The sequence below is a fragment of the Octopus bimaculoides genome, chromosome 29 (genome assembly GCF_046866305.1).
Source record: "Octopus bimaculoides isolate indiv1 chromosome 29, ASM4686630v1, whole genome shotgun sequence".
Taxonomy (NCBI): domain Eukaryota; kingdom Metazoa; phylum Mollusca; class Cephalopoda; order Octopoda; family Octopodidae; genus Octopus; species Octopus bimaculoides.
The window spans coordinates 18,035,752-18,107,840 of NC_142956.1; the positions used below are offsets into that span (position 1 = coordinate 18,035,752).

At 43.0% G+C, this 72,089-nt stretch overlaps 2 protein-coding genes and 1 long non-coding RNA gene across 4 annotated transcripts in view; 2 read left to right on the top strand and 1 right to left on the bottom strand.

Annotated features, from left to right (window-relative positions):
• Positions 1-3,867, top strand: part of LOC106873441 (uncharacterized) — a 6,445-nt gene extending 2,578 nt beyond the window's left edge. The window contains exon 3 of the long non-coding RNA XR_001409873.3: positions 1-3,867. This exon is cut by the window's left edge and continues 469 nt beyond it. This is a non-coding gene — a long non-coding RNA (uncharacterized LOC106873441).
• Positions 3,868-30,414: 26,547 nt separating this feature from the next.
• LOC128251530 (uncharacterized) lies at positions 30,415-38,091 on the bottom strand. 2 transcript variants are annotated; one of them, XM_089344965.1, is made up of 3 exons: positions 36,907-37,793; positions 36,336-36,618; positions 30,415-33,067 (listed from the first exon to the last, which is right to left on the bottom strand). In XM_089344965.1, exon 3 carries the CDS (start codon positions 32,258-32,260, stop codon positions 31,019-31,021), a length of 1,242 nt encoding a protein of 413 aa, XP_089201091.1. In that variant the 5' UTR covers positions 32,261-33,067; positions 36,336-36,618; positions 36,907-37,793; the 3' UTR covers positions 30,415-31,018. The 2 variants fall into 2 exon arrangements, with proteins under 2 accessions (XP_089201091.1, XP_052834306.2); XM_052978346.2 differs by having other exon boundaries at positions 36,336-38,091.
• A 33,949-nt stretch (positions 38,092-72,040) lies between these two features.
• The window catches only part of LOC128251242 (uncharacterized), a 2,550-nt gene continuing 2,501 nt past the window's right edge, over positions 72,041-72,089 (top strand). The window contains exon 1 of the mRNA XM_052977969.2: positions 72,041-72,089. This exon is cut by the window's right edge and continues 2,501 nt beyond it. Coding sequence (XP_052833929.1) covers positions 72,041-72,089 — 49 coding nt within the window.

Sequence of the window (72,089 nt, forward strand, 5' to 3'; positions counted from 1 at the left end):
CAACCCATACCAGCATGGAAAACAGGTGTGAACCCTTTAGTGTTCAGATTACTCTGTAAAATGTTCTGTTTATTTATTCATATCATTATCCCAAAGCTTTGAGGTCTGAATGATGTGATTGTTTATTTTCAGAATGTCAGTGTGGAGTAGGTTTGTGAGGAGCAAAACATGGCCAGTTTGAATGTAAAACAGGCAGAATATTTGAGCCACTCATATCTGGCCCAAATACTTTATCATTTCCATGTTCAAACTAGCCAGATTTCACTCTTTGTACATACCCTACAATGTCATTTTGAAAATATACAATCATGTCATTGAAATCTTAAAGCTACCAGATGATGCATGAATAATTAAAAGCAATGTGAATAAACAAGCATAACACTTTGACAATAATCTGAATGCTAAATGGTTAAAGAGTGTGATGAATAAGTTTATTTTCTGACAAAGTCACCTTCCGAAATTCAGTGTCTTGCCATGAATGAAAAGGCATAGGTTGTACAAAGCTAAAGATCTCTTGTATTTTTTTGTCTGTGGTTTCACAGTATCTCTGGCTTTCCACAAACTTGCTACATTTGCATAAGGATAATGGTTCTGTTAAATATCTTTGAATGTATGTTGTCCAATGGAAACTTTGCCTATTGCTAGCCTGCGCAATTAAATGTACTTTTTAAAATTTTTGTCTTCAAAGCACCAATAATAATTACCCTCCACATGTTGGTGAGTAATTAAGTTACCTTTTTGGGAGGATTATTTTACAACTGATATCACAGTGAAATGGATTCTTTCATTGTACGAATATATTTATGTGTTTTCAAGTGACCGGTTTCAGAAAATGATACGCCACAGATATCTCAGCAAAACGTATTTTTTCTTCTTCTCTATGCATACGTTTGTGAGATGTTATGGTACTGATCTGAACGATGTACCATAATTTTGACAGTAATATGGCTTCTCTTTGATTCGAGTGCATATATTTTTCAGTTAGGCATTCGTATTGAGAGTGATTTACCACAGATCAACAGACACCACAGTGATCTACTTTATCCCTTTATGAATACAATAGTGTCTAATGAGGTTATATTTTTGAGGAAATCTCTTCTTACTGAACCTTCTCTCAGTTCAATTTCCATAATTATTCTTCTCTCACCACAGTATACAGATGCTTATCGTTTCTTCATAGTTGATTCTTAAATATTTATACTTCCAATGTTACCGCTGTAAAGTGGTTGGCATCAGGCGGGGCATCCAGCTATAGAAACCAAACCAAATCAGACTGGAACCTAGTGCAGCTTGCTAACTCTGGTTGATCCATCCAACCCATGACAGCATGGAAAATGGACGTTAAAGGAGGATGATGATGTTAAGTTCTTGTCGGCTGTGGTCTTGTGATCTTTTTCAACATGTATAGCCATAGAAACTACTCTGTAATTTGTAATGCACATTTAATCTGCATACAAAGTCCATCTTGCTGACATTATATACATTAACAAATGTTGCTATTAGTCTCAGTCCAGAAAAGTTATCTTACAGTAATTCTACCACAGATTTATATCTCCGAGTTTGTGTCTGGTGTATATAAACGTTTTCCTTTCATTTTTGAAGCTTGATAAATATTGATGGTGTATTTGATGTGAATCTTATCAGATAATCTGAAATATTAAGCAGTGTTAGATACAGAGGTTTCATAAAATGTATACACATGCACTTGTATGCATTATACATACATAGAGTAAAGGGTGAAGACTCTTCAGTTATAAATGACCATGGGATTGCACCTCTGAGACAAAAGTCCATGCAAGGTTGCTTATGGGAGATCAGCAGTCGCCCATGCATACCAGCCTCGCTTCTCCATGCGACTGTTATTAATCCAAGAGAAAGGCAAAGGCTGATACAACTTGGCATCAGTGAAGTGGAAAAACACAAAATAAAGTGTCTTGCTCAAGAACACAACACACAGTATGGGCTGGGAATTGAACTCCCTATCTCATGCGCTAACCACTGAGCCATGCACCTTCACATGTACAAACAAAAAGTACATTAGGTGGTATCGAAAGGTTCCCAAACTAGTTATGTTTCATGGTACTTTGTTTATAGACCATCTATTTTTACCTAAATTGTAACATTATCTCCTTTGAAATAGTCACCTTGCACAGCAATACTCTGGTCCCAGAATTCTTACTACATTTGGAACTCAGCCTGGAAGTTATTTTCCTTAAGCGAGTTGAAGACCTAGATCTCAACAACTGTGTTAAAACGGCGACCTTTCTGCTGCATACTGATCTTGGGAAGGAGATGAAAGCTGGCAACTGCTAAATCTGGTGAATAGGGTGGGTGCGGAAACGATACCATGTTGGTTTTTGGCAAAAAAAAACTTACAAGTGAGGAGAGCTTGATGGCAGGATGTGTTGTCATGAAGAAACCAATTCTTCCTGTTCCATAGATCTGGTCACTTTTGCTGAATTTCGTCCCTCAAATGCTTCAAAACACCATAGTAGAACTCTTCGAGTGCTGGTCTAGCCTGGGGGACGCTCTTGATTGAGCTGTGGCTACTCAAAACATGGCGTACGACCCACATTGCCTTGATGCCGTAGGCTTGCCAAAGCATGCTCGATGTCTGCAGAGCAGGCTTCCCAATTATGGTAATATTTTTCCTTAGTCAGACCTCATTTTCAAGGTAGTGATGCTCACCTACATCCATCGCTTTATATCAGGAGAAGGAAACACAATCGCATATATTTATGTATAACTGACTTCTTTCAATTTTTGTCTACGAAATCCACTCACAATGCTTTGGTAGGACTTGGGCTATAGTAAAACATCGTTTGCCCATGGTGCCGGGCAGGAGAACTGAACACAAGCACCTCTGGTTTGGAAATAATAAACTATTTAACTATGAAGCTACACCTACCTGGAAATTACATTAACAGTACCTGTCTTTGGAATATACAGCCAATTCGGTTGACCGAATATTGAATCCTTGTTGTCAAAAGGTGGAAATCCGTCACCATTATAAACATAAGTTGATCAAGATCGAATTTTGATTGGCTGAAATATACTTGATTGTCTCCCTTCGCCTTCACTCTTAGGTTGCGTATTATTCCACAAACGTTTGCTGTCCTTACTTCCTTTCTTTCATTAACACGGTGGATTATTACCAACGGAATGGGAAAGATATAAACTATCATTCCCAATATCAGAGTGCGAGATCTCGGGGGGGGGGGGGATTGTTCTTTCACAAGAAAGCTACGATGAGCTTTATGTGTGAGGCTTTTTTTTTTTTAATGCTGATGTATAGTGTGAGGAACATAATTATTATTGGTTGTATTAGCAGACAGGGAAATAAAAAAAAACCAATTTAATTTCAGGGGCTGAGCAATAAGCAAACATATTAATGGACAATGTATTAAAAAAAATATAATTTTTGAGCACAACAATTGCAAATATAACGAGTGCTTTGAAAACTGTAGATATGATGAGGCAGGCATAAAAATCCAAGTAACCCTTTCTGCCGAATCATTTAGTTCTGTACAACTTATTATATATATATATATTCTCATCATCATCATCATTTAACATCTGCTTTCCATGCTGGCATGGGTTAGACGGTTTGATAGGAACTTGTAAGCCTGAGAGCTTGAACTAGATTCCAGCTTGATTTGTCATAGTTTCTAGGGCTGGATGCCCTTCCTGAAGCCGACCACCCCGAGAGTATAATGAGTGCTTTTTTACATGCCACCAGCATGGGTGCTGTTTATATGAAACCAATAACAGCCACAATTGCCCACCTCCCCGCCCATCATTAATTTTCTTTTAACCCTTTATTCTCTTTTTAATACTGTGAAATTTAATAAATCTAATTTACTCCTTGATGATTCTCCTGTTGTTTCTTGTATGTCACATTGTCTTACCAATTCCTGAAATTAAGAGTTGATTACTGTAGGATTAACACCTTTTAGGCGCAGGAGTGGCTATGTGGTAAGTAGCTTACCAACCACATGGTTCCGGTTTCAGTCCCACTGCGTGGCACCTTCGGCAAGTGTCTTATACTATAGCCTCGGGCCGACCAGAGCCTTGTGAGTGGATTTCGTAGTTGGAAACTGAACGAAGCCCGTCATGTATATGCATGTGTTTGTCCCCCTAGCATTGCTTGACAACCGATGCTAGTGTGTTTATGTCTCCATCACTTAACGGTTCAGCAAAAGAACCGATAGAATAAGTACTGGGCTTACAAAGAATAAGTCCCGGGTTTGATTTGCTCGACTAAAAGGCGGTGCTCCAGCATGGCCGCAGTCAAATGACGGAGAACAGTAAAAGAGCTGCACATTTCAAACTGACCTTCACTAACTGTTGAACCCTTTTGATATTATTCCCTCAACACATATATGGTTACGCGTGTTTATTGATTTAAAAATTGTTAGAATCAGAGGCAAGAACAAGAACAGGCACGGACACACAGACGCAGAAGCAACAGTAAGCGCGCGCATAGACGCAGATGCAACGACAAGCACGCACGCGCACACAGACACGGAGACAAGAACAAGAACGCACGCGCACACAGAGGCAAAAACAGGAACGGACACACAGACACAGAGGCAAGAACAACCACGCACGGACACACAGACCCTGATGCAACAACAAGCACGCACGCGCACACAGACACAGAGGCAAAAAGTGGAACGGACACACAGACACAGAGGCTAGATTAAGCACACACGCACACGCACACGCAGACACAGATGCAAGAACAAGCACGCACACAGACACATAAGCAAAGAACGGTACGGACACACAGACACAGAGGCAAAAAGCAGCACGGACGCAGAGGCTAGATTGAGCACACACGCACACGCAGACACAGAGGCAAGAACAAGCACGCACACAGACACAGAGGCAAAAAGCGGCACGGACACACAGACACAGAGACAACAACAAGCGAACACACACGCACAGACAAGAACGGCTGTGACGGAGCTCACGAAGACATCCGAAGTGAATTGTCGAGTTGTCACGGAAACAAGCGACTTTTTGTTTTGGCTTCGTCGAGCCGAAACGAATGAAGGCCGCGTTAATTATATCAGAATTAATTAAAATTTATTATAAAATTAGTTTAAATAGGTTTGTTTTCAAAACCGGAAGTAAACAAAGTGGATCCTTCTGAATTGATGGGCAACACTTTTCATTTATGTTTTATGTCGTGTTTTTGGTACCGAAACACTTTCAAACTTCGTATACTTGTATATTTTGTGTTATAGAACAGATAAAAATTTGGTGATCTTTCGATACTAAGCCTTTTTATATTTTGTCAGCGTTAAAAGAAAAAAAGCAAACATAAACACACACTCTCTCTCTATCTATCTATCTCTCTTTCCCACTCCATTTAAACCACCTGTCAGTTATCTCCCGGATTCTCTCTCTATATCTATTTATCTCTCTCTTTCTATCTCTTTCTATATATGCATATATCCATACATATATGTACATACCTACATCTATATGTATACATACATGCATATATGGGTACAGGGCATCACAAAAAAAACGTTAAACTATATATATATGTACATACCCACACGTATATATACACACCAAGCTTTATCTATATCATAACCCCCCCATCTCCCTGTCTCTATATATATATGTATACGTACATACATATAGAAGAGATAGATAGATAGAGAGAGAGAAAGAGAGAGTGTGTTTATGTTTGCTTTTTTCTTTTTCTTTATATTATATATATATATATTTATATTATATATATATATATATATATATGCTGGCATGGGTTAGACGGTTTGATAGGAACTTGTAAGCCTGAGAGCTTGAACTAGATTCCAGCTTGATTTGGCATAGTTTCTAGGGCTGGATGCCCTTCCTGAAGCCGACCACCCCGAGAGTATAATGAGTGCTTTTTTACATGCCACCAGCATGGGTGCTGTTTATATGAAACCATTAACAGCCACAATTGCCCACCTCCCCGCCCATCATTAATTTTCTTTTAACCCTTTATTCTCTTTTTAATACTGTGAAATTTAATGAATCTAATTTACTCCTTGATGATTCTCCTGTTGTTTCTTGTATGTCACATTGTCTTACCAATTCCTGAAATTAAGAGTTGATTACTGTAGGATTAACACCTTTTAGGCGCAGGAGTGGCTATGTGGTAAGTAGCTTACCAACCACATGGTTCCGGGTTCAGTCCCACTGCGTGGCACCTTGGGCAAGTGTCTTATACTATAGCCTCGGGCCGACCAGAGCCTTGTGAGTGGATTTGGTAGATGGAAACTGAACGAAGCCCGTCGTATATATGTATATGCATGTGTTTGTCCCCCTAGCATTGCTTGACAACCGATGCTAGTGTGTTTATGTCTCCATCACTTAACGGTTCAGCAAAAGAACCGATAGAATAAGTACTGGGCTTACAAAGAATAAGTCCCGGGTTTGATTTGCTCGACTAAAAGGCGGTGCTCCAGCATGGCCGCAGTCAAATGACGGAGAACAGTAAAAGAGCTGCACATTTCAAACTGACCTTCACTAACTGTTGAACCCTTTTGATATTATTCCCTCAACACATATATGGTTACGCGTGTTTATTGATTTAAAAATTGTTAGAATCAGAGGCAAGAACAAGAACAGGCACGGACACACAGACGCAGAAGCAACAGTAAGCGCGCGCATAGACGCAGATGCAACGACAAGCACGCACGCGCACACAGACACGGAGACAGGAACAAGAACGCACGCGCACACAGAGGCAAAAACGGGAACGGACACACAGACACAGAGGCAAGAACAACCACGCACGGACACACAGACACTGATGCAACAACAAGCACGCACGCGCACACAGACACAGAGGCAAAAAGTGGAACGGACACACAGACACAGAGGCTAGATTAAGCACACACGCACACGCAGACACAGATGCAAGAACAAGCACGCACACAGACACATAAGCAAAGAGCGGTACGGACACACAGACACAGAGGCAAAAAGCAGCACGGACGCAGAGGCTAGATTGAGCACACACGCACACGCAGACACAGAGGCGAGAACAAGCACGCACACAGACACAGAGGCAAAAAGCGGCACGGACACACAGACACAGAGACAACAACAAGCGAACACACACGCACAGACAAGAACGGCTGTGACGGAGCTCACGAAGACATCCGAAGTGAATTGTCGAGTTGTCACGGAAACAAGCGACTTTTTGTTTTGGCTTCGTCGAGCCGAAACGAATGAAGGCCGCGTTAATTATATCAGAATTAATTAAAATTTATTATAAAATTAGTTTAAATAGGTTTGTTTTCAAAACCGGAAGTAAACAAAGTGGATCCTTCTGAATTGATGGGCAACACTTTTCATTTATGTTTTATGTCGTGTTTTTGGTACCGAAACACTTTCAAACTTCGTATACTTGTATATTTTGTGTTATAGAACAGATAAAAATTTGGTGATCTTTCGATACTAAGCCTTTTTATATTTTGTCAGTGTTAAAAGAAAAAAAGCAAACATAAACACACACTCTCTCTCTATCTATCTATCTCTCTTTCCCACTCCATTTAAACCACCTGTCAGTTATCTCCCGGATTCTCTCTCTATATCTATTTATCTCTCTCTTTCTATCTCTTTCTATATATGCATATATCCATACATATATGTACATACCTACATCTATATGTATATATACATGCATGTATGGGTACAGGGCATCACAAAAAAAAAACGTTAAACTATATATATATGTACATACCCACACATATATATACACACCAAGCTTTATCTATATCATAACCCCCCCCCCCCCATCTCCCTGTCTCTATATATATATGTATACGTACATACATATAGAAGAGATAGATAGAGAGAGAGAGAAAGAGAGAGTGTGTTTATGTTTGCTTTTTTCTTTTTCTTTGTCTCCATCACTTAACGGTTCAGCAAAAGAACCGATAGAATAAGTACTGGGCTTACAAAGAATAAGTCCCGGGTTTGATTTGCTCGACTAAAAGGCGGTGCTTCAGCATGGCCGCAGTCAAATGACGGAGAACAGTAAAAGAGCTGCACATTTCAAACTGACCTTCACTAACTGTTGAACCCTTTTGATATTATTCCCTCAACACATATATGGTTACGCGTGTTTATTGATTTAAAAATTGTTAGAATCAGAGGCAAGAACAAGAACAGGCACGGACACACAGACACAGAGGCAAGAACAACCACGCACGGACACACAGAGACTGATGCAACAACAATCACGCACGCGCACACATATAGAAGAGATAGATAGATAGAGAGAGAAAGAGAGAGTGTGTTTATGTTTGCTTTTTTCTTTTTCTTTATATTATATATATATATATATATATATATATATATATATATTGTATATATATATATATATATATATATATATATATATATTGTCATCATCATCATCATTTAACATCTGCTTTCCATGCTGGCATGGGTTAGACGGTTTGATAGGAACTTGTAAGCCTGAGAGCTTGAACTAGATTCCAGCTTGATTTGGCATAGTTTCTAGGGCTGGATGCCCTTCCTGAAGCCGACCACCCCGAGAGTATAATGAGTGCTTTTTTACATGCCACCAGCATGGGTGCTGTTTATATGAAACCAATAACAGCCACAATTGCCCACCTCCCCGCCCATCATTAATTTTCTTTTAACCCTTTATTCTCTTTTTAATACTGTGAAATTTAATGAATCTAATTTACTCCTTGATGATTCTCCTGTTGTTTCTTGTATGTCACATTGTCTTACCAATTCCTGAAATTAAGAGTTGATTACTGTAGGATTAACACCTTATAGGCGCAGGAGTGGCTATGTGGTAAGTAGCTTACCAACCACATGGTTCCGGGTTCAGTCCCACTGCGTGGCACCTTGGGCTTATACTATAGCCTCGGGCCGACCAGAGCCTTGTGAGTGGATTTGGTAGATGGAAACTGAACGAAGCCCGTCGTATATATGTATATGCATGTGTTTGTCCCCCTAGCATTGCTTAACAACCGATGCTAGTGTGTTTATGTCTCCATCATTAGCGGTTCAGCAAAAGAAACCGACAGGCTCGACTAAAAGGCGATGCTCCAGCATGGCCGCAGTCAAATGACTGAAACCAGTAAAAGAGCTGCACATTTCAAACTGACCTTCACTAACTGTTGAACCCTTTTGATATTATTCCCTCAACACATATATGGTTACGCGTGTTTATTGATTTAAAAATTGTTAGAATCAGAGGCAAGAACAAGAACAGGCACGGACACACAGACGCAGAAGCAACGGTAAGCGCGCGCATAGACGCAGGTGCAACGACAAGCACGCACGCGCACACAGACACGGAGGCAAGTACAAGTACGCACGCGCACACAAACGCAAAAACAGGAACGGACACACAGACACAAAGGCAAGAACAACCACGCACGGACACACAGAAACTGATGCAACAACAAACACGCACGCGCACACAGACACAGAGGCTAGATTAAGCACACACGCACACGCAGACACAGATGCAAGAACAAGCACGCACACAGACACAGAGCCAAAGAGCGGTACGGACACACAGACACAGAGGCAAGAAGCCGCACGGACACAGAGGCTAGATTAAGCACACACGCACACGCAGACACAGAGGCAAGAACAAGCACGCACACAGACACAGAGGCAAAGAGCGGTACGGACACACAGACACAGAGGCAAGAAGCCGCACGGACACAGAGGCTAGATTAAGCACACACGCACACGCAGACACAGAGGCAAGAACAAGCACGCACACAGACACAGAGGCAAAAAGCGGCACGGACACACAGACACAGAGACAACAACAAGCGAACACACACGCACAGACAAGAACGGCTGTGACGGAGCTCACGAAGATATCCGAAGTGAATTGTCGAGTTGTCACGGAAACAAGCGACTTTTTGTTTTGGCTTCGTCGAGCCGAAACGAATGAAGGCCGCGTTAATTATATCAGAATTAATTAAAATTTATTATAAAATTAGTTTAAATAGGTTTGTTTTCAAAACCGGAAGTAAACAAAGTGGATCCTTCTGAATTGATGGGCAACACTTTTCATTTATGTTTTATGCCGTGTTTTTGGTACCGAAACACTTTCAAACTTCGTATACTTGTATATTTTGTGTTATAGAACAGATAAAAATTTGGTGATCTTTCGATACTAAGCCTTTTTATATTTTGTCAGCGTTAAAAGAAAAAAAGCAAACATAAACACACACTCTCTCTCTATCTATCTATCTCTCTTTCCCACTCCATTTAAAACACCTGTCAGTTATCTCTCGGCTTCTCTCTCTATATCTATTTATCTCTCTCTTTCTATCTCTTTCTATATATGCATATATCCATACATATATGTACATACCTACATCTATATGTATACATACATGCATATATGGGTACAGGGCATCACAAAAAAAAAACGTTAAACTATATATATATGTACATACCCACACATATATATACACACCAAGCTTTATCTATATCATAACCCCCCCCATCTCCCTGTCTCTATATATATATGTATACGTACATACATATAGAAGAGATAGATAGATAGAGAGAGAAAGAGAGAGTGTGTTTATGTTTGCTTTTTTCTTTTTCTTTGTCTCCATCACTTAACGGTTCAGCAAAAGAACCGATAGAATAAGTACTGGGCTTACAAAGAATAAGTCCCGGGTTTGATTTGCTCGACTAAAAGGCGGTGCTTCAGCATGGCCGCAGTCAAATGACGGAGAACAGTAAAAGAGCTGCACATTTCAAACTGACCTTCACTAACTGTTGAACCCTTTTGATATTATTCCCTCAACACATATATGGTTACGCGTGTTTATTGATTTAAAAATTGTTAGAATCAGAGGCAAGAACAAGAACAGGCACGGACACACAGACACAGAGGCAAGAACAACCACGCACGGACACACAGAGACTGATGCAACAACAATCACGCACGCGCACACATATAGAAGAGATAGATAGATAGAGAGAGAAAGAGAGAGTGTGTTTATGTTTGCTTTTTTCTTTTTCTTTATATTATATATATATATATATATATATATATATATATATATATATATATATTGTATATATATATATATATATATATATATATATATATATTGTCATCATCATCATCATTTAACATCTGCTTTCCATGCTGGCATGGGTTAGACGGTTTGATAGGAACTTGTAAGCCTGAGAGCTTGAACTAGATTCCAGCTTGATTTGGCATAGTTTCTAGGGCTGGATGCCCTTCCTGAAGCCGACCACCCCGAGAGTATAATGAGTGCTTTTTTACATGCCACCAGCATGGGTGCTGTTTATATGAAACCAATAACAGCCACAATTGCCCACCTCCCCGCCCATCATTAATTTTCTTTTAACCCTTTATTCTCTTTTTAATACTGTGAAATTTAATGAATCTAATTTACTCCTTGATGATTCTCCTGTTGTTTCTTGTATGTCACATTGTCTTACCAATTCCTGAAATTAAGAGTTGATTACTGTAGGATTAACACCTTATAGGCGCAGGAGTGGCTATGTGGTAAGTAGCTTACCAACCACATGGTTCCGGGTTCAGTCCCACTGCGTGGCACCTTGGGCTTATACTATAGCCTCGGGCCGACCAGAGCCTTGTGAGTGGATTTGGTAGATGGAAACTGAACGAAGCCCGTCGTATATATGTATATGCATGTGTTTGTCCCCCTAGCATTGCTTAACAACCGATGCTAGTGTGTTTATGTCTCCATCATTAGCGGTTCAGCAAAAGAAACCGACAGGCTCGACTAAAAGGCGATGCTCCAGCATGGCCGCAGTCAAATGACTGAAACCAGTAAAAGAGCTGCACATTTCAAACTGACCTTCACTAACTGTTGAACCCTTTTGATATTATTCCCTCAACACATATATGGTTACGCGTGTTTATTGATTTAAAAATTGTTAGAATCAGAGGCAAGAACAAGAACAGGCACGGACACACAGACGCAGAAGCAACGGTAAGCGCGCGCATAGACGCAGGTGCAACGACAAGCACGCACGCGCACACAGACACGGAGGCAAGTACAAGTACGCACGCGCACACAAACGCAAAAACAGGAACGGACACACAGACACAAAGGCAAGAACAACCACGCACGGACACACAGAAACTGATGCAACAACAAACACGCACGCGCACACAGACACAGAGGCTAGATTAAGCACACACGCACACGCAGACACAGATGCAAGAACAAGCACGCACACAGACACAGAGCCAAAGAGCGGTACGGACACACAGACACAGAGGCAAGAAGCCGCACGGACACAGAGGCTAGATTAAGCACACACGCACACGCAGACACAGAGGCAAGAACAAGCACGCACACAGACACAGAGGCAAAGAGCGGTACGGACACACAGACACAGAGGCAAGAAGCCGCACGGACACAGAGGCTAGATTAAGCACACACGCACACGCAGACACAGAGGCAAGAACAAGCACGCACACAGACACAGAGGCAAAAAGCGGCACGGACACACAGACACAGAGACAACAACAAGCGAACACACACGCACAGACAAGAACGGCTGTGACGGAGCTCACGAAGATATCCGAAGTGAATTGTCGAGTTGTCACGGAAACAAGCGACTTTTTGTTTTGGCTTCGTCGAGCCGAAACGAATGAAGGCCGCGTTAATTATATCAGAATTAATTAAAATTTATTATAAAATTAGTTTAAATAGGTTTGTTTTCAAAACCGGAAGTAAACAAAGTGGATCCTTCTGAATTGATGGGCAACACTTTTCATTTATGTTTTATGCCGTGTTTTTGGTACCGAAACACTTTCAAACTTCGTATACTTGTATATTTTGTGTTATAGAACAGATAAAAATTTGGTGATCTTTCGATACTAAGCCTTTTTATATTTTGTCAGCGTTAAAAGAAAAAAAGCAAACATAAACACACACTCTCTCTCTATCTATCTATCTCTCTTTCCCACTCCATTTAAAACACCTGTCAGTTATCTCTCGGCTTCTCTCTCTATATCTATTTATCTCTCTCTTTCTATCTCTTTCTATATATGCATATATCCATACATATATGTACATACCTACATCTATATGTATACATACATGCATATATGGGTACAGGGCATCACAAAAAAAAAACGTTAAACTATATATATATGTACATACCCACACATATATATACACACCAAGCTTTATCTATATCATAACCCCCCCCATCTCCCTGTCTCTATATATATATGTATACGTACATACATATAGAAGAGATAGATAGATAGAGAGAGAAAGAGAGAGTGTGTTTATGTTTGCTTTTTTCTTTTTCTTTGTCTCCATCACTTAACGGTTCAGCAAAAGAACCGATAGAATAAGTACTGGGCTTACAAAGAATAAGTCCCGGGTTTGATTTGCTCGACTAAAAGGCGGTGCTTCAGCATGGCCGCAGTCAAATGACGGAGAACAGTAAAAGAGCTGCACATTTCAAACTGACCTTCACTAACTGTTGAACCCTTTTGATATTATTCCCTCAACACATATATGGTTACGCGTGTTTATTGATTTAAAAATTGTTAGAATCAGAGGCAAGAACAAGAACAGGCACGGACACACAGACACAGAGGCAAGAACAACCACGCACGGACACACAGAGACTGATGCAACAACAATCACGCACGCGCACACATATAGAAGAGATAGATAGATAGAGAGAGAAAGAGAGAGTGTGTTTATGTTTGCTTTTTTCTTTTTCTTTATATTATATATATATATATATATATATATATATATATATATATATATATATTGTATATATATATATATATATATATATATATATATATATTGTCATCATCATCATCATTTAACATCTGCTTTCCATGCTGGCATGGGTTAGACGGTTTGATAGGAACTTGTAAGCCTGAGAGCTTGAACTAGATTCCAGCTTGATTTGGCATAGTTTCTAGGGCTGGATGCCCTTCCTGAAGCCGACCACCCCGAGAGTATAATGAGTGCTTTTTTACATGCCACCAGCATGGGTGCTGTTTATATGAAACCAATAACAGCCACAATTGCCCACCTCCCCGCCCATCATTAATTTTCTTTTAACCCTTTATTCTCTTTTTAATACTGTGAAATTTAATGAATCTAATTTACTCCTTGATGATTCTCCTGTTGTTTCTTGTATGTCACATTGTCTTACCAATTCCTGAAATTAAGAGTTGATTACTGTAGGATTAACACCTTATAGGCGCAGGAGTGGCTATGTGGTAAGTAGCTTACCAACCACATGGTTCCGGGTTCAGTCCCACTGCGTGGCACCTTGGGCTTATACTATAGCCTCGGGCCGACCAGAGCCTTGTGAGTGGATTTGGTAGATGGAAACTGAACGAAGCCCGTCGTATATATGTATATGCATGTGTTTGTCCCCCTAGCATTGCTTAACAACCGATGCTAGTGTGTTTATGTCTCCATCATTAGCGGTTCAGCAAAAGAAACCGACAGGCTCGACTAAAAGGCGATGCTCCAGCATGGCCGCAGTCAAATGACTGAAACCAGTAAAAGAGCTGCACATTTCAAACTGACCTTCACTAACTGTTGAACCCTTTTGATATTATTCCCTCAACACATATATGGTTACGCGTGTTTATTGATTTAAAAATTGTTAGAATCAGAGGCAAGAACAAGAACAGGCACGGACACACAGACGCAGAAGCAACGGTAAGCGCGCGCATAGACGCAGGTGCAACGACAAGCACGCACGCGCACACAGACACGGAGGCAAGTACAAGTACGCACGCGCACACAAACGCAAAAACAGGAACGGACACACAGACACAAAGGCAAGAACAACCACGCACGGACACACAGAAACTGATGCAACAACAAACACGCACGCGCACACAGACACAGAGGCTAGATTAAGCACACACGCACACGCAGACACAGATGCAAGAACAAGCACGCACACAGACACAGAGCCAAAGAGCGGTACGGACACACAGACACAGAGGCAAGAAGCCGCACGGACACAGAGGCTAGATTAAGCACACACGCACACGCAGACACAGAGGCAAGAACAAGCACGCACACAGACACAGAGGCAAAGAGCGGTACGGACACAGACACAGAGGCAAGAAGCCGCACGGACACAGAGGCTAGATTAAGCACACACGCACACGCAGACACAGAGGCAAGAACAAGCACGCACACAGACACAGAGGCAAAAAGCGGCACGGACACACAGACACAGAGACAACAACAAGCGAACACACACGCACAGACAAGAACGGCTGTGACGGAGCTCACGAAGATATCCGAAGTGAATTGTCGAGTTGTCACGGAAACAAGCGACTTTTTGTTTTGGCTTCGTCGAGCCGAAACGAATGAAGGCCGCGTTAATTATATCAGAATTAATTAAAATTTATTATAAAATTAGTTTAAATAGGTTTGTTTTCAAAACCGGAAGTAAACAAAGTGGATCCTTCTGAATTGATGGGCAACACTTTTCATTTATGTTTTATGCCGTGTTTTTGGTACCGAAACACTTTCAAACTTCGTATACTTGTATATTTTGTGTTATAGAACAGATAAAAATTTGGTGATCTTTCGATACTAAGCCTTTTTATATTTTGTCAGCGTTAAAAGAAAAAAAGCAAACATAAACACACACTCTCTCTCTATCTATCTATCTCTCTTTCCCACTCCATTTAAAACACCTGTCAGTTATCTCTCGGCTTCTCTCTCTATATCTATTTATCTCTCTCTTTCTATCTCTTTCTATATATGCATATATCCATACATATATGTACATACCTACATCTATATGTATACATACATGCATATATGGGTACAGGGCATCACAAAAAAAAAACGTTAAACTATATATATATGTACATACCCACACATATATATACACACCAAGCTTTATCTATATCATAACCCCCCCCCCCCCATCTCCCTGTCTCTATATATATATGTATACGTACATACATATAGAAGAGATAGATAGATAGAGAGAGAAAGAGAGAGTGTGTTTATGTTTGCTTTTTTCTTTTTCTTTGTCTCCATCACTTAACGGTTCAGCAAAAGAACCGATAGAATAAGTACTGGGCTTACAAAGAATAAGTCCCGGGTTTGATTTGCTCGACTAAAAGGCGGTGCTTTAGCATGGCCGCAGTCAAATGACGGAGAACAGTAAAAGAGCTGCACATTTCAAACTGACCTTCACTAACTGTTGAACCCTTTTGATATTATTCCCTCAACACATATATGGTTACGCGTGTTTATTGATTTAAAAATTGTTAGAATCAGAGGCAAGAACAAGAACAGGCACGGACACACAGACGCAGAAGCAACGGTAAGCGCGCATAGACGCAGGTGCAACGACAAGCACGCACGCGCACACAGACACGGAGGCAAGAACAAGTACGCACGCGCACACAAACGCAAAAACAGGAACGGACACACAGACACAAAGGCAAGAACAACCACGCACGGACACACAGAGACTGATGCAACAACAAACACGCACGCGCACACAGACACAGAGGCTAGATTAAGCACACACGCAGACACAGATGCAAGAACAAGCACGCACACAGACACAGAGGCAAAGAGCGGTACGGACACACAGACACAGAGGCAAGAAGCCGCACGGACACAGAGGCAAAGAGCGGTACGGACACACAGACACAGAGGCAAGAAGCCGCACGGACACCGAGGCTAGATTAAGCACACACGCACACGCAGACACAGAGGCCAGAACAAGCACGCACACAGACACAGAGGCAAAGAGCAGTACGGACACACAGACACAGAGGCTAGATTGAGCACACACGCACACGCAGACACAGAGGCAAGAACAAGCACGCACACAGACACAGAGGCAAAAAGCGGTACGGACACACAGACACAGAGGCTAGATTGAGCACACACGCACACGCAGACACAGAGGCAAGAACAAGCACGCACACAGACACAGAGGCAAAAAGCGGCACGGACACACAGACACAGAGACAACAACAAGCGAACACACACGCACAGACAAGAACGGCTGTGACGGAGCTCACGAAGATATCCGAAGTGAATTGTCGAGTTGTCACGGAAACAAGCGACTTTTTGTTTTGGCTTCGTCGAGCCGAAACGAATGAAGGCCGCGTTAATTATATCAGAATTAATTAAAATTTATTATAAAATTAGTTTAAATAGGTTTGTTTTCAAAACCGGAAGTAAACAAAGTGGATCCTTCTGAATTGATGGGCAACACTTTTCATTTATGTTTTATGCCGTGTTTTTGGTACCGAAACACTTTCAAACTTCGTATACTTGTATATTTTGTGTTATAGAACAGATAAAAATTTGGTGATCTTTCGATACTAAGCCTTTTTATATTTTGTCAGCGTTAAAAGAAAAAAAGCAAACATAAACACACACTCTCTCTCTATCTATCTATCTCTCTTTCCCACTCCATTTAAAACACCTGTCAGTTATCTCTCGGCTTCTCTCTCTATATCTATTTATCTCTCTCTTTCTATCTCTTTCTATATATGCATATATCCATACATATATGTACATACCTACATCTATATGTATACATACATGCATATATGGGTACAGGGCATCACAAAAAAAAAACGTTAAACTATATATATATGTACATACCCACACATATATATACACACCAAGCTTTATCTATATCATAACCCCCCCCCCCCATCTCCCTGTCTCTATATATATATGTATACGTACATACATATAGAAGAGATAGATAGATAGAGAGAGAAAGAGAGAGTGTGTTTATGTTTGCTTTTTTCTTTTTCTTTGTCTCCATCACTTAACGGTTCAGCAAAAGAACCGATAGAATAAGTACTGGGCTTACAAAGAATAAGTCCCGGGTTTGATTTGCTCGACTAAAAGGCGGTGCTTTAGCATGGCCGCAGTCAAATGACGGAGAACAGTAAAAGAGCTGCACATTTCAAACTGACCTTCACTAACTGTTGAACCCTTTTGATATTATTCCCTCAACACATATATGGTTACGCGTGTTTATTGATTTAAAAATTGTTAGAATCAGAGGCAAGAACAAGAACAGGCACGGACACACAGACACAGAGGCAAGAACAACCACGCACGGACACACAGAGACTGATGCAACAACAATCACGCACGCGCACACATATAGAAGAGATAGATAGATAGAGAGAGAAAGAGAGAGTGTGTTTATGTTTGCTTTTTTCTTTTTCTTTATATTATATATATATATATATATATATATATATATATATATATATATATATATATATATTGTATATATATATATATATATATATATATATATTGTCATCATCATCATCATTTAACATCTGCTTTCCAAGCTGGCATGGGTTAGACGGTTTGATAGGAACTTGTAAGCCTGAGAGCTTGAACTAGATTCCAGCTTGATTTGGCATAGTTTCTAGGGCTGGATGCCCTTCCTGAAGCCGACCACCCCGAGAGTATAATGAGTGCTTTTTTACATGCCACCAGCATGGGTGCTGTTTATATGAAACCAATAACAGCCACAATTGCCCACCTCCCCGCCCATCATTAATTTTCTTTTAACCCTTTATTCTCTTTTTAATACTGTGAAATTTAATGAATCTAATTTACTCCTTGATGATTCTCCTGTTGTTTCTTGTATGTCACATTGTCTTACCAATTCCTGAAATTAAGAGTTGATTACTGTAGGATTAACACCTTATAGGCGCAGGAGTGGCTATGTGGTAAGTAGCTTACCAACCACATGGTTCCGGGTTCAGTCCCACTGCGTGGCACCTTGGGCTTATACTATAGCCTCGGGCCGACCAGAGCCTTGTGAGTGGATTTGGTAGATGGAAACTGAACGAAGCCCGTCGTATATATGTATATGCATGTGTTTGTCCCCCTAGCATTGCTTAACAACCGATGCTAGTGTGTTTATGTCTCCATCACTTAGCGGTTCAGCAAAAGAAACCGACAGGCTCGACTAAAAGGCGATGCTCCAGCATGGCCGCAGTCAAATGACTGAAACCAGTAAAAGAGCTGCACATTTCAAACTGACCTTCACTAACTGTTGAACCCTTTTGATATTATTCCCTCAACACATATATGGTTACGCGTGTTTATTGATTTAAAAATTGTTAGAATCAGAGGCAAGAACAAGAACAGGCACGGACACACAGACGCAGAAGCAACGGTAAGCGCGCATAGACGCAGGTGCAACGACAAGCACGCACGCGCACACAGACACGGAGGCAAGAACAAGTACGCACGCGCACACAAACGCAAAAACAGGAACGGACACACAGACACAAAGGCAAGAACAACCACGCACGGACACACAGAGACTGATGCAACAACAAACACGCACGCGCACACAGACACAGAGGCTAGATTAAGCACACACGCACACGCAGACACAGATGCAAGAACAAGCACGCACACAGACACAGAGGCAAAGAGCGGTACGGACACACAGACACAGAGGCAAGAAGCCGCACGGACACAGAGGCAAAGAGCGGTACGGACACACAGACACAGAGGCAAGAAGCCGCACGGACACCGAGGCTAGATTAAGCACACACGCACACGCAGACACAGAGGCCAGAACAAGCACGCACACAGACACAGAGGCAAAGAGCAGTACGGACACACAGACACAGAGGCTAGATTGAGCACACACGCACACGCAGACACAGAGGCAAGAACAAGCACGCACACAGACACAGAGGCAAAAAGCGGTACGGACACACAGACACAGAGGCTAGATTGAGCACACACGCACACGCAGACACAGAGGCAAGAACAAGCACGCACACAGACACAGAGGCAAAAAGGGGCACGGACACACAGACACAGAGCCAAGCACAAGCGAACACACACGCACAGACAAGAACGGCTGTGACGGAGCTCACGAAGATATCCGAAGTGAATTGTCGAGTTGTCACGGAAACAAGCGACTTTTTGTTTTGGCTTCGTCGAGCCGAAACGAATGAAGGCCGCGTTAATTATATCAGAATTAATTAAAATTTATTATAAAATTAGTTTAAATAGGTTTGTTTTCAAAACCGGAAGTAAACAAAGTGGATCCTTCTGAATTGATGGGCAACACTTTTCATTTATGTTTTATACCGTGTTTTTGGTACCGAAACACTTTCAAACTTCGTATACTTGTATATTTTGTGTTATAGAACAGATAAAAATTTGGTGATCTTTCGATACTAAGCCTTTTTATATTTTGTCAGCGTTAAAAGAAAAAAAGCAAACATAAACACACACTCTCTCTCTATCTATCTATCTCTCTTTCCCACTCCATTTAAACCACCTGTCAGTTATCTCCAGGATTCTCTCTCTATATCTATTTATCTCTCTCTTTCTATCTCTTTCTATATATGCATATATCCATACATATATGTACATACCTACATCTATATGTATACATTCATGCATATATGGGTACAGGGCATCACAAAAAAAAACGTTAAACTATATATATATGTACATACCCACACATATATATACACGCCAAGCTTTATCTACATCATAACCCCCCCCATCTCCCTGTCTCTATATATATATGTATACGTACATACATATAGAAGAGATAGATAGATAGAGAGAGAAAGAGAGAGTGTGTTTATGTTTGCTTTTTTCTTTTTCTTTATATTATATATATATATATATATATATATATATATATATATATTGTCATCATCATCATCATTTAACATCTGCTTTCCATGCTGGCATGGGTTAGACGGTTTGATAGGAACTTGTAAGCCTGAGAGCTTGAACTAGATTCCAGCTTGATTTGGCATAGTTTCTAGGGCTGGATGCCCTTCCTGAAGCCGACCACCCCGAGAGTATAATGAGTGCTTTTTTTACATGCCACCAGCATGGGTGCTGTTTATATGAAACCAATAACAGCCACAATTGCCCACCTCCCCGCCCATCATTAATTTTCTTTTAACCCTTTATTCTCTTTTTAATACTGTGAAATTTAATGAATCTAATTTACTCCTTGATGATTCTCCTGTTGTTTCTTGTATGTCACATTGTCTTACCAATTCCTGAAATTAAGAGTTGATTACTGTAGGATTAACACCTTATAGGCGCAGGAGTGGCTATGTGGTAAGTAGCTTACCAACCACATGGTTCCGGGTTCAGTCCCACTGCGTGGCACCTTGGGCTTATACTATAGCCTCGGGCCGACCAGAGCCTTGTGAGTGGATTTGGTAGATGGAAACTGAACGAAGCCCGTCGTATATATGTATATGCATGTGTTTGTCCCCCTAGCATTGCTTAACAACCGATGACTTAGCGGTTCAGCAAAAGAAACCGACAGGCTCGACTAAAAGGCGATGCTCCAGCATGGCCGCAGTCAAATGACTGAAACCAGTAAAAGAGCTGCACATTTCAAACTGACCTTCACTAACTGTTGAACCCTTTTGATATTATTCCCTCAACACATATATGGTTACGCGTGTTTATTGATTTAAAAATTGTTAGAATCAGAGGCAAGAACAAGAACAGGCACGGACACACAGACGCAGAAGCAACAGTAAGCGCGCGCATAGACGCAGATGCAACGACAAGCACGCACGCGCACACAGACACGGAGGCAAGAACAAGTACGCACGCGCACACAAACGCAAAAACAGGAACAGACACACAGACACAAAGGCAAGAACAAGCACGGACGCTGAGGCTAGATTCAGCACACACGCACACGCAGACACAGAGGCAAGAACAAGCACGCACATAGACACAGGGGCAAAAAGCGGTACGGACACACAGACACAGAAGCTAGATTAAGCACACACGCACACGAAGCCGCACGGACACAGAGGCTAGATTAAGCACACACGCACACGCAGACACAGAGGCAAGAACAAGCACGCACACAGACACAGAGGCAAAAAGCGGTACGGACACACAGACACAGAGGCTAGATTATGCACACACGCACACGCAGACACAGAGGCAAGAACAAGCACGCACACAGACACAGAGGCAAAAAGCGGTACGGACACACAGACACAGAGACAACAACAAGCGAACACACACGCACAGACAAGAACGGCTGTGACGGAGCTCACGAAGATATCCGAAGTGAATTGTCGAGTTGTCACGGAAACAAGCGACCTTTTGTTTTGGCTTCGTCGAGCCGAAACGAATGAAGGCCGCGTTAATTATATCAGAATTAATTAAAATTTATTATAAAATTAGTTTAAATAGGTTTGTTTTCAAAACCGGAAGTAAACAAAGTGGATCCTTCTGAATTGATGGGCAACACTTTTCATTTATGTTTTATGCCGTGTTTTTGGTACCGAAACACTTTCAAACTTCGTATACTTGTATATTTTGTGTTATAGAACAGATAAAAATTTGGTGATCTTTCGATACTAAGCCTTTTTATATTTTGTCAGCGTTAAAAGAAAAAAAGCAAACATAAACACACACTCTCTCTCTATCTATCTATCTCTCTTTCCCACTCCATTTAAAACACCTGTCAGTTATCTCCCGGATTCTCTCTCTATATCTATTTATCTCTCTCTTTCTATCTCTTTCTATATATGCATATATCCATACATATATGTACATACCTACATCTATATGTATACATTCATGCATATATGGGTACAGGGCATCACAAAAAAAAACGTTAAACTATATATATATGTACATACCCACACATATATATACACGCCAAGCTTTATCTACATCATAACCCCCCCCCCATCTCCCTGTCTCTATATATATATGTATACGTACATACATATAGAAGAGATAGATAGATAGAGAGAGAAAGAGAGAGTGTGTTTATGTTTGCTTTTTTCTTTTTCTTTATATTATATATATATATATATATATATATATATATATATATATATATATATATATATTGTCATCATCATCATCATTTAACATCTGCTTTCCATGCTGGCATGGGTTAGACGGTTTGATAGGAACTTGTAAGCCTGAGAGCTTGAACTAGATTCCAGCTTGATTTGGCATAGTTTCTAGGGCTGGATGCCCTTCCTGAAGCCGACCACCCCGAGAGTATAATGAGTGCTTTTTTTACATGCCACCAGCATGGGTGCTGTTTATATGAAACCAATAACAGCCACAATTGCCCACCTCCCCGCCCATCATTAATTTTCTTTTAACCCTTTATTCTCTTTTTAATACTGTGAAATTTAATGAATCTAATTTACTCCTTGATGATTCTCCTGTTGTTTCTTGTATGTCACATTGTCTTACCAATTCCTGAAATTAAGAGTTGATTACTGTAGGATTAACACCTTATAGGCGCAGGAGTGGCTATGTGGTAAGTAGCTTACCAACCACATGGTTCCGGGTTCAGTCCCACTGCGTGGCACCTTGGGCTTATACTATAGCCTCGGGCCGACCAGAGCCTTGTGAGTGGATTTGGTAGATGGAAACTGAACGAAGCCCGTCGTATATATGTATATGCATGTGTTTGTCCCCCTAGCATTGCTTAACAACCGATGACTTAGCGGTTCAGCAAAAGAAACCGACAGGCTCGACTAAAAGGCGATGCTCCAGCATGGCCGCAGTCAAATGACTGAAACCAGTAAAAGAGCTGCACATTTCAAACTGACCTTCACTAACTGTTGAACCCTTTTGATATTATTCCCTCAACACATATATGGTTACGCGTGTTTATTGATTTAAAAATTGTTAGAATCAGAGGCAAGAACAAGAACAGGCACGGACACACAGACGCAGAAGCAACAGTAAGCGCGCGCATAGACGCAGATGCAACGACAAGCACGCACGCGCACACAGACACGGAGGCAAGAACAAGTACGCACGCGCACACAAACGCAAAAACAGGAACAGACACACAGACACAAAGGCAAGAACAAGCACGGACGCTGAGGCTAGATTCAGCACACACGCACACGCAGACACAGAGGCAAGAACAAGCACGCACATAGACACAGGGGCAAAAAGCGGTACGGACACACAGACACAGAAGCTAGATTAAGCACACACGCACACGAAGCCGCACGGACACAGAGGCTAGATTAAGCACACACGCACACGCAGACACAGAGGCAAGAACAAGCACGCACACAGACACAGAGGCAAAAAGCGGTACGGACACACAGACACAGAGGCTAGATTATGCACACACGCACACGCAGACACAGAGGCAAGAACAAGCACGCACACAGACACAGAGGCAAAAAGCGGTACGGACACACAGACACAGAGACAACAACAAGCGAACACACACGCACAGACAAGAACGGCTGTGACGGAGCTCACGAAGATATCCGAAGTGAATTGTCGAGTTGTCACGGAAACAAGCGACCTTTTGTTTTGGCTTCGTCGAGCCGAAACGAATGAAGGCCGCGTTAATTATATCAGAATTAATTAAAATTTATTATAAAATTAGTTTAAATAGGTTTGTTTTCAAAACCGGAAGTAAACAAAGTGGATCCTTCTGAATTGATGGGCAACACTTTTCATTTATGTTTTATGCCGTGTTTTTGGTACCGAAACACTTTCAAACTTCGTATACTTGTATATTTTGTGTTATAGAACAGATAAAAATTTGGTGATCTTTCGATACTAAGCCTTTTTATATTTTGTCAGCGTTAAAAGAAAAAAAGCAAACATAAACACACACTCTCTCTCTATCTATCTATCTCTCTTTCCCACTCCATTTAAAACACCTGTCAGTTATCTCTCGGCTTCTCTCTCTATATCTATTTATCTCTCTCTTTCTATCTCTTTCTATATATGCATATATCCATACATATATGTACATACCTACATCTATATGTATACATACATGCATATATGGGTACAGGGCATCACAAAAAAAAACGTTAAACTATATATATATGTACATACCCACACATATATATACACGCCAAGCTTTATCTATATCATAACCCCCCCCCATCTCCCTGTCTCTATATATATATGTATACGTACATACATATAGAAGAGATAGATAGATAGAGAGAGAAAGAGAGAGTGTGTTTATGTTTGCTTTTTTCTTTTTCTTTATATATATATATATTATATATATATATATATATATATATATATATATATTGTCATCATCATCATCATTTAACATCTGCTTTCCATGCTGGCATGGGTTAGACGGTTTGATAGGAACTTGTAAGCCTGAGAGCTTGAACTAGATTCCAGCTTGATTTGGCATAGTTTCTAGGGCTGGATGCCCTTCCTGAAGCCGACCACCCCGAGAGTATAATGAGTGCTTTTTTACATGCCACCAGCATGGGTGCTGTTTATATGAAACCAATAACAGCCACAATTGCCCACCTCCCCGCCCATCATTAATTTTCTTTTAACCCTTTATTCTCTTTTTAATACTGTGAAATTTAATGAATCTAATTTACTCCTTGATGATTCTCCTGTTGTTTCTTGTATGTCACATTGTCTTACCAATTCCTGAAATTAAGAGTTGATTACTGTAGGATTAACACCTTATAGGCGCAGGAGTGGCTATGTGGTAAGTAGCTTACCAACCACATGGTTCCGGGTTCAGTCCCACTGCGTGGCACCTTGGGCTTATACTATAGCCTCGGGCCGACCAGAGCCTTGTGAGTGGATTTGGTAGATGGAAACTGAACGAAGCCCGTCGTATATATGTATATGCATGTGTTTGTCCCCCTAGCATTGCTTAACAACCGATGCTAGTGTGTTTATGTCTCCATCACTTAGCGGTTCAGCAAAAGAAACCGACAGGCTCGACTAAAAGGCGATGCTCCAGCATGGCCGCAGTCAAATGACTGAAACCAGTAAAAGAGCTGCACATTTCAAACTGACCTTCACTAACTGTTGAACCCTTTTGATATTATTCCCTCAACACATATATGGTTACGCGTGTTTATTGATTTAAAAATTGTTAGAATCAGAGGCAAGAACAAGAACAGGCACGGACACACAGACGCAGAAGCAAGAGTAAGCGCGCGCATAGACGCAGGTGCAACGAGAAGCACGCACGCGCACACAGACACGGAGGCAAGAACAAGTACGCACGCGCACACAAACGCAAAAACAGGAACAGACACACAGACACAAAGGCAAGAACAAGCACGGACGCTGAGGCTAGATTCAGCACACACGCACACGCATACACAGAGGCAAGAACAAGCACGCACATAGACACAGGGGCAAAAAGCGGTACGGACACACAGACACAGAAGCTAGATTAAGCACACACGCACACGAAGCCGCACGGACACAGAGGCTAGATTAAGCACACACGCACACGCAGACACAGAGGCAAGAACAAGCACGCACACAGACACAGAGGCAAAAAGCAGTACGGACACACAGACACAGAGGCTAGATTATGCACACACGCACACGCAAACACAGAGGCAAGAACAAGCACGCACACAGACACAGAGGCAAAAAGCGGTACGGACACACAGACACAGAGACAACAACAAGCGAACACACACGCACAGACAAGAACGGCTGTGACGGAGCTCACGAAGATATCCGAAGTGAATTGTCGAGTTGTCACGGAAACAAGCGACTTTTTGTTTTGGCTTCGTCGAGCCGAAACGAATGAAGGCCGCGTTAATTATATCAGAATTAATTAAAATTTATTATAAAATTAGTTTAAATAGGTTTGTTTTCAAAACCGGAAGTAAACAAAGTGGATCCTTCTGAATTGATGGGCAACACTTTTCATTTATGTTTTATGTCGTGTTTTTGGTACCGAAACACTTTCAAACTTCGTATACTTGTATATTTTGTGTTATAGAACAGATAAAAATTTGGTGATCTTTCGATACTAAGCCTTTTTATATTTTGTCAGCGTTAAAAGAAAAAAAGCAAACATAAACACACACTCTCTCTCTATCTATCTATCTCTCTTTCCCACTCCATTTAAAACACCTGTCAGTTATCTCCCGGCTTCTCTCTCTATATCTATTTATCTCTCTCTTTCTATCTCTTTCTATATATGCATATATCCATACATATATGTACATACCTACATCTATATGTATACATACATGCATATATGGGTACAGGGCATCACAAAAAAAAAACGTTAAACTATATATATATGTACATACCCACACATATATATACACACCAAGCTTTATCTATATCATAACCCCCCCTCCCCCATCTCCCTGTCTCTATATATATATGTATACGTACATACATATAGAAGAGATAGATAGATAGAGAGAGAAAGAGAGAGTGTGTTTATGTTTGCTTTTTTCTTTTTCTTTATATTATATATATTGTCATCATCATCATCATTTAACATCTGCTTTCCATGCTGGCATGGGTTAGACGGTTTGATATGAACTTGTAAGCCTGAGAGCTTGAACTAGATTCCAGCTTGATTTGGCATAGTTTCTAGGGCTGGATGCCCTTCCTGTAGCCGACCACCCCGAGAGTATAATGAGTGCTTTTTTACATCCCACCAGCATGGGTGCTGTTTATATGAAACCAATAACAGCCACAATTGCCCACCTCCCCGCCCATCATTAATTTTCTTTTAACCCTTTATTCTCTTTTTAATACTGTGAAATTTAATGAATCTAATTTACTCCTTGATGATTCTCCTGTTGTTTCTTGTATGTCACATTGTCTTACCAATTCCTGAAATTAAGAGTTGATTACTGTAGGATTAACACCTTATAGGCGCAGGAGTGGCTATGTGGTAAGTAGCTTACCAACCACATGGTTCCGGGTTCAGTCCCACTGCGTGGCACCTTGGGCTTATACTATAGCCTCGGGCCGACCAGAGCCTTGTGAGTGGATTTGGTAGATGGAAACTGAACGAAGCCCGTCGTATATATGTATATGCATGTGTTTGTCCCCCTAGCATTGCTTAACAACCGATGCTAGTGTGTTTATGTCTCCATCAGCTAGCGGTTCAGCAAAAGAAACCGACAGGCTCGACTAAAAGGCGATGCTCCAGCATGGCCGCAGTCAAATGACTGAAACCAGTAAAAGAGCTGCACATTTCAAACTGACCTTCACTAACTGTTGAACCCTTTTGATATTATTCCCTCAACACATATATGGTTACGCGTGTTTATTGATTTAAAAATTGTTAGAATCAGAGGCAAGAACAAGAACAGGCACGGACACACAGACGCAGAAGCAAGAGTAAGCGCGCGCATAGACGCAGGTGCAACGAGAAGCACGCACGCGCACACAGACACGGAGGCAAGAACAAGTACGCACGCGCACACAAACGCAAAAACAGGAACGGACACACAGACACAAAGGCAAGAACAACCACGCACGGACACACAGAGACTGATGCAACAACAAACACGCACGCGCACACAGACACAGAGGCTAGATTAAGCACACACGCACACGCAGACACAGATGCAAGAACAAGCACGCACACAGACACAGAGGCAAAGAGCGGTACGGACACACAGACACAGAGGCAAGAAGCCGCACGGACACAGAGGCTAGATTAAGCACACACGCACACGCAGACACAGAGGCAAGAACAAGCACGCACACAGACACAGAGGCAAAGAGCGGTACGGACACACAGACACAGAGGCTAGATTGAGCACACACGCACACGCAGACACAGAGGCAAGAACAAGCACGCACACAGACACAGAGGCAAAGAGCGGTACGGACACACAGACATAGAGGCTAGATTGAGCACACACGCACACGCAGACACAGAGGCAAGAACAAGCACGCACACAGACACAGAGGCAAAAAGCGGCACGGACACACAGACACAGAGACAACAACAAGCGAACACACACGCACAGACAAGAACGGCTGTGACGGAGCTCACGAAGATATCCGAAGTGAATTGTCGAGTTGTCACGGAAACAAGCGACTTTTTGTTTTGGCTTCGTCGAGCCGAAACGAATGAAGGCCGCGTTAATTATATCAGGATTAATTAAAATTTATTATAAAATTAGTTTAAATAGGTTTGTTTTCAAAACCGGAAGTAAACAAAGTGGATCCTTCTGAATTGATGGGCAACACTTTTCATTTATGTTTTATGTCGTGTTTTTGGTACCGAAACACTTTCAAACTTCGTATACTTGTATATTTTGTGTTATAGAACAGATAAAAATTTGGTGATCTTTCGATACTAAGCCTTTTTATATTTTGTCAGCGTTTTAACTCTGACAAAATATAAAAAGCCTTGTCAGCGTTTGTTTATATCAATTCGGGAAAAAGAAAAAAAGCAAACATAAACACACTCTCTCCCTCTATCTATCTATGCATATATCCATACATATATGAACATACCTACATGCATGTATACATAGATGCATATATGGGTACAGGACATCACAAAAAAAAAACGTTACATACACACACAGTTATATATACATCCATGTACATGCACATGTCTGAGTATGAGTGGAATGCATGCATTTAAATGCACGTACACGCCTATATACATTTTTGTGAATGGTATCTATGCATGTATATACCTGAGTAGTGAACATGTCCACATTTTTATACACAAATATGTATGTATTCTAGGCATAGGAGTGGCTGTGTGGTAAGTAGCTTGCTTACCGACCACATGGTTCCGGATTCAATCCCACTGCGTGGCACCTTGGGCAAGTGTCTTCTACTATAGCCTCGGGCCTATAGCACACAACCACCCTGCCCCTATTCCAACCCAGAATATAATCAATGAAGTCTATATCATGAGTAGGTGACCCCATAAGAAAGTAGCAATATTAACCCTTTTGTTCCCAACCCAGCTGAAACTGGCTCTGAGTACAAATGTCTTGTTTTCATAAGTTTTGTATTAAAATCTTCCACCAAACCTTAATCACAAATTACGTTCCTAACACTAGCTGAACGATAACTAAGTTATTTTACTAAATTCTTTGTTATATTTAAAATTAATTGAAAGAGACACAGAGCATCTTAAAATAAATACAGTAACGAATGGGTTATCCCGTTACCTCCCATAATTCTATTAACTGGAATTTTTTTTCTGAAACTTTGATTTCTAGCATAAAAGCCTTAGAAACACGCTGGAATGATCAAAATAACATTTTAAATAGAAATAAGCGAGATATTGGGTGAAAAATTAGCAAACCTCATTTGAATATCAGAGAAATATACCTAGTAGATATAGCAAAAAGGTTAGATATGTGTAAATATTGATAGATAATTACGAAATTTGTAATTTTTAAGTGATCTCATATGAGATCACTGGTAGGTAATGGGTTAATCAAATTACTAGTAATACTAAAGTGAAAGTAGAGAAAACGGAAACAATTTGCTCAACAAAAACCACAGTAGCACGTTTGCTGAACTGTATTTACCTGAAACGGAATCTCGTAATTGTCACAGTTACTGTAAACATATATGCTTTGTTAAGTAACATTTATTTAGATTATGATTTGCTACAGATATAGTAGTGATACAATTTCATTCTTGTATGTATATATTTGTGTTTAGTTAAGTTTCCACACTGTGAGAATGATTTAATAGATATGTTACACTGATACAGTTTCTCTCCTGTTCGAGTACATTTCCAAGTAGTTAAAATCACCATTTTGAGAGAATGATTTACCACAGATATCACAATATGGCTTCTCTTCTATATGATTGCATTTAACCCTTTAGTGCTTAAACCGGCCATATCTGGCCAAAATATTCTACCTGTTTTATGTTCAAACTAGTCAGATATGGTGAGTCATAGCTGCCTTATTGTGTCATTTTAAAAATAAACAATCACATAATTGAAATCTCAAAGCCATAAAATGAATCAAGATTAATTTTACATGGTGTGAATACATAAGCTTTACATTTGACAGAATAATTTGAATACTAAAGGGTTAAGGGTTATCAAATGATGAACTCAAGACAATGATTTATCACAGATATCACAATGATATGGCCTCACTTCTGTATGATTGCATGATCACAATGATATGGCTTCTCTTCTGTATGAACATGCTTATGTTTGGTTAAGGGCCAGTCTCAGACAATCCTTTAACAGAGATATCACAATGATCTCCTGTGTGAATACTCTTGTGGGTAGTTAAGTTACAACTCTGAGAGAATGATTTACCACAGATATTGCAACAATACGGTCGCTCTCCTGTATGTACGCGCTGATGCCTACTTAAGCCACCATTGTCAGAGAATGATTTGCCACAGATATCACAGTGATATGGTTTCTCTCCTGTATGAATACGTTTGTGAGCATTCAAATGATTACTTTGAAAAAACGATTTACTGCAGACATTGCAATGGTAAGGTTTCTCGCCGGTGTGAATGCGTTTGTGTTTTGTTAAGTAACCAGTTTCAGAGAATGATTTGCCACAAATATCACAATGAAATAGTTTGTCTCCAGTGTGAATACGTCTATGTCTAATTAAAAAACTATTCTGAGAGAACGAATCGCTACATATGTCACAATGATATGGTTTCTCTCCTGTATGAATGCGTTTATGCTTAGTCAAAACACCATTTTCAGTGAATGATTTACCACAGATATCACAGCGATATGGTCTCTCTCCAGTGTGACAAAGTTTGTGTTTAGTTAAATGATGCTTTAACGAGAACGATTTGCCACAGATGTCACAGTGATTTAGTTTTTCCCCTGTATGGATGTATTTGTGATATGTCAAGTGATGATTCTGGGAAAATGATTCACCACAAATATCACACTGGTATGGCTTCTCTCCAGTATGAATTCGTTTGTGAGTATTGAGATTAGAATTTTGAGAGAATGATTTATCACAGATATCACAGCGATATGGCTTCTCTCCTGTGTGAATACGTTTGTGTGTAGACAGTATATCACCCCGAGAGAATAATTTACCACAGATATCACAGCGGTATGGCTTCTCTCCTGTATGGATCTGTTTGTGAGTGATCAATATATCACTCCGGGCAAATGATTCACCACAAATATCACACTGATATGGCTTCTCACCTGTATGGATCCGTTTGTGAATACTGAGATTAACATTTTGAGAGAATGATTTATCACAAATGTCACAGCGATATGGCTTCTCTCCAGTATGAATCTGTTTGTGTGTGGTCAGTATATTACTCCGAGAGAATGATTTACCACAAATGTCACAATGATATGGCTTCTCTCCTGTATGAATACGTTTATGAGTAATTAAGTTCCCTTTATGAGAGAAAGACTTATTACAAATGTCACACACATGTGGTGATTTTTCTATCACTTTCAGCATCTCTTCATCTAAAATTAACCCTTTTTAATTAATTCTCACATTAATTAATTTTCCGCAATCTTTCTTCTCTCACCTCAGTATGCACATAGCTTCCTTGTGTTTGCTCTGATATTATATCTATTACAAATGTTTCCCTCCGTTATATATTCCATCAACAGCGATCGTCACTGATATCTGAAGAACTGCAAACTCCTTTGTAAATTTCCTTGGATTTATTTGATGTACAAATCCATCTTGCACACAATCCAGACCATAAAGTAGAGAAATGTAGCTATTCACCTCAGTTCAGATGAAATATTCCACAATAATTCACCATAGATTCATAGAAACAATATTACATTTGGTTTGTAGAGCATGTTCCTTTAGTCTTTAAAAGACAATTCAGCATATTTTTCATTTCATTTCAAAGTTTCAGCTCAGAGCTGCGGCCATGCTGATGCACATAAAATTAACCTTTTATAAGTCCTTCACATTAATTAATTTTCCTTTATCTTTTCTTCTTCCACCACAATAGATTTCTTGTTTTGCACTTATATTTGTTACAAATATTTTCGACTGTTACATTTTCCATCAACTGCAATCTTCATGATATCTGAAGAAGCAGCAAATTCCTTTGTAAATTTATTCAAATCTATTTACAAATTCATGTTGCACAGAATCCAGACAGTCTGTAATTCTGCATAGAGTTATAGAAACAGTATTACATCTGTTCTGTATAACATGTTCCTTCAGTCTTTAAAAGTCAATTGAATATTGATGAAGGGCCTGGATGGAGAAATGATCATTATGCCAATGTCATCTGACATTCTGGAATAAAAGAGAAACAACAGGGTAAGATATAGAAGATACTTAAACAGCAGAGACACAACAGTGGACATTTTATACTTTTATATAACAATAATATAGACACAGAAATGGTCGTGTGGTTAAGAAGTTCACTTCCTGGTCACGTGGCTTCGGGTTCAGTCCCACTGCATGGCACCTTGGGTAACTGTTGTCTACATTAGACCCAGAACAACCAGAATGAGAGTGGATGGGTTTGGTAGACAAAAACTGAAAGAAGTCTGTTGTGTATGTGTGTGTGAATATGTGTATGTATATATATATATATATACGTGCGCATATATATATGATCATCATCATCGTTTAACGTCCGCTTTCCATACTAGCATGGGTTGGACGATTTGACTGAGGACTGGTGAACCAGATGGCTACACCAGGCTCCAATATATATATATACATATATATGCATGCTAAAACACGACCTACGTTGGGCTCCTCATTCATATCATTATCAAACTTGGAACTTAACTATAGTCTGTCCATAACACTTACTCAGCATTACCTGACACCTTTGGGTCTTCTTGACACCATTACCTCTCATACCCTCGATATATATATATATATATATATATATATATATAGTACCCATAAAGGTTACAAACCTCACTAAGGGATAATAAAATCCAGTGAAAATACTGGTTAGTTACCTATTCAAAAACTGTAAGGTAACTACATAAACTGTGATTTATATATTTAAAGAATATAAAATAGTGAGACAATTAATAAATAATTAGCTATTAATTAAAAAATTAGACAACATCTCTGACAGCTGTTTCGATTCCAGACCTTTAGAAATTAATTACCAAGATTAAAACTATTTAAAAGTTGAATCTCATCAGAGTTGGTTAAAGATATACAATTATGTGTTCAGTTCGAGTGTGTTGAGTATAAGGCCCCAAACCATTAACTGATAAAAAATCTCTTTATAAAGAACATGGTATAAACCTTACAAAGGGGTGGAAGATAGTAAATTTATTGGAGTTATAATAAAAATAAGAATAGAGCAATATAACCTTGTTAAGAAAAGAAAATGCAAAAGCAGGTATACGAGTATAATTGCCATATGTTAGGTAAATAACACAGGAATTAAAATTAAAACAAAGACAAAATATAAATTAGAAATAAGGGTGAATCAATTAAGATAACTTATAATTAAATATTAAATGTATATGCAATCAAAATGACAATAGGTGAAGGTTTATTCTTTTGGGTATAATATATATATCTATATATCATCGTTTAACGTCCGCTTTCCATGCTAGCATGGGTTGGACGATTTGACTGAGGACTGGTGAAACCGGATGGCAACACCAGGCTATAATAAAATATTACAGAGGTGAGAAAAAAAGAAGCCTAAATAAAATAATTTAGTAACATAAGATAGAGTATGTTATTACATAGTCAAATGATTATTTATATGTAACTAGAAGCATTAACAGAATGCAATATGGAGCAAATGTATAGAAATAATTTTAGTAATAATTTAGGTGAAAGCCATTCTTGTTAAGTATCGTAGGGGTTAAATAATTTAGAAGATGTAAGAACTTAATGCAAGGATTAATCTTCTAGGGTGTTAAGAAAAGAAAATGCGAAAGCAGGTATATGAGTATTAATTAATTAATTCTTTTATTTGTTTCATTTTAAAAATAAAAAACAAAATGGGGTATTAAACCTCCTACAAATAATAAATATTGAGGCACTAAGGACTCTTATCCTTCCTCCCCGACCAGGCTATATGCATCCTGCAGCTCCATGTCGGGGCCCCAGAAGGCGAACCTATAATGGTCCTTCGGAAAGGAATCCATCACCTTGAACATTTCGACGTCTGTTAGGATCTCAGTAGTCACCTGTGGAGGCCAATCCGGGTCTGCAGTCCAGGGGGCAAGGTCTCCTCCCTCCGGCCCTCTAGCTTCCTTAAGAAGCTCTGAATTGCCCCTCCCTTATGGAAGAAGATAACAAAATCATCCCTCCTCTGTCGGTGGCATAATTCCCACCGACGAGGTTTCAGGACATGCCGGCAGTGCACCATCAGCCGCCGGCAATGACTTATTCTTTGCTTTTCTCTTCTTTTTCCTCCCCTGTGTTACGGGAGGGTGTGGTACCTCCACTTTATCCGGACGATCTTCCCTCCCTGTCGCAGCTTTAGGGTCCTTTGGTGGGCAACTATTGTTCCCCACCTTCTTTCTTTTTTTCCCCTTTTTCGAGGACGTCTCCACCTCAACAACTGCCATCTCTCCCTCCAATGAGAGAGCAGGGGGCATTACTTTTGTTAACTGCTCCAGGACCGTACATTGGTCCTGGGTACAGTTTTTTTTAATGCAGCCAGGCTCCAGGCACAGGTGGACCTGGCTATTCTTAGAAAATCTGGAAAAACCAGATCTTTGGTTGATTGGGTCCACAGGGTCAAAATAGCTTTTGACCCAACCCAATCAACAGCAGGCAGAATTTTAACGTTAAGGAGCTTGGCTCCGCTGCCATCCAGACCCTGGCGGAAAGTATCCCCTATCCACTCAGGTTCTATTCCGGGTGGCAGCCCAAAAACCCAAGCTTTTCGTAATTTCTTCCCACATTGTGTGGGAAGAAACAAAATGTTTTGCCCTTCTAAGGGTTGGCTCGCAAACTTGCGAGCCACTTCAGGGGTGTCAAATAGTAACCACACTGTTGCAAACTTGACACCCCTGGCAATAAACTTAATAGATGGCAGATATTCTGCCAACTCTTTTTCGATTTCGACTTTGGGAAAGACCGTAATGGTGTCGAGTGACTTAGAGTACATCTTCAACACCATCGTTCTTTCACTTAAGTCTTTTAACCACTCCTTGGGTGGGAGAATTTCTGCCATACTTGCAGTAAAACTCCGATAAATAGTTCACAACAAAAAGTCTAAATACAGTTCAAAAACAAAAAAGAACAGAAAGACAGAGCAGAGAAAAAGAAGGAAGGAAGGAAGACACTTCAAGTTATCAACACAATTCCGGCCATCTGGTAATCCTGGCTTAGAGGTATTCCAATAAATGGTACTCCAGGGTCACGGCAGCAGGAACACACAAAAAAAATCCTCCACAAACTGGTAGAATTTTCCAAAAAAACAACAGTTCTCAAAATTGAGTCACATTGGGCGACTGCAGGCGGACAAAATGTCTGGGACCCAGTGAGGATTTCATATTTCAAAAAAGAAAAGCAATATCAAACAACAAAATCCCACTAAATCCACCCAAAAACAGATGCCTACCTTACAGTCGCATCTTTAGAATTTCTTCTCTTCAAGACGGCATCGTATTGACAACATTCAGCGTGGAAGTAACGCATGTGCAGTAGCAAGCTACAATGTGGAGGCGCAATGTCCCAGTGGTTAGGGCAGCGGAAAAAACACAGAGGCAAGAACAAGCACACACGCACACGCAGACACAGAGACAAGAACAAGCACACACGCACACGCAGACACGGAGACAAGAACAAGCACACACGCACACGCAGACACAGAGGCAAGAACAAGCACGCACACACACACAGAGCTAAGAACAGGAACGGACACACAGACACAGACAAGAACAAGCACACATGCACACGCAGACACAGAGGCAAGAACAAGCACGCACACACACACAGAGCTAAGAACAGGAACGGACACACAGACACAGAGACAAGAACAAGCACAAACGCACACGCAGACACAGAGGCAAGAACAAGCACGCACACACACACAGAGCTAAGAACAGGAACGGACACACAGACACAGAGACAAGAACAAGCACACACGCACACGCAGACACAGAGGCTAGAACAAGCACGCACACACACACAGAGGTAAGAACAGGAACGGACACACAGACACAGAGAAAAGAACAAGCACACACGCACACGCAGACACAGAGGCAAGAACAAGCACGCACACAGACACAGAGGCTAGATTAAGCACACACGCACCCGCAGACACAGAGGCAAGAACAAGCACGCACACACACAGAGGTAAGAACAGGAACGGACACACAGACACAGAGACAAGAACAAGCACACACGCACACGCAGACACAGAGGTAAGAACAGGAACGGACACACAGACACAGAGACAAGAACAAGCACACACGCACACGCAGACACAGAGGCTAGAACAAGCACGCACACACACACTGAGGTAAGAACAGGAACGGACACACAGACACAGAGACAAGAACAAGCACACACGCACACGCAGACACAGAGGCTAGAATAAGCACGCACACACACACAGAGGTAAGAACAGGAACGGACACAGAGACAAGAACAAGCAAACACGCACACGCAGACACAGAGGCAAGAACAAGCACACACGCACACGCAGACACAGAGACAAGAACAAGCACACTCGCACACGCAGACACAGAGGCTAGAACAAGCACGCACACACACACAGAGGTAAGAACAGGAACGGACACACAGACACAGAGGCAAAAAGCAGCACGGACACAGATGCTAGATTAAGCACACACGCACACGCAGACACAGAGGCAAGAACAAGCACGCACACAGACACAGAGGCAAAAAGCGGTACGGACACACAGACACAGAGGATAGATTAAGCACACACGCACACGCAGACACAGAGGCAAGAACAAGCACGCACACAGACACAGAGGCAAAAAGCGGTACGGACACACAGACACAGAGGTTAGATTAAGCACACACGCACACGCAGACACAGAGGCAAGAACAAGCACGCACACAGACACAGAGGCAAAAAGCGGTACGGACACACAGACACAGAGGTTAGATTAAGCACACACGCACACGCAGACAGAGAGGCAAGAACAAGCACGCACACACACACAGAGGTAAGAACAGGAACGGACACACAGACACAGAGACAAGAACAAGCACACACGCACACGCAGACACAGAGGCAAGAACAAGCACGCACACACACACTGAGGTAAGAACAGGAACGGACACACAGACACAGACACAAGAACAAGCACACACGCACACGCAGACACAGAGGTTAGAATAAGCACGCACACACACACAGAGGTAAGAACAGGAACGGACACACAGACACAGAGACAAGAACAAGCAAACACGCACGCGCAGACACAGAGGCAAGAACAAGCACACACGCACACGCAGACACAGAGACAAGAACAAGCACGCGCACACACACTTAGGTAAGAACAGGAACGGACACACAGACACAGAGACAAGAACAAGCACACACGCACACGCAGACACAGAGGCTAGAACAAGCACGCACACACACACAGAGGTAAGAACAGGACCGGACAAACAGACACAGAGACAAGAACAAGCACACACGCACACGCAGACACAGAGGCAAGAACAAGCACGCACACAGACACAGAGGTAAGAACAGGAACGGACACACAGACACAGAGATAAGAACAAGCACACACGCACACGCAGACACAGAGGCAAGAACAAGCACGCACACAGACACAGAGGCAAAAAGCGGTACGGACACACAGACACAGAGGCTAGATTAAGCACACACGCACACAGACACAGAGGCAAAAAGCGGTACGGACACACAGACACAGAGGCTAGATTAAGCACACACGCACAAGCAGACACAGAGGCAAGAACAAGCACGCACACAGACACAGAGGTAAGAACAGGAACGGACACACAGACACAGAGACAAGAACAAGCACACACGCACACGCAGACACAGAGGCAAGAACAAGCACGCACACACACACAGAGGTAAGAACAGGAACGGACACACAGACACAGAGACAAGAACAAGCACACACGCACACGCAGACACAGAGGCTAGAACAAGCACGCACACACAGGTAAGAACAGGAACGGACACACAGACACAGAGACAAGAACAAGCACACACGCACACGCAGACACAGAGGCTAGAACAAGCACGCACACACACAGTGAGGTAAGAACAGGAACGGACACACAGACACAGAGACAAGAACAAGCACACACGCACACGCAGACACAGAGGCTAGAATAAGCACGCACACACACACAGAGGTAAGAACAGGAACGGACACACAGACACAGAGACAAGAACAAGCACACACGCACACGCAGACACAGAGGCTAGAATAAGCACGCACACACACGCAGACACAGAGACAAGAACAAGCACACACGCACACGCAGACACAGAGGCAAGAACAAGCACGCACACACACACTGAGGTAAGAACAGGAACGGACACACAGACACAGAGGCTAGATTAAGCACACACGCACACGCAGACACAGAGGCAAGAACAAGCACGCACACAGACACAGAGGTAAGGACAGGAACGGACACACAGACACAGAGACAAGAACAAGCACACACGCACACGCAGACACAGAGGCAAGAACAAGCACGCACACACACACAGAGGTAAGAACAGGAACGGACACACAGACACAGAGACAAGAACAAGCACACGCACACGCAGACACAGAGACAAGAACAAGCACACACGCACACGCAGACACAGAGGCTAGAACAAGCACGCACACACACACAGAGGTAAGAACAGGAACGGACACACAGACACAGAGACAAGAACAAGCACACACGCACACGCAGACACAGAGGCTAGAACAAGCACGCACACAGACACAGAGGCAAAAAGCGGTACGGACACACAGACACAGAGGCTAGATTATGCACACACGCACACGCAGACACAGAGGCAAGAACAAGCACGCACACAGACACAGAGGTAAGAACAGGAACGGACACACAGACACAGAGATAAGAACAAGCACACACGCACACGCAGACACAGAGGCAAGAACAAGCACGCACACACAGGTAAGAACAGGAACGGACACACAGACACAGAGACAAGAACAAGCACACACGCACACGCAGACACAGAGGCTAGAACAAGCACGCACACACACACAGAGGTAAGAACAGGAACGGACACACAGACACAGAGACAAGAACAAGCACACACGCACACGCAGACACAGAGGCTAGAACAAGCACGCACACACACACAGAGGTAAGAACAGGAACGGACACACAGACACAGAGACAAGAACAAGCAAACACGCACACGCAGACACAGAGGCAAGAACAAGCACACACGCACACGCAGACACAGAGACAAGAACAAGCACACACGCACACGCAGACACAGAGGCAAGAACAAGCACGCACACACACACTGAGGTAAGAACAGGAACGGACACACAGACACAGAGACAAGAACAAGCACACACGCACACGCAGACACAGAGGCTAGAACAAGCACGCACACACACACAGAGGTAAGAACAGGAACGGACACACAGACACAGAGACAAGAACAAGCAAACACGCACACGCAGACACAGAGGCAAGAACAAGCACACACGCACACGCAGACACAGAGACAAGAACAAGCACGCACACACACACTGAGGTAAGAACAGGAACGGACACACAGACACAGAGACAAGAACAAGCACACACGCACACGCAGACACAGAGGCAAGAACAAGCACACACGCACACGCAGACACAGAGACAAGAACAAGCACACACGCACACGCAGACACAGAGGCAAGAACAAGCACACACGCACACGCAGACACAGAGACAAGAACAAGCACGCACACACACACTGAGGTAAGAACAGGAACGGACACACAGACACAGAGACAAGAACAAGCACACACGCACACGCAGACACAGAGGCTAGAACAAGCACGCACACACACACAGAGGTAAGAACAGGAACGGACACACAGACACAGAGGCTAGATTAAGCACACACGCACACGCAGACACAGAGGCAAGAACAAGCACGCACACAGACACAGAGGTAAGAACAGGAACGGACACACAGACACAGAGATAAGAACAAGCACACACGCACACGCAGACACAGAGGCAAGAACAAGCACGCACACAGACACAGAGGCAAAAAGCGGTACGGACACACAGACACAGAGGCTAGATTAAGCACACACGCACACGCAGACACAGAGGCAAGAACAAGCACGCACACAGACACAGAGGCAAAAAGCGGTACGGACACACAGACACAGAGGCTAGATTAAGCACACACACACACGCAGACACAGAGGCAAGAACAAGCACGCACACAGACACAGAGGTAAGAACAGGAACGGACACACAGACACAGAGACAAGAACAAGCACACACGCACACGCAGACGCAGAGGCAAGAACAAGCACACACGCACACGCAGACACAGAGGCAAGAACAAGCACGCACACAGACACAGAGGCAAAAAGCGGTACGGACACACAGACACAGAGGCTAGATTAAGCACACACGCACACGCAGACACAGAGGCAAGAACAAGCACGCACACACACACAGAGGTAAGAACAGGAACGGACACACAGACACAGAGACAAGAACAAGCACACACGCACACGCAGACGCAGAGGCAAGAACAAGCACACACGCACACGCAGACACAGAGACAAGAACAAGCACACACGCACACGCAGACACAGAGGCTAGAACAAGCACGCACACACACACAGAGGTAAGAACAGGAACGGACACACAGACACAGAGACAAGAACAAGCACACACGCAAACGCAGACACAGAGGCAAGAACAAGCACGCACACAGACACAGAGGCAAAAAGCGGTACGGACACACAGACACAGAGGCTAGATTATGCACACACGCACACGCAGACACAGAGGCTAGAACAAGCACGCACACACACACAGAGGTAAGAACAGGAACGGACACACAGACACAGAGACAAGAACAAGCACACACGCACACGCAGACACAGAGGCTAGAACAAGCACGCACACACACACAGAGGTAAGAACAGGAACGGACACACAGACACAGAGACAAGAACAAGCACACACGCACACGCAGACACAGAGGCTAGAACAAGCACGCACACACACACAGAGGTAAGAAAAGGAACGGACACACAGACACAGAGACAAGAACAAGCACACACGCACACGCAGACACAGAGGCTAGAACAAGCACACACGCACACGCAGACACAGAGACAAGAACAAGCACGCACACACACACTGAGGTAAGAACAGGAACGGACACACAGACACAGAGACAAGAACAAGCACACACGCACACGCAGACACGGAGGCAAGAACAAGCACACACGCACACGCAGACACAGAGACAAGAACAAGCACACACGCACACGCAGACACAGAGGCAAGAACAAGCACACACGCACACGCAGACACAGAGACAAGAACAAGCACGCACACACACACAGAGGTAAGAACAGGAACGGACACACAGACACAGAGACAAGAACAAGCACACACGCAAACGCAGACACAGAGGCAAGAACAAGCACGCACACAGACACAGAGGCAAAAAGCGGTACGGACACACAGACACAGAGGCTAGATTATGCACACACGCACACGCAGACACAGAGGCTAGAACAAGCACGCACACACACACAGAGGTAAGAACAGGAACGGACACACAGACACAGAGACAAGAACAAGCACACACGCACACGCAGACACAGAGGCTAGAACAAGCACGCACACACACACAGAGGTAAGAACAGGAACGGACACACAGACACAGAGACAAGAACAAGCACACACGCACACGCAGACACAGAGGCTAGAACAAGCACGCACACACACACAGAGGTAAGAAAAGGAACGGACACACAGACACAGAGACAAGAACAAGCACACACGCACACGCAGACACAGAGGCTAGAACAAGCACACACGCACACGCAGACACAGAGACAAGAACAAGCACGCACACACACACTGAGGTAAGAACAGGAACGGACACACAGACACAGAGACAAGAACAAGCACACACGCACACGCAGACACGGAGGCAAGAACAAGCACACACGCACACGCAGACACAGAGACAAGAACAAGCACACACGCACACGCAGACACAGAGGCAAGAACAAGCACACACGCACACGCAGACACAGAGACAAGAACAAGCACGCACACACACACTGAGGTAAGAACAGGAACGGACACACAGACACAGAGACAAGAACAAGCACACACGCACACGCAGACACAGAGGCTAGAACAAGCACGCACACACACACAGAGGCAAAAAGCGGTACGGACACACAGACACAGAGGCTAGATTAAGCACACACGCACACGCAGACACAGAGGCAAGAACAAGCACGCACACAGACACAGAGGTAAGAACAGGAACGGACACACAGACACAGAGACAAGAACAAGCACACACGCACACGCAGACACAGAGGCAAGAACAAGCACGCACACACACACAGAGGTAAGAACAGGAACGGACACACAGACACAGAGACAAGAACAAGCACACACGCACACGCAGACGCAGAGGCAAGAACAAGCACACACGCACACGCAGACACAGAGACAAGAACAAGCACACACGCACACGCAGACACAGAGGCTAGAACAAGCACGCACACACACACAGAGGTAAGAACAGGAACGGACACACAGACACAGAGACAAGAACAAGCACACACGCACACGCAGACACAGAGGCTAGAACAAGCACGCACACACACACAGAGGTAAGAACAGGAACGGACACACAGACACAGAGACAAGAACAAGCACACACGCAAACGCAGACACAGAGGCAAGAACAAGCACGCACACAGACACAGAGGCAAAAAGCGGTACGGACACACAGACACAGAGGCTAGATTATGCACACACGCACACGCAGACACAGAGGCTAGAACAAGCACACACGCACACGCAGACACAGAGACAAGAACAAGCACGCACACACACACTGAGGTAAGAACAGGAACGGACACACAGACACAGAGACAAGAACAAGCACACACGCACACGCAGACACAGAGGCAAGAACAAGCACACACGCACACGCAGACACAGAGACAAGAACAAGCACACACGCACACGCAGACACAGAGGCAAGAACAAGCACACACGCACACGCAGACACAGAGACAAGAACAAGCACGCACACACACACTGAGGTAAGAACAGGAACGGACACACAGACACAGAGACAAGAACAAGCACACACGCACACGCAGACACAGAGGCTAGAACAAGCACGCACACACACACAGAGGTAAGAACAGGAACGGACACACAGGCACAGAGACAAGAACAAGCACACACGCACACGCAGACACAGAGGCAAGAACAAGCACGCACACAGACACAGAGGCAAAAAGCGGTACGGACACACAGACACAGAGGCTAGATTAAGCACACACGCACACGCAGACACAGAGGCAAGAACAAGCACGCACACAGACACAGAGGCAAAAAGCGGTACGGACACACAGACACAGAGGCTAGATTAAGCACACACGCACACGCAGACACAGAGGCAAGAACAAGCACGCACACAGACACAGAGGTAAGAACAGGAACGGACACACAGACACAGAGATAAGAACAAGCACACACGCACACGCAGACACAGAGGCAAGAACAAGCACGCACACAGACACAGAGGCAAAAAGCGGTACGGACACACAGACACAGAGGCTAGATTAAGCACACACGCACACGCAGACACAGAGGCAAGAACAAGCACGCACACAGACACAGAGGCAAAAAGCGGTACGGACACACAGACACAGAGGCTAGATTAAGCACACACGCACACGCAGACACAGAGGCAAGAACAAGCACGCACACAGACACAGAGGTAAGAACAGGAACGGACACACAGACACAGAGACAAGAACAAGCACACACGCACACGCAGACACAGAGGCAAGAACAAGCACGCACACACACACAGAGGTAAGAACAGGAACGGACACACAGACACAGAGACAAGAACAAGCACACACGCACACGCAGACGCAGAGGCAAGAACAAGCACACACGCACACGCAGACACAGAGGCAAGAACAAGCACGCACACAGACACAGAGGCAAAAAGCGGTACGGACACACAGACACAGAGGCTAGATTAAGCACACACGCACACGCAGACACAGAGGCAAGAACAAGCACGCACACAGACACAGAGGTAAGAACAGGAACGGACACACAGACACAGAGACAAGAACAAGCACACACGCACACGCAGACACAGAGGCAAGAACAAGCACGCACACACACACAGAGGTAAGAACAGGAACGGACACACAGACACAGAGACAAGAACAAGCACACACGCACACGCAGACGCAGAGGCAAGAACAAGCACACACGCACACGCAGACACAGAGACAAGAACAAGCACACACGCACACGCAGACACAGAGGCTAGAACAAGCACGCACACACACACAGAGGTAAGAACAGGAACGGACACACAGACACAGAGACAAGAACAAGCACACACGCAAACGCAGACACAGAGGCAAGAACAAGCACGCACACAGACACAGAGGCAAAAAGCGGTACGGACACACAGACACAGAGGCTAGATTATGCACACACGCACACGCAGACACAGAGGCTAGAACAAGCACGCACACACACACAGAGGTAAGAACAGGAACGGACACACAGACACAGAGACAAGAACAAGCACACACGCACACGCAGACACAGAGGCTAGAACAAGCACGCACACACACACAGAGGTAAGAACAGGAACGGACACACAGACACAGAGACAAGAACAAGCACACACGCACACGCAGACACAGAGGCTAGAACAAGCACGTACACACACACAGAGGTAAGAACAGGAACGGACACACAGACACAGAGACAAGAACAAGCACACACGCACACGCAGACACAGAGGCTAGAACAAGCACACACGCACACGCAGACACAGAGACAAGAACAAGCACGCACACACACACTGAGGTAAGAACAGGAACGGACACACAGACACAGAGACAAGAACAAGCACACACGCACACGCAGACACAGAGGCAAGAACAAGCACACACGCACACGCAGACACAGAGACAAGAACAAGCACACACGCACACGCAGACACAGAGGCAAGAACAAGCACACACGCACACGCAGACACAGAGACAAGAACAAGCACGCACACACACACTGAGGTAAGAACAGGAACGGACACACAGACACAGAGACAAGAACAAGCACACACGCACACGCAGACACAGAGGCTAGAACAAGCACGCACACACACACAGAGGTAAGAACAGGAACGGACACACAGACACAGAGACAAGAACAAGCACACACGCACACGCAGACACAGAGGCAAGAACAAGCACGCACACAGACACAGAGGCAAAAAGCGGTACGGACACACAGACACAGAGGCTAGATTAAGCACACACGCACACGCAGACACAGAGGCAAGAACAAGCACGCACACAGACACAGAGGCAAAAAGCGGTACGGACACACAGACACAGAGGCTAGATTAAGCACACACGCACACGCAGACACAGAGGCAAGAACAAGCACGCACACAGACACAGAGGTAAGAACAGGAACGGACACACAGACACAGAGATAAGAACAAGCACACACGCACACGCAGACACAGAGGCAAGAACAAGCACGCACACAGACACAGAGGCAAAAAGCGGTACGGACACACAGACACAGAGGCTAGATTAAGCACACACGCACACGCAGACACAGAGGCAAGAACAAGCACGCACACAGACACAGAGGCAAAAAGCGGTACGGACACACAGACACAGAGGCTAGATTAAGCACACACGCACACGCAGACACAGAGGCAAGAACAAGCACGCACACAGACACAGAGGTAAGAACAGGAACGGACACACAGACACAGAGACAAGAACAAGCACACACGCACACGCAGACACAGAGGCAAGAACAAGCACGCACACACACACAGAGGTAAGAACAGGAACGGACACACAGACACAGAGACAAGAACAAGCACACACGCACACGCAGACGCAGAGGCAAGAACAAGCACACACGCACACGCAGACACAGAGGCAAGAACAAGCACGCACACAGACACAGAGGCAAAAAGCGGTACGGACACACAGACACAGAGGCTAGATTAAGCACACACGCACACGCAGACGCAGAGGCAAGAACAAGCACACACGCACACGCAGACACAGAGACAAGAACAAGCACACACGCACACGCAGACACAGAGGCTAGAACAAGCACGCACACACACACAGAGGTAAGAACAGGAACGGACACACATACACAGAGACAAGAACAAGCACACACGCACACGCAGACACAGAGGCTAGAACAAGCACGCACACACACACAGAGGTAAGAACAGGAACGGACACACAGACACAGAGACAAGAACAAGCACACACGCACACGCAGACACAGAGGCTAGAACAAGCACGCACACACACACAGAGGTAAGAACAGGAACGGACACACAGACACAGAGACAAGAACAAGCACACACGCACACGCAGACGCAGAGGCTAGAACAAGCACGCACACACACACAGAGGTAAGAACAGGAACGGACACACAGACACAGAGGCTAGAACAAGCACGCACACACACACAGAGGTAAGAACAGGAACGGACACACAGACACAGAGACAAGAACAAGCACACACGCACACGCAGACACAGAGGCAAGAACAAGCACGCACACAGACACAGAGACAAAAAGCGGCACGGACACACAGACACAGAGACAAGAACAAGCACACACGCACACGCAGACACAGTGACAAGAACAAGCACACACGTGTCTGCGTGTGCGTGTGTGCATGTTCTTGTCTCTGTGTCTGTGTGTCCGTACCGCTTTTTGTCTCTGTGTCTGTGTTCGTGCTTGTTCTTGCCTCTGTGTCTGCGTGTGCGTGTGTGCTTAATCTAGCTTCTGTGTCTGTGTGTCCGTGCCGCTTTTTGTCTCTGTGTCTGTGTGCGTGCTTGTTCTTGCCTCTGTGTCTGCGTGTGCGTGTGTGCTTAATCTAGCTTCTGTGTCTGTGTGTCCGTGCCGCTTTTTGTCTCTGTGTCTGTGTGCGTGCTTGTTCTTGCCTCTGTGTCTGCGTGTGCGTGTGTGCTTAATCTAGCTTCTGTGTCTGTGTGTCCGTGCCGCTTTTTCTATCTGTGTCTGTGTGCGTGCTTGTTCTTGCCTCTGTGTCTGCGTGTGCGTGTGTGCTTAATCTAGCTTCTGTGTCTGTGTGTCCGTGCCGCTTTTTGTCTCTGTGTCTGTGTGCGTGCTTGTTCTTGCCTCTGTGTCTGCGTGTGCGTGTGTGCTTAATCTAGCTTCTGTGTCTGTGTGTCCGTTCCGCTTTTTGTCTCTGTGTCTGTGTGCGTGCTTGTTCTTGCCTCTGTGTCTGCGTGTGCGTGTGTGCTTAATCTAGCTTCTGTGTCTGTGTGTCCGTGCCGCTTTTTGTCTCTGTGTCTGTGTGCGTGCTTGTTCTTGCCTCTGTGTCTGCGTGTGCGTGTGTGCTTAATCTAGCTTCTGTGTCTGTGTGTCCGTGCCGCTTTTTGTCTCTGTGTCTGTGTGCGTGCTTGTTCTTGCCTGTGTGTCTGCGTGTGCGTGTGTGCTTAATCTAGCTTCTGTGTCTGTGTGTCCGTGCCGCTTTTTGTCTCTGTGTCTGTGTGCGTGCTTGTTCTTGCCTCTGTGTCTGCGTGTGCGTGTGTGCTTAATCTAGCCTCTGTGTCCGTGCGGCTTCTTGCCTCTGTGTCTGTGTGTCCGTTCCGCTTTTTGTCTCTGTGTCTGTGTGCGTGCTTGTTCCTGCCTCTGTGTCTGCGTGTGCGTGTGTGCTTAATCTAGCTTCTGTGTCTGTGCTGCTTTTTGTCTCTGTGTCTGTGTGTCCGTGCCGCTTTTTGTCTCTGTGTCTGTGTGCGTGCTTGTTCTTGCCTCTGTGTCTGCGTGTGCGTGTGTGCTTCATCTAGCCTCTGTTTCCGTGCTGCTTTTTGCCTCTGTGTCTGTGTGTCCGTACCGCTTTTTGCCTCTGTGTCTGCGTGTGCGTGTGTGCTTGTTCTTGTCTCTGTGTCTGTGTGTCCGTTCCTGTTCTTACCTCTGTGTGTGTGTGCGTGCTTGTTCTTGCCTCTGTGTCTGCGTGTGCAGAACAAGCACACACGCACACGCAGACACAGAGGCACGCACACAGACACTATGTTGCATCTTTCGTACCTTCTAGTAATATCATAATTCAGAAACAACACGAACAACAAAACTAAGAAGGTAATTCGGTGGCTTGTGTGTCGATGCATGATAGCCACAAACGGTTACAATGCAATAACTCAACATCACTAAATTCCTATTATACAATTAATTAATGAAATTGTTATTCATTCATTACTTAAGTGAATGTAATTCATTCACTTCAGTGAATATAGTTAAGATCGACATATTTAATATTAATTATATTATGCAATCAAATCAGTTATTAATCATCCACAACTAGATAAAAATATTTACTTGTATTTCTCCATAAATATTCAATTTCTCTTTCTCGTCTCCAAGTCTTTTGTCTTTCATTTCATTGAGTGAAGAATGTGATATAAAAAAAAATGAGACGGAGGAAACGAAACGTGCAAAAAAACCGGCACATTATTTCTTTATATATTTCCTATTGAGAAATAGATTCAAAGTAGGTATGACACTTATTTTATTCTCAAAAAACATTTGTCGCTAGACCATACTTCATTCCTCTTGAGTATTATTCCACCCGTGAGGGCAAAATTTGTACTTTTGAACGAGTGCTATAATCAGTAATTATAGAAAATTGCAGAATTCCGTTATTCTTACATTTCAAGTAAAACTTAAGACATTCCTGCAACAATTAACTGTGTGTTTCTATAGGTCATACAAGTGTTTTGTTTTTAAATAATACATAAATTCATCAAGCAGCGTACAGACAAAGAGAGTAACTACACAAAACTACATTTCGTGTTTTGTGTTTTCGAGTCAAATTTTTAAAAAATTTCTGTTGTCTTGCTTGCTTTGCAGTGTTGTGGGACGGACATCTGGTATAATTAAAGATCTTTCACTGTAAACACTGTTTATATAGCAATTAACAGGTAAGATATCTGATATATATTATTTTGCCTATAGACTCACATCTGTCACACAAGGCAACATATGCTTTGATGTCGGTGGAAAGTGACAGTTGCGGGCATGTTTGTATGTATGTGTCTATGAAAGATAATGGGTGTGTGTATATTCATATATATATATATATACGCATCTATGAAAGATAATGGGTGTACGTCTGTGTGTGTGTGTGTTTGCATTTATGTATGTACGTGTATATGAAAAATAATAGGTGCACATGCGTGTGTGTATATGTGTGCAAGCGTGTTCAGCCTTATGTATTTGTATTAACTCACACACGCATAGAAAGACACATGTACCCCTATTATTTCATATATGATGGCCGTCCACTCGTGACCGAGGAAGACCATTGCTGACCTTTAAGGAACATTGTGCACTCTGGGACTAACTTATATTTTGCATTTGCCGTTCTGTTAGTGGCTAATGAGCCCTTGACAAGCATACACATACATACACGACAAGCATACACGACTGCAAACATTGCAGACTAAGCTTTCCCCATTCGGCGGAGACGGACTATATGTAATCTGAACCTTTCCCCCCTCAGATTACCTTTAGTCCGTCTCCGCCCCCCCCTCATTCACTACGCTAGCAGGGCGATCTTTCGTTTTGTTCTAATCCATGACCCTCAAAACCCTAACACTCTAGTGAAGATCGTGCGGGTGTTAATCTGAAAAATTACCGAAGTATGTATATGTATGCATGCATATGTGTACGTATGTACGTGTGCGCGCGAAAGATAATGGGTGTACGTGTGTCTTTCCGTGCGTGTGTAAGTGAATACAAATACATAAAGCTGTACACGCTCACACACACACAGTATGATTAATACTTCTTTATACAGCTGTCAGCATCCATACACATCACATATGCATACCAGCGATGTCTTACACATTACACCTTATTCCACACATGCTTCATTTTCCTCTCAACACATGTCATTCATGGTACAAAAGTCGCTTGTTTCCGTGACAACTCGACAATCCACTTCGGATATCTTCGTGACCTCCGTCACAGCTGTTCTTGTCTGTGCGTGTGTGTTCGCTTGTGCTTGGCTCTGTGTCTGTGTGTCCGTGCCGCTTTTTGCCTCTGTGTCTGTGTGCGTGCTTGTTCTTGCCTCTGTGTCTGCGTGTGCGTGTGTGCTTAATCTAGCTTCTGTGTTTGTGCTGCTTTTTGCCTCTGTGTCTGTGTGTCCGTACCGCTTTTTGTCTCTGAGTCTGTGTGCGTGCTTGTTCTTGCCTCTGTGTTTGCGTGTGCGTGTGTGCTTAATCTAGCTTCTGTGTTTGTGCTGCTTTTTGCCTCTGTGTCTGTGTGTCCGTACCGCTTTTTGTCTTTGAGTCTGTGTGCGTGCTTGTTCTTGCCTCTGTGTCTGCGTGTGCGTGTGTGCTTAATCTAGCTTCTGTGTTTGTGCTGCTTTTTGCCTCTGTGTCTGTGTGTCCGTACCGCTTTTTGTCTCTGAGTCTGTGTGCGTGCTTGTTCTTGCCTCTGTGTTTGCGTGTGCGTGTGTGCTTAATCTAGCTTCTGTGTTTGTGCTGCTTTTTGCCTCTGTGTCTGTGTGTCCGTACCGCTTTTTGTCTTTGAGTCTGTGTGCGTGCTTGTTCTTGCCTCTGTGTCTGCGTGTGCGTGTGTGCTTAATCTAGCTTCTGTGTCTGTGTGTCCGTGCCGCTTTTTGTCTCTGTGTCTGTGTGCGTGCTTGTTCTTGCCTCTGTGTCTGCGTGTGCGTGTGTGCTTAATCTAGCTTCTGTGGCTGTGTGTCCGTGCCGCTTTTTGTCTCTGTGTCTGTGTGCGTGCTTGTTCTTGCCTCTGTGTCTGCGTGTGCGTGTGTGCTTAATCTAGCTTCTGTGTTTGTGCTGCTTTTTGCCTCTGTGTCTGTGTGTCCGTACCGCTTTTTGTCTTTGAGTCTGTGTGCGTGCTTGTTCTTGTCTCTGTGTCTGCGTGTGCGTGTGTGCTTAACCTAGCTTCTGTGTCTGTGTGTCCGTGCCGCTTTTTGTCTCTGTGTCTGTGTGCGTGCTTGTTCTTGCCTCTGTGTCTGCGTGTGCGTGTGTGCTTAATCTAGCTTCTGTGTTTGTGCTGCTTTTTGCCTCTGTGTCTGTGTGTCCGGACCGCTTTTTGTCTTTGAGTCTGTGTGCGTGCTTGTTCTTGCCTCTGTGTCTGCGTATGCGTGTGTGCTTAACCTAGCTTCTGTGTCTGTGTGTCCGTGCCGCTTTTTGTCTCTGTGTCTGTGTGCGTGCTTGTTCTTGCCTCTGTGTCTGCGTGTGCGTGTGTGCTTAATCTAGCTTCTGTGTCTGTGTGTCCGTGCCGCTTTTTGTCTCTGTGTCTGTGTGCGTGCTTGTTCTTGGCTCTGTGTCTGCGTGTGCGTGTGTGCTTAATCTAGCTTCTGTGTCTGTGTGTCCGTGCCGCTTTTTGTCTCTGTGTCTGTGGGCGTGCTTGTTCTTGCCTCTGTGTCTGCGTGTGCGTGTGTGCTTAATCTAGCTTCTGTGTCTGTGTGTCCGTGCCGCTTTTTGTCTCTGTGTCTGTGTGCGTGCTTGTTCTTGCCTCTGTGTCTGCGTGTGCGTGTGTGCTTAATCTAGCTTCTGTGTCTGTTTGTCCGCGCCGCTTTTTGTCTCTGTGTCTGTGTGCGTGCTTGTTCTTGCCTCTGTGTCTGCGTGTGCGTGTGTGCTTAACCTAGCTTCTGTGTTTGTGCTGCTTTTTGCCTCTGTGTCTGTGTGTCAGTTCCTGTTCTTACCTCTGTGTCTGCGTGTGCGTGTGTGCTTGTTCTTGTCTCTGTGTCTGTGTGTCCGTTCCTGTTCTTACCTCTGTGTGTGTGTGTGTTCTTGCCTCTGTGTCTGCGTGTGCGTGTGTGCTTAATCTAGCTTCTGTGTCTGTGTGTCCGTACCGCTTTTTGTCTTTGAGTCTGTGTGCGTGCTTGTTCTTGCCTCTGTGTCTGCGTGTGCGTGTGTGCTTAATCTAGCTTCTGTGTCTGTGTGTCCGTGCCGCTTTTTGTCTCTGTGTCTGTGTGCGTGCTTGTTCTTGCCTCTGTGTCTGCGTGTGCGTGTGTGCTTCATCTAGCCTCTGTTTCCGTGCTGCTTTTTGCCTCTGTGTCTGTGTGTCCGTACCGCTTTTTGCCTCTGTGTCTGCGTGTGCGTGTGTGCTTGTTCTTGTCTCTGTGTCTGTGTGTCCGTTCCTGTTCTTACCTCTGTGTGTGTGTGCGTGCTTGTTCTTGCCTCTGGGTCTGCGTGTGCAGAACAAGCACACACGCACACGCAGACACAGAGGCACGCACACAGACACTATGTTGCATCTTTCGTACCTTCTAGTAATATCATAATTCAGAAACAACACGAACAACCAAACTAAGAAGGTAATTCGGTGGCTTGTGTGTCGATGCATGATAGCCACAAACGGTTACAATGCAATAACTCAACATCACTAAATTCCTATTATACAATTAATTAATGAAATTGTAATTCATTCATTACTTAAGTGAATGTAATTCATTCACTTCAGTGAATATAGTTAAGATCGACATATTTAATATTAATTATATTATGCAATCAAATCAGTTATTAATCATCCACAACTAGATAAAAATATTTACTTGTATTTCTCCATAAATATTCAATTTCTCTTTCTCGTCTCCAAGTCTTTTGTCTTTCATTTCATTGAGTGAAGAATGTGATATAAAAAAAAATGAGACGGAGGAAACGAAACGTGCAAAAAAACCGGCACATTATTTCTTTATATATTTCCTATTGAGAAATAGATTCAAAGTAGGTATGACACTTATTTTATTCTCAAAAAACATTTGTCGCTAGACCATACTTCATTCCTCTTGAGTATTATTCCACCCGTGAGGGCAAAATTTGTACTTTTGAACGAGTGCTATAATCAGTAATTATAGAAAATTGCAGAATTCCGTTATTCTTACATTTCAAGTAAAACTTAAGACATTCCTGCAACAATTAACTGTGTGTTTCTATAGGTCATACAAGTGTTTTGTTTTTAAATAATACATAAATTCATCAAGCAGCGTACAGACAAAGAGAGTAACTACACAAAACTACATTTCGTGTTTTGTGTTTTCGAGTCAAATTTTTAAAAAATTTCTGTTGTCTTGCTTGCTTTGCAGTGTTGTGGGACGGACATCTGGTATAATTAAAGATCTTTCACTGTAAACACTGTTTATATAGCAATTAACAGGTAAGATATCTGATATATATTATTTTGCCTATAGACTCACATCTGTCACACAAGGCAACATATGCTTTGATGTCGGTGGAAAGTGACAGTTGCGGGCATGTTTGTATGTATGTGTCTATGAAAGATAATGGGTGTGTGTATATTCATATATATATATATACGCATCTATGAAAGATAATGGGTGTACGTCTGTGTGTGTGTGTGTTTGCATTTATGTATGTACGTGTATATGAAAAATAATAGGTGCACATGCGTGTGTGTATATGTGTGCAAGCGTGTTCAGCCTTATGTATTTGTATTAACTCACACACGCATAGAAAGACACATGTACCCCTATTATTTCATATATGATGGCCGTCCACTCGTGACCGAGGAAGACCATTGCTGACCTTTAAGGAACATTGTGCACTCTGGGACTAACTTATATTTTGCATTTGCCGTTCTGTTAGTGGCTAATGAGCCCTTGACAAGCATACACATACATACACGACAAGCATACACGACTGCAAACATTGCAGACTAAGCTTTCCCCATTCGGCGGAGACGGACTATATGTAATCTGAACCTTTCCCCCCTCAGATTACCTTTAGTCCGTCTCCGCCCCCCCCCCCCCTCATTCACTACGCTAGCAGGGCGATCTTTCGTTTTGTTCTAATCCATGACCCTCAAAACCCTAACACTCTAGTGAAGATCGTGCGGGTGTTAATCTGAAAAATTACCGAAGTATGTATATGTATGCATGCATGTGTGTACGTATGTACGTGTGCGCGCGAAAGATAATGGGTGTACGTGTGTCTTTCCGTGCGTGTGTAAGTGAATACAAATACATAAAGCTGTACACGCTCACACACACACAGTATGATTAATACTTCTTTATACAGCTGTCAGCATCCATACACATCACATATGCATACCAGCGATGTCTTACACATTACACCTTATTCCACACATGCTTCATTTTCCTCTCAACACATGTCATTCATGGTACAAAAGTCGCTTGTTTCCGTGACAACTCGACAATCCACTTCGGATATCTTCGTGACCTCCGTCACAGCTGTTCTTGTCTGTGCGTGTGTGTTCGCTTGTGCTTGGCTCTGTGTCTGTGTGTCCGTGCCGCTTTTTGCCTCTGTGTCTGTGTGCGTGCTTGTTCTTGCCTCTGTGTCTGCGTGTGCGTGTGTGCTTAATCTAGCTTCTGTGTTTGTGCTGCTTTTTGCCTCTGTGTCTGTGTGTCCGTACCGCTTTTTGTCTCTGAGTCTGTGTGCGTGCTTGTTCTTGCCTCTGTGTCTGCGTGTGCGTGTGTGCTTAATCTAGCTTCTGTGTTTGTGCTGCTTTTTTGCCTCTGTGTCTGTGTGTCCGTACCGCTTTTTGTCTTTGAGTCTGTGTGCGTGCTTGTTCTTGCCTCTGTGTCTGCGTGTGCGTGTGTGCTTAATCTAGCTTCTGTGTCTGTGTGTCCGTGCCGCTTTTTGTCTCTGTGTCTGTGTGCGTGCTTGTTCTTGCCTCTGTGTCTGCGTGTGCGTGTGTGCTTAATCTAGCTTCTGTGTTTGTGCTGCTTTTTGCCTCTGTGTCTGTGTGTCCGTACCGCTTTTTGTCTCTGAGTCTGTGTGCGTGCTTGTTCTTGCCTCTGTGTCTGCGTGTGCGTGTGTGCTTAATCTAGCTTCTGTGTTTGTGCTGCTTTTTTGCCTCTGTGTCTGTGTGTCCGTACCGCTTTTTGTCTTTGAGTCTGTGTGCGTGCTTGTTCTTGCCTCTGTGTCTGCGTGTGCGTGTGTGCTTAATCTAGCTTCTGTGTCTGTGTGTCCGTGCCGCTTTTTGTCTCTGTGTCTGTGTGCGTGCTTGTTCTTGCCTCTGTGTCTGCGTGTGCGTGTGTGCTTAATCTAGCTTCTGTGGCTGTGTGTCCGTGCCGCTTTTTGTCTCTGTGTCTGTGTGCGTGCTTGTTCTTGCCTCTGTGTCTGCGTGTGCGTGTGTGCTTAATCTAGCTTCTGTTTCTGTGTGTCCGTGCCGCTTTTTGTCTCTGTGTCTGTGTGCGTGCTTGTTCTTGCCTCTGTGTCTGCGTGTGCGTGTGTGCTTAATCTAGCTTCTGTGTTTGTGCTGCTTTTTGCCTCTGTGTCTGTGTGTCCGTACCGCTTTTTGTCTTTGAGTCTGTGTGCGTGCTTGTTCTTGTCTCTGTGTCTGCGTGTGCGTGTGTGCTTAACCTAGCTTCTGTGTCTGTGTGTCCGTGCCGCTTTTTGTCTCTGTGTCTGTGTGCGTGCTTGTTCTTGCCTCTGTGTCTGCGTGTGCGTGTGTGCTTAATCTAGCTTCTGTGTCTGTGTGTCCGTACCGCTTTTTGTCTTTGAGTCTGTGTGCGTGCTTGTTCTTGCCTCTGTGTCTGCGTGTGCGTGTGTGCTTAATCTAGCTTCTGTGTCTGTGTGTCCGTGCCGCTTTTTGTCTCTGTGTCTGTGTGCGTGCTTGTTCTTGCCTCTGTGTCTGCGTGTGCGTGTGTGCTTAATCTAGCTTCTGTGTTTGTGCTGCTTTTTGCCTCTGTGTCTGTGTGTCCGTACCGCTTTTTGTCTTTGAGTCTGTGTGCGTGCTTGTTCTTGCCTCTGTGTCTGCGTATGCGTGTGTGCTTAACCTAGCTTCTGTGTCTGTGTGTCCGTGCCGCTTTTTGTCTCTGTGTCTGTGTGCGTGCTTGTTCTTGCCTCTGTGTCTGCGTGTGCGTGTGTGCTTAATCTAGCTTCTGTGTTTGTGTGTCCGTGCCGCTTTTTGTCTCTGTGTCTGTGTGCGTGCTTGTTCTTGGCTCTGTGTCTGCGTGTGCGTGTGTGCTTAATCTTCCTTCTGTGTCTGTGTGTCCGTGCCGCTTTTTGTCTCTGTGTCTGTGGGCGTGCTTGTTCTTGCCTCTGTGTCTGCGTGTGCGTGTGTGCTTAATCTAGCTTCTGTGTCTGTGTGTCCGTGCCGCTTTTTGTCTCTGTGTCTGTGTGCGTGCTTGTTCTTGCCTCTGTGTCTGCGTGTGCGTGTGTGCTTAATCTAGCTTCTGTGTCTGTTTGTCCGCGCCGCTTTTTGTCTCTGTGTCTGTGTGCGTGCTTGTTCTTGCCTCTGTGTCTGCGTGTGCGTGTGTGCTTAACCTAGCTTCTGTGTTTGTGCTGCTTTTTGCCTCTGTGTCTGTGTGTCAGTTCCTGTTCTTACCTCTGTGTCTGCGTGTGCGTGTGTGCTTGTTCTTGTCTCTGTGTCTGTGTGTCCGTTCCTGTTCTTACCTCTGTGTGTGTGTGTGTTCTTGCCTCTGTGTCTGCGTGTGCAGAACAAGCACACACGCTCACGCAGACACAGAGGCACGCACACAGACACTACGTTGCATCTTTCGTACCTTCTAGTAATATCATAATTCAGAAACAACACCTGAACCACACACTTCCTAGCAACGAACAACAAAACTAAGAAGGTAATTCGGTGGCTTGTATGTCGATGCATGATAGCCACAAAGTGTTACAATGCAATAACTCAACATCACTAAATTCCTATTAATCAAATTGTAAATCATTCATTAATTAAGTGAATGTAATTCATTCACTTCAGTGAATATAGTTAAGATCGACATATTTAATATTAATTATATTATGCAATCAAATCAGTTATTAATCATCCACAACTAGATAAAAATATTTACTTGTATTTCTCCATAAATTTTCAATTTCTCTTTCTCGTCTCCAAGTCTTTTGTCTTTCATTTCATTGAGTGAAGAATGTGATATAAAAAAAAATGAGACGGAGGAAACGAAACGTGCAAAAAAACCGGCACATTATTTCTTTATATATTTCCTATTGAGAAATAGATTCAAAGTAGGAATGACACTTATTTTATTCTCAAAAAACATTTGTCGCTAGACCATACTTCATTCCTCTTGAGTATTATTCCACCCGTGAGGGCAAAATTTGTACTTTTGAACGAGTGCTATAATCAATAATTATAGAAAATTGCAGAATTCCGTTATTCTTACATTTCAAGTAAAACTTAAGACATTCCTGCAACAATTAACTGTGTGTTTCTATAGGTCATACAAGTGTTTTGTTTTTAAATAATACATAAATTCATCAAGCAGCGTACAGACAAAGAGAGTAACTACACAAAACTACATTTCGTGTTTTGTGTTTTCGAGTCAATTTTTTAAAAAATTTCTGTTGTCTTGCTTGCTTTGCAGTGTTGTGGGACGGACATCTGGTATAATTAAAGATCTTTCACTGTAAACACTGTTTATATAGCAATTAACAGGTAAGATATCTGATATATATTATTTTGCCTATAGACTCACATCTGTCACACAAGGCAACATATGCTTTGATGTCGGTGGAAAGTGACAGTTGCGGGCATGTTTGTATGTATGTGTCTATGAAAGATAATGGGTGTACGTCTGTGCGTGTGTGTGTTTGCATTTATGTATGTACGTGTATATGAAAAATAATAGGTGCACATGCGTGTGTGTATATGTGTGCAAGCGTGTTCAGCCTTATGTATTTGTATTAACTCACACACGCATAGAAAGACACATGTACCCCTATTATTTCATAATATGATGGCCGTCCACTCGTGACCGAGGAAGACCATTGCTGACCTTTAAGGAACATTGTGCACTCTGGGACTAACTTATATTTTGCATTCGCCGTTCTGTTAGTGGCTAATGAGCCCTTGACAAGCATACACATACATGCACGACAAGCATACACGACTGTAAACATTGCAGACTAAGCTTTCCCCATTCGGCGGAGACGGACTATATGTAATCTGAACCTTTCCCCACTCAGATTACCTTTAGTCCGTCTCCGCCCCCCCCCCCCCCTCATTCACTACGCTAGCAGGGCGATCTTTCGTTTTGTTCTAATCCATGACCCTCAAAACCCTAACACTCTAGTGAAGACCGTGCGGGTGTTAATCTGAAAAATTACCGAAGTATGTATATGTATGCATGCATGTGTGTACGTATGTACGTGTGCGCGCGAAAGATAATGGGTGTACGTGTGTCTTTCCGTGCGTGTGTAAGTGAATACAAATACATAAAGCTGTACACGCTCACACACACACACACACACAGTATGATTAATACTTCTTTATACAGCTGTCAGCATCCATACACATCACATATGCATACCAGCGATGTCTTACACATTACACCTTATTCCACACATGCTTCATTTTCCTCTCAACACATGTCATTCATGGTACAAAAGTCGCTTGTTTCCGTGACAACTCGACAATCCACTTCGGATATCTTCGTGACCTCCGTCACAGCTGTTCTTGTCTGTGCGTGTGTGTTCGCTTGTTCTTGGCTCTGTGTCTGTGTGTCCGTGCCGCTTTTTGCCTCTGTGTCTGTGTGCGTGCTTGTTCTTGCCTCTGTGTCTGCGTGTGCGTGTGTGCTTAATCTAGCTTCTGTGTCTGTGTGTCCGTACCGCTTTTTGTCTTTGAGTCTGTGTGCGTGCTTGTTCTTGCCTCTGTGTCTGCGTGTGCGTGTGTGCTTAATCTAGCTTCTGTGTCTGTGTGTCCGTGCCGCTTTTTGTCTCTGTGTCTGTGTGCGTGCTTGTTCTTGCCTCTGTGTCTGCGTGTGCGTGTGTGCTTCATCTAGCCTCTGTTTCCGTGCTGCTTTTTGCCTCTGTGTCTGTGTGTCCGTACCGCTTTTTGCCTCTGTGTCTGCGTGTGCGTGTGTGCTTGTTCTTGTCTCTGTGTCTGTGTGTCCGTTCCTGTTCTTACCTCTGTGTGTGTGTGCGTGCTTGTTCTTGCCTCTGTGTCTGCGTGTGCAGAACAAGCACACACGCACACGCAGACACAGAGGCACGCACACAGACACTATGTTGCATCTTTCGTACCTTCTAGTAATATCATAATTCAGAAACAACACGAACAACAAAACTAAGAAGGTAATTCGGTGGCTTGTGTGTCGATGCATGATAGCCACAAACGGTTACAATGCAATAACTCAACATCACTAAATTCCTATTATACAATTAATTAATGAAATTGTAATTCATTCATTACTTAAGTGAATGTAATTCATTCACTTCAGTGAATATAGTTAAGATCGACATATTTAATATTAATTATATTATGCAATCAAATCAGTTATTAATCATCCACAACTAGATAAAAATATTTACTTGTATTTCTCCATAAATTTTCAATTTCTCTTTCTCGTCTCCAAGTCTTTTGTCTTTCATTTCATTGAGTGAAGAATGTGATATAAAAAAAAATGAGACGGAGGAAACGAAACGTGCAAAAAAACCGGCACATTATTTCTTTATATATTTCCTATTGAGAAATAGATTCAAAGTAGGAATGACACTTATTTTATTCTCAAAAAACATTTGTCGCTAGACCATACTTCATTCCTCTTGAGTATTATTCCACCCGTGAGGGCAAAATTTGTACTTTTGAACGAGTGCTATAATCAGTAATTATAGAAAATTGCAGAATTCCGTTATTCTTACATTTCAAGTAAAACTTAAGACATTCCTGCAACAATTAACTGTGTGTTTCTATAGGTCATACAAGTGTTTTGTTTTTAAATAATACATAAATTCATCAAGCAGCGTACAGACAAAGAGAGTAACTACACAAAACTACATTTCGTGTTTTGTGTTTTCGAGTCAAATTTTTAAAAAATTTCTGTTGTCTTGCTTGCTTTGCAGTGTTGTGGGACGGACATCTGGTATAATTAAAGATCTTTCACTGTAAACACTGTTTATATAGCAATTAACAGGTAAGATATCTGATATATATTATTTTGCCTATAGACTCACATCTGTCACACAAGGCAACATCTGCTTTGATGTCGGTGGAAAGTGACAGTTGCGGGCATGTTTGTATGTATGTGTCTATGAAAGATAATGGGTGTGTGTATATTCATATATATATATATACGCATCTATGAAAGATAATGGGTGTACGTCTGTGTGTGTGTGTGTTTGCATTTATGTATGTACGTGTATATGAAAAATAATAGGTGCACATGCGTGTGTGTATATGTGTGCAAGCGTGTTCAGCCTTATGTATTTGTATTAACTCACACACGCATAGAAAGACACATGTACCCCTATTATTTCATATATGATGGCCGTCCACTCGTGACCGAGGAAGACCATTGCTGACCTTTAAGGAACATTGTGCACTCTGGGACTAACTTATATTTTGCATTTGCCGTTCTGTTAGTGGCTAATGAGCCCTTGACAAGCATACACATACATGCACGACAAGCATACACGACTGCAAACATTGCAGACTAAGCTTTCCCCATTCGGCGGAGACGGACTATATGTAATCTGAACCTTTCCCCCCTCAGATTACCTTTAGTCCGTCTCCGCCCCCCCCTCATTCACTACGCTAGCAGGGCGATCTTTCGTTTTGTTCTAATCCATGACCCTCAAAACCCTAACACTCTAGTGAAGATCGTGCGGGTGTTAATCTGAAAAATTACCGAAGTATGTATATGTATGCATGCATGTGTGTACGTAAGTACGTGTGCGCGCGAAAGATAATGGGTGTACGTGTGTCTTTCCGTGCGTGTGTAAGTGAATACAAATATATAAAGCTGTACACGCTCACACACACACACACACACACACACAGTATGATTAATACTTCTTTATACAGCTGTCAGCATCCATACACATCACATATGCATACCAGCGATGTCTTACACATTACACCTTATTCCACACATGCTTCATTTTCCTCTCAACACATGTCATTCATGGTACAAAAGTCGCTTGTTTCCGTGACAACTCGACAATTCACTTCGGATATCTTCGTGACCTCCGTCACAGCTGTTCTTGTCTGTGCGTGTGTGTTCGCTTGTTCTTGGCTCTGTGTCTGTGTGTCCGTGTCGCTTTTTGTCTCTGAGTCTGTGTGCGTGCTTGTTCTTGCCTCTGTGTCTGCGTGTGCGTGTGTGCTTAATCTAGCTTCTGTGTTTGTGCTGCTTTCTGCCTCTGTGTCTGTGTGTCCGTACCGCTTTTTGTCTTTGAGTCTGTGTGCGTGCTTGTTCTTGCCTCTGTGTCTGCGTGTGCGTGTGTGCTTAATCTAGCTTCTGTGTTTGTGCTGCTTTTTGCCTCTGTGTCTGTGTGTCCGTACCGCTTTTTGTCTTTGAGTCTGTGTGCGTGCTTGTTCTTGCCTCTGTGTCTGCGTGTGCGTGTGTGCTTAATCTAGCTTCTGTGTCTGTGTGTCCGTGCCGCTTTTTGTCTCTGTGTCTGTGTGCGTGCTTGTTCTTGCCTCTGTGTCTGCGTGTGCGTGTGTGCTTAATCTAGCTTCTGTGTCTGTGTGTCCGTGCCGCTTTTTGCCTCTGTGTCTGTGTGCGTGCTTGTTCTTGCATCTGTGTCTGCGTGTGCGTGTGTGCTTAATCTAGCCTCCGTGTCCGTGCGGCTTCTTGCCTCTGTATCTGTGTGTCCGTACCGCTTTTTGTCTCTGTGTCTGTGTGCGTGCTTGTTCTTGCCTCTGTGTCTGCGTGTGCGTGTGTGCTTGTTCTTGTCTCTGTGTCTGTGTGTCCGTGCCGGTTCTTACCTCTGTGTCTGTGTGCGTGCTGGTTCTTGCCTCTGTGTCTGCGTGTGCGTGTGTGCTTGTTCTTGTCTCTGTGTCTGTGTGTCCGTACCGCTTTTTGTCTCTGTGTCTGTGTGTCCGTGCCGCTTTTTGTCTCTGTGTCTGTGTGCGTGCTTGTCCTTGCCTCTGTGTCTTCGTGTGCAGAACAAGCACACACGCACACGCAGACACAGAGGCACGCACACAGACACTATGTTGCATCTTTCGTACCTTCTAGTAATATCATAATTCAGAAACAACACGAACAACAAAACTAAGAAGGTAATTCGGTGGCTTGTGTGTCGATGCATGATAGCCACAAACGGTTACAATGCAATAACTCAACATCACTAAATTCCTATTATACAATTAATTAATGAAATAGTAATTCATTCATTACTTAAGTGAATGTAATTCATTCACTTCAGTGAATATAGTTAAGATCGACATATTTAATATTAATTATATTATGCAATCAAATCAGTTATTAATCATCCATAACTAGATAAAAATATTTACTTGTATTTCTCCATAAATTTTCAATTTCTCTTTCTCGTCTCCAAGTCTTTTGTCTTTCATTTCATTGAGTGAAGAATGTGATATAAAAAAAAATGAGACGGAGGAAACGAAACGTGCAAAAAAACCGGCACATTATTTCTTTATATATTTCCTATTGAGAAATAGATTCAAAGTAGGAATGACACTTATTTTATTCTCAAAAAACATTTGTCGCTAGACCATACTTCATTCCTCTTGAGTATTATTCCACCCGTGAGAGCAAAATTTGTACTTTTGAACGAGTGCTATAATCAGTAATTATAGAAAATTGCAGAATTCCGTTATTCTTACATTTCAAGTAAAACTTAAGACATTCCTGCAACAATTAACTGTGTGTTTCTATAGGTCATACAAGTGTTTTGTTTTTAAATAATACATAAATTCATCAAGCAGCGTACAGACAAAGAGAGTAACTACACAAAACTACATTTCGTGTTTTGTGTTTTCGAGTCAATTTAAAAAAAAATTTCTGTTGTCTTGCTTGCTTTGCAGTGTTGTGGGACGGACATCTCGTATAATTAAAGATCTTTCAGGTAAGATATCTGATATATATTATTTTGCCTATAGACTCACATCTGTCACACAAGGCAACATCTGCTTTGATGTCGGTGGAAAGTGACAGTTGCGGGCATGTTTGTATGTATGTGTCTATGAAAGATAATGGGTGTGTGTATATTCATATATATATATATACGCATCTATGAAAGATAATGGGTGTACGTCTGTGTGTGTGTGTGTTTGCATTTATGTATGTACGTGTATATGAAAAATAATAGGTGCACATGCGTGTGTGTATATGTGTGCAAGCGTGTTCAGCCTTATGTATTTGTATTAACTCACACACGCATAGAAAGACACATGTACCCCTATTATTTCATATATGATGGCCGTCCACTCGTGACCGAGGAAGACCATTGCTGACCTTTAAGGAACATTGTGCACTCTGGGACTAACTTATATTTTGCATTTGCCGTTCTGTTAGTGGCTAATGAGCCCTTGACAAGCATACACATACATGCACGACAAGCATACACGACTGCAAACATTGCAGACTAAGCTTTCCCCATTCGGCGGAGACGGACTATATGTAATCTGAACCTTTCCCCCCTCAGATTACCTTTAGTCCGTCTCCGCCCCGCCCCTCATTCACTACGCTAGCAGGGCGATCTTTCGTTTTGTTCTAATCCATGACCCTCAAAACCCTAACACTCTAGTGAAGATCGTGCGGGTGTTAATCTGAAAAATTACCGAAGTATGTATATGTATGCATGCATGTGTGTACGTATGTACGTGTGCGCGCGAAAGATAATGGGTGTACGTGTGTCTTTCCGTGCGTGTGTAAGTGAATACAAATACATAAAGCTGTACACGCTCACACACACACACACACAGTATGATTAATACTTCTTTATACAGCTGTCAGCATCCATACACATCACATATGCATACCAGCGATGTCTTACACATTACACCTTATTCCACACATGCTTCATTTTCCTCTCAACACATGTCATTCATGGTACAAAAGTCGCTTGTTTCCGTGACAACTCGACAATTCACTTCGGATATCTTCGTGACCTCCGTCACAGCTGTTCTTGTCTGTGCGTGTGTGTTCGCTTGTTCTTGGCTCTGTGTCTGTGTGTCCGTGCCGCTTTTTGCCTCTGTGTCTGTGTGCGTGCTTGTTCTTGCCTCTGTGTCTGCGTGTGCGTGTGTGCTTAATCTAGCCTCTGTGTCCGTGCGGCTTCTTGCCTCTGTGTCTGTGTGTCCGTTCCGCTTTTTGTCTCTGTGTCTGTGTGCGTGCTTGTTCTTGCCTCTGTGTCTGCGTGTGCGTGTGTGCTTAATCTAGCTTCAGTGTCTGTGCTGCTTTTTGTCTCTGTGTCTGTGTGTCCGTGCCGCTTTTTGTCTCTGTGTCTGTGTGCGTGCTTGTTCTTGCCTCTGTGTCTGCGTGTGCGTGTGTGCTTCATCTAGCCTCTGTTTCCGTGCTGCTTTTTGCCTCTGTGTCTGTGTGTCCGTACCGCTTTTTGCCTCTGTGTCTGCGTGTGCGTGTGTGCTTGTTCTTGCCTCTGTGTCTGTGTGTCCGTTCCTGTTCTTACCTCTGTGTGTGTGTGCGTGCTTGTTCTTGCCTCTGTGTCTGCGTGTGCGTGTGTGCTTAATCTAGCCTCTGTGTCCGTGCGGCTTCTTGCCTCTGTGTCTGTGTGTCCGTACCGCTTTTTGTCTCTGTGTCTGTGTGCGTGCTTGTTCTTGCCTCTGTGTCTGCGTGTGCGTGTGTGCTTGTTCTTGTCTCTGTGTCTGTGTGTCCGTACCGCTTTTTGTCTCTGTGTCTGTGTGTCCGTGCCGCTTTTTGTCTCTGTGTCTGTGTGCGTGCTTGTTCTTGCCTCTGTGTCTGTGTGTCCGTTCCTGTTCTTACCTCTGTGTGTGTGTGCGTGCTTGTTCTTGCCTCTGTGTCTGCGTGTGCAGAACAAGCACACACGCACACGCAGACACAGAGGCACGCACACAGACACTATGTTGCATCTTTCGTACCTTCTAGTAATATCATAATTCAGAAACAACACGAACAACAAAACTAAGAAGGTAATTCGGTGGCTTGTGTGTCGATGCATGATAGCCACAAACGGTTACAATGCAATAACTCAACATCACTAAATTCCTATTATACAATTAATTAATGAAATTGTAATTCATTCATTACTTAAGTGAATGTAATTCATTCACTTCAGTGAATATAGTTAAGATCGACATATTTAATATTAATTATATTATGCAATCAAATCAGTTATTAATCATCCACAACTAGATAAAAATATTTACTTGTATTTCTCCATAAATTTTCAATTTCTCTTTCTCGTCTCCAAGTCTTTTGTCTTTCATTTCATTGAGTGAAGAATGTGATATAAAAAAAAATGAGACGGAGGAAACGAAACGTGCAAAAAAACCGGCACATTATTTCTTTATATATTTCCTATTGAGAAATAGATTCAAAGTAGGCATGACACTTATTTTATTCTCAAAAAACATTTGTCGCTAGACCATACTTCATTCCTCTTGAGTATTATTCCACCCGTGAGGGCAAAATTTGTACTTTTGAACGAGTGCTATAATCAGTAATTATAGAAAATTGCAGAATTCCGTTATTCTTACATTTCAAGTAAAACTTAAGACATTCCTGCAACAATTAACTGTGTGTTTCTATAGGTCATACAAGTGTTTTGTTTTCAAATAATACATAAATTCATCAAGCAGCGTACAGACAAAGAGAGTAACTACACAAAACTACATTTCGTGTTTTGTGTTTTCGAGTCAAATTTTTAAAAAATTTCTGTTGTCTTGCTTGCTTTGCAGTGTTGTGGGACGGACATCTGGTATAATTAAAGATCTTTCACTGTAAACACTGTTTATATAGCAATTAACAGGTAAGATATCTGATATATATTATTTTGCCTATAGACTCACAACTGTCACACAAGGCAACATCTGCTTTGATGTCGGTGGAAAGTGACAGTTGCGGGCATGTTTGTATGTATGTGTCTATGAAAGATAATGGGTGTGTGTATATTCATATATATATATATATATATACGCATCTATGAAAGATAATGGGTGTACGTCTGTGTGTGTGTGTTTGCATTTATGTATGTACGTGTATATGAAAAATAATAGGTGCACATGCGTGTGTGTATATGTGTGCAAGCGTGTTCAGCCTTATGTATTTGTATTAACTCACACACGCATAGAAAGACACATGTACCCCTATTATTTCATATATGATGGCCGTCCACTCGTGACCGAGGAAGACCATTGCTGACCTTTAAGGAACATTGTGCACTCTGGGACTAACTTATATTTTGCATTTGCCGTTCTGTTAGTGGCTAATGAGCCCTTGACAAGCATACACATACATGCACGACAAGCATACACGACTGCAAACATTGCAGACTAAGCTTTCCCCATTCGGCGGAGACGGACTATATGTAATCTGAACCTTTCCCCCCTCAGATTACCTTTAGTCCGTCTCCGCCCCCCCTCATTCACTACGCTAGCAGGGCGATCTTTCCGTTTTGTTCTAATCCATGACCCTCAAAACCCTAACACTCTAGTGAAGATCGTGCGCGTGTTAATCTGAAAAATTACCGAAGTATGTATATGTATGCATGCATGTGTGTACGTATGTACGTGTGCGCGCGAAAGAAAATGGGTGTACGTGTGTCTTTCCGTGCGTGTGTAAGTGAATACAAATACATAAAGCTGTACACGCTCACACACACACAGTATGATTAATACTTCTTTATACAGCTGTCAGCATCCATACACATCACATATGCATACCAGCGATGTCTTACACATTACACCTTATTCCACACATGCTTCATTTTCCTCTCAACACATGTCATTCATGGTACAAAAGTCGCTTGTTTCCGTGACAACTCGACAATTCACTTCGGATATCTTCGTGACCTCCGTCACAGCTGTTCTTGTCTGTGCGTGTGTGTTCGCTTGTTCTTGGCTCTGTGTCTGTGTGTCCGTGCCGCTTTTTGCCTCTGTGTCTGTGTGCGTGCTTGTTCTTGCCTCTGTGTCTGCGTGTGCGTGTGTGCTTAATCTAGCCTCTGTGTCCGTGCGGCTTCTTGCCTCTGTGTCTGTGTGTCCGTTCCGCTTTTTGTCTCTGTGTCTGTGTGCGTGCTTGTTCTTGCCTCTGTGTCTGCGTGTGCGTGTGTGCTTAATCTAGCTTCTGTGTCTGTGCTGCTTTTTGTCTCTGTGTCTGTGTGTCCGTGCCGCTTTTTGTCTCTGTGTCTGTGTGCGTGCTTGTTCTTGCCTCTGTGTCTGCGTGTGCGTGTGTGCTTCATCTAGCCTCTGTTTCCGTGCTGCTTTTTGCCTCTGTGTCTGTGTGTCCGTACCGCTTTTTGCCTCTGCGTGTGCGTGTGTGCTTGTTCTTGTCTCTGTGTCTGTGTGTCCGTTCCTGTTCTTACCTCTGTGTGTGTGTGCGTGCTTGTTCTTGCCTCTGTGTCTGCGTGTGCAGAACAAGCACACACGCACACGCAGACACAGAGGCACGCACACAGACACTATGTTGCATCTTTCGTACCTTCTAGTAATATCATAATTCAGAAACAACACGAACAACAAAACTAAGAAGGTAATTCGGTGGCTTGTGTGTCGATGCATGATAGCCACAAACGGTTACAATGCAATAACTCAACATCACTAAATTCCTATTATACAATTAATTAATGAAATTGTAATTCATTCATTACTTAAGTGAATGTAATTCATTCACTTCAGTGAATATAGTTAAGATCGACATATTTAATATTAATTATATTATGCAATCAAATCAGTTATTAATCATCCACAACTAGATAAAAATATTTACTTGTATTTCTCCATAAATTTTCAATTTCTCTTTCTCGTCTCCAAGTCTTTTGTCTTTCATTTCATTGAGTGAAGAATGTGATATAAAAAAAAATGAGACGGAGGAAACGAAACGTGCAAAAAAACCGGCACATTATTTCTTTATATATTTCCTATTGAGAAATAGATTCAAAGTAGGAATGACACTTATTTTATTCTCAAAAAACATTTGTCGCTAGACCATACTTCATTCCTCTTGAGTATTATTCCACCCGTGAGGGCAAAATTTGTACTTTTGAACGAGTGCTATAATCAGTAATTATAGAAAATTGCAGAATTCCGTTATTCTTACATTTCAAGTAAAACTTAAGACATTCCTGCAACAATTAACTGTGTGTTTCTATAGGTCATACAAGTGTTTTGTTTTTAAATAATACATAAATTCATCAAGCAGCGTACAGACAAAGAGAGTAACTACACAAAACTACATTTCGTGTTTTGTGTTTTCGAGTCAATTTAAAAAAAAATTTCTGTTGTCTTGCTTGCTTTGCAGTGTTGTGGGACGGACATCTGGTATAATTAAAGATCTTTCACTGTAAACACTGTTTATATAGCAATTAACAGGTAAGATATCTGATATATATTATTTTGCCTATAGACTCACATCTGTCACACAAGGCAACATCTGCTTTGATGTCGGTGGAAAGTGACAGTTGCGGGCATGTTTGTATGTATGTGTCTATGAAAGATAATGGGTGTGTGTATATTCATATATATATATATACGCATCTATGAAAGATAATGGGTGTACGTCTGTGTGTGTGTGTGTTTGCATTTATGTATGTACGTGTATATGAAAAATAATAGGTGCACATGCGTGTGTGTATATGTGTGCAAGCGTGTTCAGCCTTATGTATTTGTATTAACTCACACACGCATAGAAAGACACATGTACCCCTATTATTTCATATATGATGGCCGTCCACTCGTGACCGAGGAAGACCATTGCTGACCTTTAAGGAACATTGTGCACTCTGGGACTAACTTATATTTTGCATTTGCCGTTCTGTTAGTGGCTAATGAGCCCTTGACAAGCATACACATACATACACGACAAGCATACACGACTGCAAACATTGCAGACTAAGCTTTCCCCATTCGGCGGAGACGGACTATATGTAATCTGAACCTTTCCCCCCTCAGATTACCTTTAGTCCGTCTCCGCCCCCCCTCATTCACTACGCTAGCAGGGCGATCTTTCGTTTTGTTCTAATTCATGACCCTCAAAACCCTAACACTCTAGTGAAGATCGTGCGGGTGTTAATATGAAAAATTACCGAAGTATGTATATGTATGCATGCATGTGTGTACGTATGTACGTGTGCGCGCGAAAGAAAATGGGTGTACGTGTGTCTTTCCGTGCGTGTGTAAGTGAATACAAATACATAAAGCTGTACACCCTCACACACACACAGTATGATTAATACTTCTTTATACAGCTGTCAGCATCCATACACATCACATATGCATACCAGCGATGTCTTACACATTACACCTTATTCCACACATGCTTCATTTTCCTCTCAACACATGTCATTCATGGTACAAAAGTCGCTTGTTTCCGTGACAACTCGACAATTCACTTCGGATATCTTCGTGACCTCCGTCACAGCTGTTCTTGTCTGTGCGTGTGTGTTCGCTTGTTCTTGGCTCTGTGTCTGTGTGTCCGTGCCGCTTTTTGCCTCTGTGTCTGTGTGCGTGCTTGTTCTTGCATCTGTGTCTGCGTGTGCGTGTGTGCTTAATCTAGCCTCCGCGTCCGTGCTGCTTTTTGTCTCTGTGTCTGTGTGTCCGTACCGCTGTTTGCCCCTGTGTCTGTGTGCGTGCTTGTTCTTGCCTCTGTGTCTGCGTGTGCGTGTGTGCTTAATCTAGCCTCTGTGTCCGTGCGGCTTCTTGCCTCTGTGTCTGTGTGTCCGTACCGCTGTTTGCCTCTGTGTCAGTGTGCGTGCTTGTTCTTGCCTCTGTCTGCGTGTGCGTGTGTGCTTGTTCTTGTCTCTGTGTTTGTGTGTCCGTGCCTGTTCTTGTTCTTGCCTCTGTGTCTGTGTGCGCGTGCGTGCGTGCGTGCTTGTTCTTGCCTCTGTATCTGTGTGTGTGCGCGCGCGCTTGTTCTTGCCTCTGATCTAACAATTTTTAAATCAATAAACACGCGTAACCATATATGTGTTGGCAGTCAGTCGCTTACGACGTCGAGGGTTCCAGTTGATCCGATAAACGGAACAGCCTGCTCGTGAAATGAACGAGCACTCCACAGACACGTGTACCCTTAACGTAGTTCTCGGGGATATTCAGCGTGACACGAAGTGTGACAAGGCTGAACCTTTGAATTACAGGTACAACAGAAACAGGAAGTAAGAGTGAGAGAGAAAGTTGTGGTGGAAGAGTACAGCAGGGTTCGCCACCATCCCCTGCCGGAGCCTCGTGGAGCTTTAGGTGTTTTCGCTGCCTTAACCACTGGGCCATTGCGCCTCCACACCATGTCATTCATACACATCCAACAAAGCATGCTTGCTTCACATCTTTCCAGTCTTCACAAATCCTCTGCATTTTAAGGCTCATGTTTTACTACTATGCATTATTGCAATCTGCTCTTCTGTCTAAGAAAAGATCGTTTCCAGCAACAGTAGTGTCTCCTTGAACTCTCTCCAAACTACCCCTCTTGCTAATTGAATCTAGGTAACAAAACTATCAATTGCTTCTAGTGAACCATCCAGGCATTTAAAACCACCTGCTTCTGGCGTGCTCATTGTATGTATAGCTCTACTTTTTACATATTTTTTATATCTTACAATTTTCTTTCTCAATTATTTCAGAATGCCAGAAACAGCAAAGAACTGTTTTCTCATACACCATCAATATCGATCATCTTTTCAAAACTAAAGGAAAATGTTCCACAAAATGGATATACACCCTGTTATATAAATCTATGTTAGAATTTCTGCTAAATATTTCTTCAGAACGAAGATGAATATCATTGTTTGTCTTGTTGAATTCCTGAAAACTTTACAAGATCACTTTGCATTTTAATAAAAATTTGGATTGCAAAGGAGTTTGCAGCAACTTGAGATAATCAGCAAAGATCTCTGTTGACGGAAATATAACGATTGTGATATTTGTTGAGAATATGATACAAACACAAAGAGAAGCAAACTTGTGTATAAATTCAAATTACGACAAACATAAATAAACAAACGAAGTTTGCTTTTAGAAGCGTTGAGATGTCTTAGAAAGTTAAAGAAGTGATTTTAAATTCTCAAACGCAGAATAATGCTAATAATATAGCCTGAACAGGATAAACTACCCCTATTTTGCAGAGAAAAGTGTAGGTGGCTAGCTGTTGAGAATTTAAACTTGTGTATATTTGTGGTAAGAAAAGGAAAATTATGGAAAATGATTTAAGTGACAATGAAACACAGACTGAAAAGATTGACT

Bases quoted from the DNA above. Each gene is read 5' to 3' on its own strand.
- LOC128251530 (XM_052978346.2), bottom strand. From the start codon at position 32,260: ATGCTGAAAGTGATAGAAAAATCACCACATGTGTGTGACATTTGTAAT.